The sequence below is a fragment of the Panthera onca genome, chromosome F2 (assembly GCF_046562875.1).
Source record: "Panthera onca isolate mPanOnc1 chromosome F2, mPanOnc1 haplotype 2, whole genome shotgun sequence".
In the NCBI taxonomy this organism is placed as follows: Eukaryota; Metazoa; Chordata; class Mammalia; order Carnivora; family Felidae; genus Panthera; species Panthera onca.
The window spans coordinates 42,070,572-42,142,660 of record NC_138356.1 but is presented as its reverse complement, the minus strand read 5'-3'; the positions used below and the strand labels follow the sequence as shown (position 1 = coordinate 42,142,660).

Here is a 72,089-nt window from a genome sequence, read left to right as displayed (position 1 = left end):
AGACAATCTGTTATTCTGATGAACTGATTCACACATGGAGTAAGAAGAATTCCAAAGACAATCCATGTAATGGTATCTGAAAATATCCCCTGAAGCAGGGTTTTGAGAAGTGCTGCTTGAGAAACTACAGCGAATCAATACTTGTGTTTACAAGAAGCTAGGGGAAGTAAAACTATTGCAGGTTCTATGTATATGATAACAAACCAACTACTCAAGAAAGTTGACTGCAGAAACTAATAAATCAATTAATTCATTCAATTAACTTGCCAATTTAGTAAAAGATTCAGTTAACTTTGTGTTCAATTCAGTCAAAGGTATTTGACACGCTTTGTGATAACCACAGATTTTACCTATGGCTCACTGGCCAATTAAAATGGCAGTTCACCCAGGGAAATACACAAGGGTTAGAAAGTGATTACATTATTTCATAAATTACCAACATAAACTAAAAGTTAGGTATGGAAAGAGCTTAGAGAGTCAAGCTATAGCAGCTGTTTATCATTACCACCCCAAAACATGATCCTGGCTAAGTTGCATAAACAAAAGACATACCGGTCGCAGCATAATTAATACCAAAGTTACAGCTGAATCAGAGCAGGTAATAAGGGGTAATTAGGCAGAGACACCTAGATGGAACTGATTCCCTTGAGTCAACTGGGGAAATGATATAACTGCCTCCCTGGAGAGACAGAGACTGGCTGAACACTTCTTTTGTTTTCCCTACAGGGAGTCACAAATGCAAAAATCCTGTGTCCAAACTATGCATAAGTCTAGAACCTCAGAAGTTAGCAAAATAAAACCAGAGATAGGAAAAAATAATACATTTCCAGGGACCACTGTGACCTAACAGAGCTCTCCTAACTGTCCATTCATGAATGTGTCAGGGGTTGGAGGGATGGGCTGGAGAATGGAGCTAGAACTCAGAAATGCCAAATAACAATAGCCAAGATGTGCTGGATGCCTACTGTGTGCCAGGCCCTCTTCTAAGCACTCTCATACATTAACCCCTTTATTTCTCAGGAGAGTAGTGTAATCAGCCTCATCTTACAGGTGAGGAAACTGAGATACAGAAAAATTAAGTAACTTCCCCAAGATCCACAGTAAGTAGCAGAGCTGGGATATTTTATCTAGGCAGTATGGTGTCAGAGTTTATTTATTTAAATACTATATTAGGGGGCTAAACAAAAGAATCCACTTAAATAAATGCACTATGGGGTCAAATGAGAAAGCAATCTATCAAATCCCCTTTGCCTTTAAAGTGCCTCCAACAATGAGCATCAGCACATATAAGGGCAGTGTTTGTAAAGAGGTTAGTCATTTGGACCTGTGGAGCAAACCAAAACTGGAAAGGGGCGGGGCACATGGGTGGCTGGTGGGTTGAGCATTCAACTCTTGATTTCAGCTCAGGCTCAGGTCATGATCTCTCAGTTCATGGGATCGAGACCTGTGTCAGGCTCTGTGCTAAAACTGTAGATCCTGCTTCAGATACTCTCTCTCCTCTCTCTGCCCCTCCCCTGCTCACGAGTTCTCTCTCCCAAAATAAACACACATTTAAAAATTAAAAAATAGAAGACTGAGGGGAAAAGGAAGGAAGAATTTGGTACTGTGAAAAAATACCACTCATCACTCTCCCTTTCATAAACCTTGGTATAGCCTCTATAGGCTGACCACATCCACAGGGTGCCATGCCTCTGAGGCATGGCAAATACTCTAAAGTAGCTTCCTGGCAGTGTAGAAGAAAGGTCAGACTTACAAATCAACAATAATGAAGTGCAACTCCCTGCCTGCAGCCCTGCCAGGCCCTGTGAACTGTTGGCAGCTCCTGGCACCTGTGGGGCCCTGGCCTCAGGGCAGGGTGGGCAAAGCCCCATTTCAGAGAGATTTGGAAGGAGATAAAGGGTGATAAAGCCTGCTGTGCACAGAAAAGATATCATCACAAGCAGAAACTATATCTACCTGAAAGGGAAAAGTAATTATTACTAGAAGACAATGGAATACTCTGGGAGCAGAGAGACAACAGAGCATGTCTCTCCTGGAACAGTTAAATCTGGGCACAGATCAGAAAAAGAACCAAAATGGAAAGAAGTGTAGCTATTTAGAAAGAGAAAAAAAAAATCTGTTTTAAAAAATCATCAGTCCCATACCCAGTTGCATTGAAAAACAGCTAAAATCTGGAAGTATGTTTACAAAAGGAATTGACTGGAATACCAGAGAGGTGTCCTGTGTCTGCTCAGAGTTCTTACTGGACCCCTGTAAGGAAGAGGGAGGCCTATTCTGTCCTTTATCCTAGGAAGCACAGTGTCCTGAGCAGGGAGCAGCACCACCCAAGCCACATGTGGCTTTTAAGGGAAGAAGGAGGACAGTGAAGGCACCTGGGTGGCTCAGTCGGTTAAGCTCCTGACTCTTGATATCACTACTCAGGTAGTGATTTCCTGGTCATGAGATCAAGCCCTGCATAAGGCCCTACATACAGCTCCTCACTGAGGGTGGAGCCTCTCTCTGCCCCTCCCCTGTGTGCACTCCCACTCTCCCTCACACTGTCTCTATCTCAAAATAAATAATAAACATTTAAATAAAAAAAGAAAAATTTCCACAAAGCCTTTTAAATGACTGAACACACCAAAGAGAAAGGTCCCATTGCTGTGGGATTGGAGAGTATTTTCTACCCTTACTTGTAATGATTCAAACACTGAGGGATGCCATACCAAAATAGGGAAGCAGAGCAGGGGAGGGAGGATCCTGATGGAGCTTGCGGATGCAACATATGGAATAAGTTACTGAAGAAAGTGGCTCTAACAGAGTTTGTAAAAGTTGAGGAGGGGCAGTTATGCTTCTTTTGGAGACAGAGAAGATTGAGGGCGTGGTGAAAAAACAGCGAAACGGGATTAAGATAAACCAAAAACAGAGGAGAAATATTGGGCCAGATGAACTTTCACCTTCCCTAAAATGATTTATGTACTTACGAATAGCTAGACTGGACTTGATTTCTGGGGGTGAAAGTTGCTGGTGAACCTGCACGAATCCAGAATTTCTGCAGGAATTCTAGGCAGAGCTACAGTTCTACAGGCAAACCAAACATCAAAGTTTCATGGCGATGAGGTTCAATATTTAGGTGGGATAAACCATTACTAAGTCTTAGACTTGACCACCTCACTCTGAGGAGAGGAAAAGATGAAGGGCATGGAGTGAAGTAGAAAAAGAAGAAAGAGAGGAGCTGATTTTACAGAATTCTGAGGAAAGAAGTGGTTCACTTTTCTTAATGCTTTAATCTAGTCTTTTATCTCTTCTAAAAAAGAAGTTTCTTTCTGTCTCATTTATGACTTATAGTTATCAGAAGTCAAGAGAGACCCAACTGTAACTAAATGCCCTGTGAGGACTCAACCAGATCTAACCAGTGGCTTCCATAATACTTTGGGCCAGAGAGGGTTGGGCAGAATAAAGATTGTTAGAGCACAATGGTGAGCCAGTGTATCTAACAAATTGTCACAGGGCAAAGCAGGAGCCATAATGGCAAGGAAATAAAATGCAAGATTGAGAAATTTGGTGTCAAGTGTCAGGTACTGGATAGGGAGACTGAGAGAGTACAGACTTGCCAAGTCTAAGGCCCAAAGAGTCAAAGGTTGACCCCGAAAGATTTACTACAGCTTGAGATCCATGGAAGGGTCATGAAATCAATGTAGTCCATTTTTCTCCAGAATTAAAAAAAAAATAGTAATAAGATAAGATGGAATAGAATAGGTTAAGACAGGGTAAGATATAAAGTAAACTACAATAGACTATACTAGAAGAGTGAATTACATTCTATACTAAGAATAAATATTGTTCAATGAAGTTTTTAATTCAGGGGCGTTTGTGTATATGTGTGTGTCCACACATGCACTAAGTCTTTCTATAAAATACACACCTGACCATGTGTATTTACCAAAAAAGTCTGAAACCACTCATAAATAGAGGCTTCAGGGGAAATGGGGGATGAGGGAGGAAAGAATTATAAAATGCATGAAAATTGGAATTCTCAGCAAATGCTACAATAGTTCTAATGCCCTCCTTGAAGAATGGAAACCCAAAGAATCAAAATAATGTGCCCAAAGGTCTAGGGTTCATGACAGTGCAGATACTGGTATCTTCATGCCTATACTGTGAGTGCCTAACATTAAGTTTTTGATTGCCAAGGCATCCATTTTAAAAGACATCCATCTTAAAAAAATATATTATCAGCTATGTGAAACAGGTACCAGCAAAACAACCAGATAAGGAATTAGGCTGCCCCCACCATGAAGTTTGATCTTTCAGAAAGCCCTGGGTAACCCAAATAACTGACCACCCGAGTGACCTTGCTTCATCCTTCCCACACCCTAATTCCTGCTCTTGTGCTGTAAATTAGCCAATAAAAAGTGAACTTGCAAACCTTGGACATCCTACCCTCAGACCCTAACCAAAACAAAATCCCAGGTTCATTTCCTCTCCCCTCCCTGCACCCCTGCCACCCTCTCTCTCTCTCTCCACCTCACCCTCTTGCTTTTCACTTCACTGTGGCCTTTGGGTGTGCCGTGTACCCTTCAGGACTCATGAGTAATAAACCCTGATCCTCAAAATTCCCTGATGGTTTTGCTGAGTGCATGCCATAATCATAATAAAAACCACAAGGGCCAGTACAGCCACAACATTGGCCCAGGCTAGGGAAATGTCTGCAGGGGCTTCCTACAAATAATACCAGCTGGGCTTCGCAAATGCCTCAGGCATTTTTAGCTGAGAGCATCACTGTATAGGCTGGGAGGACACAACAATGCCAGTAAATGCTTTTTCCCCCTAAACTGTAAGGGAAACAGGTTGAGAGAGTAGGAGGAAAGGAGGCACTTCAGACAAACCTCCGCTTTGAGGAGCACCTTGTGTTGGTTCTACCATTAAGATGGACAACAGTTTGTAATAAGTCTCTGTTCTGCCACCCACCTAACTTGGGCAGTCACTCAACTTCCATAACCCCAGGTGTTTTTCCTCTATAAAGTGACACCAAATACTTGGACTACACCCCATTGAGACTTACCAGCAACCATTCCCCCCTGCTTATTTCCTATCAGTACCCTGACTTTATTCATTCATCTCCCCCGCTCCATGTGACCCAAGGGTAATGAACTCCATGCTCAGCTCCAAGAGTGGATCCTGAATAGTCTATGCCAATCATAATAATCCCATCCTTCCTTGCCAGTAATTGGTTCAGGCACCCAAGCCTGTCACTGTAGGTCACCCCTCCACCCTCCCACTCCCCTATGAAATAGACATTACCTAAAATTAGATAATCTATATAAAAACATTTTATAAACTGCAGAAAATCTATACAAATGGCAGCCTTTTCCAAAATTATAAAGTTTCAACTAACCTAGATAGAGGGGTTTTTAGGAAAAGTCCTTAACTATTATGAGCCTCACCTCCTTTCTTATGGGACATATTTGCCCTCTGTCTTGACCTCTGAACAGGGATTGTATTCTGTAACAACACCTAGGGCATTATCAACACTTAATAAATGCAAAATAATGTTGTGTTAACTACAAATTGCCACCAGATGTTCTTAAGGCTTTAGAACCTTCAGGTGAAACTGATTGCACAAAATAGTAGTTTAATTATTACATCATCCATCTCCGTAATGGAGAGTGTCTGTCTCAGCACTGAGATCCCAGGTTAGACTGTTGCTGCAGGGTTGAAGACTCAGTGCTCAATATGTGGTCCCTAAAGGCAGGTTTTGGGAAGAGCCAACAATCAGCTTCTCTGTACATCACCATCTTGAATTATTTTGTTCAAAGACAAGGCTGAGCATCCAAAACAAGATGTCAAACAAGAAGATGTCAAAAAAAAGAAGTTTCTGGCTGAAATGAAGTTTAGGAAGACAAGTACTCCCAACAGTGCAGACAAGTAACCAGAAGCATTACCCATAAGTGGTTAATAAAAAGATAGGATGACAAGGTTGCTTAGAAGAGCTATAAGGAATAATCTCCTCCTCTGAAGGGCACCAGGAAAGGAAAAGGATTCCTGAACCCTCAGAAAATATTCCTCCCATCCAGTGGGTTGTAATCCTGTCTGTAAATTAGAATCACCTGGGGAGGGGTGGGGGTGGAAGACGATTAGTACCATATGTCCCTGAACCCCACCCCAGCGAATTAAATCCGAATTCCTAGGGGAAGGATTTAAAGTACACATGGACTACCAACATCATTAATATCACTAATATCACTTAGGAACTCATTAGAAATGCAGACTCTCAAGCCCCACTCAAACCCCCAGTCAAGACCTACTGAATCAGGATTTGCACTTTAACAAGATCCCCAAGTGATTCTTGTGCCCCTTAAAGCTGGGAAATGCAAGCTCAGAAATCAAAGAAATTTATTTTTCCTCTCATAACAGTTCCTGTGCAGAGTAGCAGGGAAGCCTAACTCCACACAGTCATTCAGGGACCCAGCTTCTTTCCTTTATGTTGCTCTGTCATCCCTAGGACATTGCTAACTACTGCCTGGATAACTATGGAGTCCAAACAGCAGCAGGAGAAGAGAGCACCAGAGAACCTTCAATTGCCCTGAGGTCTAACACCAGAAGTACTATACAATGTTGCTCCTCTGAAATTAGTCACAGAATGACAGGTAATTCAAAGGATGTTGAGAAAGTTAGTCTAGTCACATGTCTAGGAAGGAGGAGAGGACAAATTGTGGTGAACAAAAATCAGTCTCCATGCTGGACACCCAGTAAGTGTCCAATAAATGATAGCTTTTAGTAGAGCTATAATTATTTTTTTTAATGTTCACTTATTCTTGAGACAGACAGAGAGCGAGCAGGGAAGGGCAGAGATGGGGAGACACAGAACTCAAAACAGGTTCCAGGCTCTGAGGTGTCAGCACAGAACCCAATACAGGGCTTGAACTCATGGACCACAAGATCATGACCTGAGCCAAAGTCAGATGCTTAACCCACTGAGCCATCCAGGTGCCCCAGAGCTATTATTCTTAACCAGTATGTATGCTTTACTAGCTCCGAATACATTTTACCCTTCTAGTGAACTGCTGGAGACCCAAAGAACTGCTTGAGATCAGCAGGAAGTCTGGAACTCCTTCCTTAGGGCCTTCCCCCTTCCTCCATCCTTACACGGCCCAACATCCTAGAGCCTTTTTCAGTTCTAAAAGGTCAATCAGCGGCATCTGGTTGGTTCAGTTGGTTGAGTGTCTGACTTCAGCTCATGATCTCACGATTCATGAATTCAAGCCCTGCTTCGGGCTCTGTGCTGACAGCCTGGAGGCTGCTTGGGATTCTGTGTCTCCCTCTCTCTCTGCCCCTCCCCCTCCCCCTGCCCCTCCCCCACTCTGTCTCTGTCTCTCTCAAAAATAAACATTTAGGGGCGCCTGGGTGGCTCAGTTGGTTAAGCGTCCGACTTCAGCTCAGGTCATGATCTCGCGGTCCGTTAGTTTGAGCCCCGTGTCGGGCTCTGTGCTGACCGCTCAGAGCCTGGAGCCTGTTTCGGATTCTGTGTCTCCCTCTCTCTCTGACCCTCCCCCATTCATGCTCTGTCTCTCTCCGTCTCAAAAATAAAAATAAACGTTAAATAAATAAATAATAAACATTTAAAATAAATAAAATAAGTAAAATAAAAGGTCAATCATACTTCCAAATGCCAGATGAGCGAAATAACTAGAATGTTCTACTAGCTCACCAGGTACCATTTGCTTTCGTGGCTACATCATGGGCATACTAAACATTGGCAAAATCACCAACTTCTACTCAAGATCAGTTCTATTTACCAAGTTCTATGGTGAGGGGGCTACCTTTGTCAAACCATAAACAAAAATCCCTTAATAATATTACCTCAGGGGTAAGAAGTTACTGGCCTTACTTTTTCACAACTAAGGGAGGCACTCACATGACTTTTCCTATTATAATAAAAATTGGCTCTACGGCTGCTGGTGGACGTGAGAGGCTGGTTCCATTTTAAAAATTTCATCTCACCAGGGCACCTTGGTGGTTCAGTCGATTACGGGTCTGACTCTTGATTTCAGCTCAGGTCATGATCTCTCGGTTCATGAGCTTGAGCCCCACCTGTTGGATTCTGCACTGATAGTGCAGAGCCTGCTTGGGATTCTCTCTCTACCCCTCCCCTGCTTGCATGTGTGCTTAATATCTCTCTCTTTCCCTCTCTCTCTCGCTCTCTCTCTCAAAATAAATAAAACTTTTTTTTAAAGTGTGTAAAAATCTCATCTCACTAGTTCTCAATAGCACCTAAATCTCCTCAAGACAGGCATCATGATTTCTGTTTATTGTTTTAGAAGGGAAGAATTTAAAAGAATTTTAAAGGAGGAGTTTTAAAAGGGAAGAATTAAAACATGGGGCTGTCTCCAAATGTCCATCAACTGATGAACAGATAAAGATGTGGTTTATAGATACAATGAAATACTACTTGGCAATGAGAAAGAATGAAATCTTACCATTTGCAGCAATGTGGATGGAACTGGAGAGTATTATGCTAAGTGAAATAAGTCAGTCAGAGAAAGATATCAAATGTTTTCATTCATATGTGGAAGTTGAGAAACTTAACAGAAGACCATGGGGGAAGGGAAGGGGAGAAAATAGTTTCAAAAAGAGAGAGAATCAAACCATAAGAGATTCGTATAACGAGGCGGGGGCTGGGGGGGTTGGGGAGAGAAAATGGATGATGGGCATTGAGGAGGGCACTTGTTGGGATGAGCCCTGGGTATTATATGTAAGCGATGAATCATGGAAATCTACTCCCGAAACCAAGAACACACTGTATACGCTGTATGTTAGCTAACTTGACAATAAATTATATTTAAAAATTTAATTTAATTTAATTTTAATTTTAATAAAAAATTGGGCCATCTCAATAACCACAAAGTCAGCACTCGAAACTTGGGCTTTTTGGCTGATAATAATAATATCTAATGTGCATTAAGCACTTTATATCACCATGTACTTTAAAAAAATTTTTTTAATTAATGTACATACAGAAAAGTACACAAATCACAAATATGCAGCTTGGTGAATTTTCAAAAACTGAGCACACCCAGGTAGTCAGTACCACAACAGGGAACACAACATTTCTAGCACCCCCAGAAACCCTCCTCATGCCACTAGCTAGTCATTCTCCCCAACTAGGGCAGTCACTATCCTATTTTCTAGTTTTGCCTGTTTCTGATCTTTATATAAATAAAATCACACTGCATTTACCTTTTGTATCTGGTTTCTTTTATTCTACAATACACTTGTGAGATTCATCCATGTTTTTTAATTTTTTTTTAAGTTTATTTATTTATTTTGAGAGAGAGAGAGAGAGAAAGCACAAGCCAGGGAGGGGCAGAGAAAGAGGGAGAGAGAGAGAAAATCCCAAGCAGGATCTGCACTGTCAGCACAGAGCCTGACTCAGGGCTCAAACTCATTACACATGAGATCATGACCTGAGCCGAAATCCAGAGTCAGATGCTTAACTGACTGAGCCACCCAGGTACCCCAAGATTAATTTATTTTTTTGCAAGTACATATAGTTTATTCATTATTGTTGCCATATAATATTCTATTACATAAATACACTGCCATTTATCCATTCCACTGTTGATGGGCATTTGGTAGCTTCCAGTTTGAGGCTATTATAAATCCTGCAACTGTGAACATTCTAGAACATGTCTTTTGGTAAATACATGTATTCATATATATTATATATACACCTAGAAGTGGAATTGCCAGGACATACGATATGCATTGTTCCACTAGCAGACACTAACCAAATATGGTTTAAGTGCTTCACATGTATTAATTCACTGAATCCTCGTAACAGACCTAACAGTGAGAGTGATATCATTGGTCCCCATTTTTACAGAAGCGGAAATAGAAGCTCTGAAAATTAAATAGGTTAAATAACACAGCCAGTAAATAGATGAATTCTATTTAAATATGGTTTATTTTTTAAACGTTTACCTATTTGAGAGAGAGAGGGAGCGCACACACACAAGTGGGGGAAGGGCAGAGAGAGAAGGAGACAGAGAATCCAAAGCAGGCTCCAGGCTCCAGGCAGAGCCCAACACAGGCTCAAACCCACAAACCATGAGATCAGGACCTGAGCCAAAGTCAGATGCTGAAGGGACTGAGCCACCCAGATGTCCCTTAAAATAGGGTTTAAATTCAGGAGGTTTAGGCCCAGAGCCTAACTCATAACCACCACCCTGTGTTCTTAAGCCAGGATTCATTCCAGAACTGTGCCATTCTGTTGTTTTGCTAACTCATTTCCCCCACCATGCATTGTTACAAGAGTTAGAGCACAAATATATACATGCACACAAGACAGTTCTAGGAATGACAATCAGTATTGACAGTATTGATATTATTGATATAAAACCAGCCACAAGCTGGTCATTTACCTGGGTAGTTTGTGTCTATATGAAAAGTTCAGACAACCAAAGATTATTTTTTTTTAATTTTTTTTTTTCAACGTTTTTTATTTATTTTTGGGACAGAGAGAGACAGAGCATGAACGGGGGAGGGACAGAGAGAGAGGGAGACACAGAATTGGAAACAGGCTCCAGGCTCCGAGCCATCAGCCCAGAGCCTGAGGCGGGGCTCGAACTCACGGACCGTGAGATCGTGACCTGGCTGAAGTCGGACGCTTAACCGACTGCGCCACCCAGGCGCCCAACCAAAGATTATTTTTACTTTATTTCTAGTGGAATTAAAAATACAGGGTAAGCAAGACCTCCTCAGATACACAGTATCACACATTCTATTTTAACTGGAAAACTTGGAGCCATGCTCACCTCAGCCTCCTATAGCAAGTGGCAATTCTATATGATCGTTCACCATATTATCTGTGCTAGCTGTTTTGAGGGGGTGTACACTAGGGAAGCACACATGGGATGAAAACATTCCCCATCCTCATGGATCTCACATCCCTGTGACATCAGAAGTAACAATGACAGGGGTGCCTGGATGGCTCAGTTGGTTAAGCGTCTGACTTTGGCTCAGGTCATGATTTCACGGTTCGAGGGTTGGAGCCCTGTATCGGGCTGGAGCCTGCTTCAGAGTCTGTGTCTCCCTCTCTCTCTGCCCCTCCCCCACTCACATTCTGTCTCTCTCAAAAATAAACATTAAAAAAAAAAAAGAAATAACGATGACAGACAACAATAATAAGTGCCACAATGTAGTTATAGGGGTACAGATACTCAAGAGAGGAGTGAAATACTTCTCATCGACTGGTCAGGGAAGACTAAAGTAGTGGTCTCTTTTGGCTGAATAATAAAAGATTGATAAGATTTCCCAAAAAAGACAGTATGGTCAAGGAAGGAGTCATGGAAAACACCAAATGCTTCTGGAAAATAGCCAATAATGGAGTATGTTAGAAACTGGAGCATATACTGAGCAGAATAACGACACCATTAACATTTACTCGGTATTTAGTGTGTACATTCTCATCTGATCCTCACAACAGCCTGACGAGGTAGACACCATTATTCCCTTACAGGTAAGGGTACAGGGATATAAAAAATTAAGTTAACTTGTTCAAGGCCACAGCACTGGTGTCACTGACCAGCCTTCAGTTGTGGCCCATCTGACTCTAAAGGCCCCACTACACTCTAATGTCACCTGCCAGGGGTAATGGGAAATGGATCTGAGGGGGTACTAGATGCCTGAACTTCATATGGCAGGCAAAGTAAGGACATCAAAGATTTAGTAAGAAACTAAGGACATAATCAGAGCAATGCTCTAAGAACAGAATACCTCAAACTGTGGGTTACTATTTATTAGTACATCATGGGATCTATTTAAGTGGGTTTTAATTAGCACCTTTTTTTAATAAAAAGAACATATTGAAATAGAAAATATTAGAATGCATCTCTTGTTGACTAAAATACAATTTTATAAAACTTCTGTCTCACTTTAGATAGGTAACATACAGGTAAGTAAGTAAGTGATTAGATGGATGGATGGATGGATGGATGGATGGATGGATGGATGGATGGATAGATAGATAGATCCATCCTTCTTACTGTAGGTCAGGGTCCAAAAGTGGGAAGCCATCAGCTCTAAGAAGATTGCCAGGAGTGTAAGCATACTGATCTGATTAGAGGAAGAGTGTCTGAGGGCAGGGAAACCAGTGAGAGGATATTTGTAGATATTTTAGTCATGGAGAAGACTGAATTGGGTGACAGCAGCTGGATTCAACAGAAAGGGTTTTGTCTAATACATGCATGTTTTCTCTGACTTCATCTACACTCGACCTCATTCTCCTGTTCTCTGTGCCCTCTACAGGGGTCCTTTGAAGGCCCCTTCTGACTTGCCTGCCTATTTCCTAGCAGAAGACTTAACTTCCACGTTGCACCCCTCCCCAGAGCTCAAGCAAAGCAGTCACTGATGTGTAGGGTTGTTTTAAAATAATGAAAGTAACTCCTCTCTCATTGGTCCAGTAACCTGTCTTTTACAAAATATATCCTGGCTTTGGGGACAAAACATTAGACAAGCCCAGAGAGGTGGATGGCCCTGAAGATGGTCTTTTCCTCTTGGGTTCATCATTAGAGGCCTTCCTGACTCTCTCAGTAGCTCTGCACTTCTGTTGCCTCCACCCTGGGCTCCCATTCGGCCCTCACAGCATTCTTGCCACATAAGTACTATATTAGTAACTTCATTTTTTAACAGATGAAGAAACTGACAGAGAAGATAAGCAATGTCTTCAAGTACCCACCACCCTCAGCTAGTAAAGAGGAGAAATGAGATTGCAACCCAGGTCCATGTGACTTCTAAGGTCACGTGTTTACCACCATTGGCACACTGCCTTTCATTAGATTATGTTTCCTTTATATTAGGAAAGCTTAAATTTTTTAAGATTGATTTTATTGTACTGTACCACAGAAAGCTAAGGTATGGAAGCATATCGGGTATTCAATCGGAAGACTAAAAAACAAGAAGTTTCAATGTCTCGTCTAAGACATAAGCCAGTGACAGAGCTAGATCCAAGACCAAGGCTAGCAAGGCTAAGTGACAAACAGCTGTTGGTTCAAAGAATTTTAATCTAACTGTACTCAGAGCATAGACATTGGTCTGAATTTGTCAGAAGCCAGTGTGTAAATTCATTGCACAACTTCTTCCCTGAAATACACTTTTAAACTCTTTCTGGCTGATTGAACTTGTTAGCATTTTCCTTCACACTACATCTCATCCTCTCCGTGTACACAGGATGGTTGCTGGAGAATGTTAAGAGAGTACAGACAGATTCTACACACAGTGGGGAATCGCAATAACTGTGGAATAATGTCAACTAGGAAGAGACGTATGAATTTATATACACTCAAAGACCCTGAACTAAAAAGATCTCCCACAGACAAAATTTAAGAATTAAGTTGTCTGGGGCGCCTGGGTGGCTCAGTCAGGTAAGCGTCTGACTTCAGCTCAGGTCATGATTTCTCAGTTCATGAGTTTGGGCTCCACGTCAGGCTCTGTGCTGACAGTTCGGAGCCTGGAGCCTGGAGCCTGCTTTGGATTCTCTGTCTCCCTCTCTGTCTGCCTCTTCCCTGTTTGCGCTCTGTCTCTCTCTCTCTCTCAAAAATAAATAAATGTTTAAAAAAAAAATTTTTTAAGAATTAAGTTGTCTGGAGCACCTGGGTGGCTTTGTCAGTTACACATCCGATTCTTGATTTTGGCTCAGGTCATGATCTCGTGGTTTGTGAGTTCAAGCCCCACTGTCAGTTCAGAGCCTGCTTGGGATTTTCTCTCTTTGCCCTTTCCCTCACTGGCACGCGCATGGTCTCTCTCTCTCACTCTCAAAATAAATAAATAAACTTTAAAAACAAAAAAAGAAAGCAAATTCCTACCCTTGCCTCAGTTTCTTTTTTTAATGGGGAGGAGAAAAAATAACCTTAAAATAAATAATGAAAACGTGTAAACTATAGTATGACATGGTAAAATGAACATGACTTAGACCCAATTTCAAAACCCAAGCTATATGACTTTGGGCAAGTAACTCTACCTCTCTGTCCCTAGTTCTTCAGCTGTGACAATTAAAATAAGTTATAGGAAGACATCAGAAAATGGTAAGTGTACATACAATAAATTATATTATAGACATGAGACTACTACACCCAAATGATCACTGCCCTGAGGCATGTGGACACCTCACTGCCAGGCTGACAAGAGGATAAAAACCATTGCAGTTTGGCTGAGGCTAAAAGAACTGACCTGACTCTGGACTTATTTGTAGAAAAGGAGTCCACAAGGAAAAAATCATAGTATTCAAAGGCAACCTTGGATCTGATCCAGCCTGACACTGATACCCAAGAGGATGGAAGTGGAGGCCTGGAAAGGCAGTAAGAATGTGTGAGGTGTGGAGATATTCATAGTTAAGTGGATGACAGAATTTGATTCCAGACAGACTCATTCATGTTGAATGTCATAACCACAAGAGACAAGAGGTCAGCATGGGCCAGGAGTTTGTCAGGGTCCTTATGGTAAGCTAAGAAATGGCCCCCAAAGGGGTGCCTGGGTGGCTCAGTCGGTTGAGCATCCAACTTCGGCTCAGGTCATTATCTCACAGTCCGTGAGTTCGAGCCCCACGTCAGGCTCTGTGCTGACAGCTCAGAGCCTGGAGCCTGCTTCGGATTCTGTGTCTCCCTCTCTCTCTGCCCCTCCCCTGCTCATGCTCTGTCTCTCTCTGTCTCAAAAATAAATAAAAACATTTTTAAAAATTAAAAAAAAAAAAGAAATGGCCCCCAAAAACCTATCCATGTTAAACCCCTTGACTCTATAAATGTTACCTTATTTAGAAAAGGGGGGGGGGGGTCTCTGCAGATGTAATTAAGTTAAGAATCCTGAAAGGAGGAGCTCATCCTGGATTATCTGGGAGTACCTAAAGGCAATCACATGTCTTCTTTAAAACTGACACACAGGAGAAGACACACAGAGTTCGAGAAGGCAGTGTGAAGACAGAGGCAGAGATTGTAGTGATGAGCCTATAAGCCAAGGAATGCTAATAGCCATGGGAAGCTGGAAGAGGCAAGGAATAGATTGTTCCTTGAACCTTCAGACGGAGTGTGGTCTTGCCCACAACTTGATTTCAGACATCTGGCCTCCAGAACTGAGAGAATAATTTCTGTTCTTTTAAACCACCAAGTTTGTGGCAATTTGTTATTGGCAGCACTAGCAAACTACTGCAGCCCTGGACAGTGGTTTGAGGTTTGGGTGAAGTTCAAGCCCAAGAATAGAAACAGAGTTCAATCTAATGGTAGAAGAGAAGTCCATCACACAGGAGTTCATGGAGCAGACAGCAGCATGGCCTTTCACTTACCAGATACCAGAGTTAGGCTATCCAGACCAATTCCAGACTGAACCCTGATGGAGAAGAGTGAGCAAGTGCTGAGCTGACTCAGAGGCTGGTGGAGTTCATCCTTCAGGTGAGATATTTCAGTACCCACAGGAGAGCAGGCAAACAGGAACGGACAGATCAATCAGTGATGTTCTGCTAATAAATGATAAATATCTTGTAGAACCTGGTCATATGCAGTCTAAGATGAGTTGGTTTCGGCGGAGGGATAAAAAAGCCACAAAACATGCTTCTCCTACAATGGAGAAGTCACATGCTAGGCACATGTCAGCACTAGAGGCACAGAGATGAGGCCAGGCTTTGCCCTCCGGAGCTCCACCTCCGGTCAGTCCCCCCCTGTAGCCCCCACAATCTCTCTTAGAACAAGACCTCCCTGCATGTGCGACAAGACTCATTCTCCTTCAGTCAGCCAAAAGTTTCTGTGGCATTTTATGCCCATGTTAGCAAGAAAGAAGAATCAGGGAAAGGAAGAACTGACCATCTCTATAGGCTTCCAAGTCACAAGTCACAGAATCTGTCTTATTGTTAGAAGACAGCAGGATTCCCTGACCCCTAAAAGTACCATTATAATAGGATTCCAGCTTAGATTTTCTCAAAAGCCATACTTCTCCCTCCTAGGCACTACAAAAGAAACAGATATGCATCAGTTACATCTGCATACAAACAGAGATGCATCCCTGTACTTCAAGGAGCCTGTGCTCTCATATATAATATGAGGTCTACACATAACCACTAAACTATAAAGCAGTGGGTACATTAGAGTGACACAGACAATCAGAGATTAAAGAACTTGAAGGGATAAGAGATGTTTTTATTGATATATCAATGCAGGCACGAAAGGGTTCCTAAATGTGGCAATCTGATATTAAACTTGTATCATCATTCATGGCCACCAGAAAGAGTCTTATCCAGAATAACCCAGCATGATAATGAAATAAGACAATGTAATGGCTGCAATGAAAAGCTCTTAATAATCAAAGAATTTCTAAATTATTTCAATTCTCGGGGTGCCTGGGTGGCTCAGTCGGTTGAGTGTCCAACTTCAGCTCAGGTCACGGTCTTGCAGTTCATGAATTCTAGCCCCATGTCAGTCTCTGTGCTAACAAACAGCTCAGAGCCTGGAGCCTGCTTCAGATTCTGTATCTCTCTCCCCCTCCCGTGCTCATGCTCTGCCTCTATCTGTCTCTCAAAAAAATAAATAAATGTTAAAAAAAATTTTTTAAGGGACGCCTGGGTGGCTCAGTCAGTTAAGTGTCTGACTTCAGCTCAGGTCATGATCTCTTGGTCCATGAGTTCAAGCCCCACGTCGGGCTCTGGGCTGACAGCTCAGAGCCTGGAGCCTGCTTCAGACTCTGTGTCTCCCTCTCTCTCTGACCCTCCCCCCATTCATGCTCTGTCTCTGTCTCAAAAATAAATAAACATTAAAAAAAATCAAAATTTTAATCAAAATTTTAATCAAAAAAAATTTTTTTGATTGTTTCAATTCTCTGGCCTTGATTGCTCCTTCTATAAAATGGAGGAGTTTTATACATAATCACCAAAGTCTTTTCCAGCTTCCAAATATTCTTTGGGCAGTTTACCATAAGAGAGATAGTCCTGTTGGCTTTATCCTTAGGGACTCCCACGAGTTTTTTGTGGATGTGGAGAACTTTTGGATTTTCAGAAACCTATAGACATCTTTTTTTAAGGCCATAGAATGGCTGACATGTGGAAATGTGACTGAGAAAATAGAGCAGACAGGTCTGCTTAAAACTCTGGGTTCCTCCCTAAAAGGCAATATGGCCAATCAGGGAATGGAAGACTGATAGACACAAAACTTAAGCCCTGGCCTTGAGACATTTCTGATTGCCTCGGTCAGTTTCGTTCTCACTTTGCTTTCATTCTAACACCCAGCTGTAATTCCTACTCCCCCTCCCACATAGTTCTCCAATCTATCCTTTTTTTTTTTCTCTTGAGTCAGGTTTAACTTTCTGAAGGTTGAAAATCATAAAGAAAAAACTAATATGAAACAAGGAATTGGGGGAAAGGGAGCTGTACTCAGAGAACTGTAGAACTGAAAGGAACATTGTAATGTTTAAGCCTCAAAAGAAAGGCTGGACTACTGATTCCTCAGAGGGCTAAGTGGTTTGAGCCACATACATTAGCACTGGCCTCCTCAGACTGATCTGTTGGTTGGTTGCTATATGGAGGGTGATAAAATATCTATTTGGGTGGGGTCAAAAATTGTATTACACTCTTAGAGCACATCTGTGAATACTGGCCTTTTGAACAAATGACCATAGTTCACCAGGCTTCTGTGCTGTCAGAGGCTGCTTCCCAAATACCAACTTTGAACCTAGCTCTGCCATATGGTCACATGGGGTCAATGAAAAATAGTGTCCAAGGGCCCCCAAGCATGAGAAGGTCTGGCAAAAAGTGACAGGTTTTATCCAGGCTGCTGAAGAGAAATGTACTGAGACTGGAAAGACTAAGGAGGTGCACGCCTTCCGAACGTGTCTGTGGATCAAAATACACCCTAACAGATTTCTGAGAGAGCCCCTGGTGGCCATGTTAACCTTGGCATTGTTATCATTAAGAGGCTATGCTCATTTCTGGCACCTAACATCGGACACATTGACAGCAACAGGGTTGATGGAAGAGGAAAGAATCTGTTTTGCAGTAAAAAAAGATTTAAAGATTAAAAAAAAAAAAGCAGTTCTCAGATTTCTCAGGCCATTTGAAATCACGCCAGAGAAATACTTGATTTCAGCATTCTTAAGCCCTCTGCGATGATGCTGTGAGTGGTGTCCCCCACGTGTGATGATGTATTTTGGGGCCAGAGTTTTCTCAAGATGTTCCAAGCCTGCAGGCTCCTGATCCTTTTTCAAATTATGAAGATGATAGTATCCCAGTGAGGGTTGTGATTAGTCTAAACTCTCCACAGCTGTGAGAGTAGAATGGGCAAATTCCAATAAAGATCCTGCGTGTTCTGGACTGAATTTACCTACACGACATTGAGGCCTAACTCAGGGACCACTTAAAAGAACCGGAGCTGCCTCAGTGCTGTTCTGTTTCTTCCACAGCATCAGCTGCTGGGGGGCTGGCAAATGTTCTGGGAGGATGCCTCCCCTCGCACCACTGTCATTGGGCAACAGTGGATGTTCATTTAGAAAGTCTGGGGTGTGTGGGTGAAAAGCAGGGCTGGGGAAATTAAACTCAAGTACATGGGAATTTAAAGAGGCCTTGCAATTCATTATGTGAATGGCCAGGAGGATTATAAAACACCTTGTAACTGAAGAGGTTGGCCTGGAGCTGTGTGGGACAACAGAACCAGCTGTATCACCACCCCTAACTCATTTAGAACAGTGCTAGCAAGAAGGCAGGCTCAGAGCTTTCTTCAGTTACTTGGAAAAGCCAACAGGGCTTTATTTTCTTATTTTGGACACTTTTTTCCTAAAATACTTCCTTGGAATACTAAGTAATGTAATAATACACAGCATGCTCCTTTTACCGTGTTTAATAATTGTATCATCTGAAGACACTTGGCTATTCTCCCTTACGACACATCTGACACTACGCTTTCCAAAACTAGGAAAGACTTAGGGGACAAGGATTTACATAACTGTCTACACATATTAACAACTATAGAAATAATAAATAAGATTCCTCACTTTGGAAAACAAAAAGAAAATACCAAAAATATATATATAATAGTTTTTTTAATCTAATATGATTTGCATGAATGTAGAATCTTCTAAAGCTACGTATACATTCATCGTGTACATCCACTTCCATTGTTTACAGTCCACTGAAGCACACCTGGTATCACTCCTGACACCTAGAGATTTTTAATAGTCTACTATGATTTACAGTTTATCACATAGCCACACACATATGTGACATGTGACATTTCTCCTTGTAAACACTGAACTTTTCTCTAAGGCAAACCAGAAAGACAACATGACTAAAGTCAAGAGACCCAATGGAGAGTTGAATGAGCTGTAAGCAAAATTCTGAAAGCACCAACCTCTGGATGGTCTATCCATACGTGGTATTTTATTAAAATGAGGATGTGAGTGGAAGAAGATGGAAACAAGCTCCAATTTTTTCTAATATTCATAACAAACAAAACACACAACTACAAGCATTTCCACTTTTAACTTTTCACGGTCCTTCATGCAAATCTTCTACATGCTAATAGATCTTTCAACTATTGGCCCTACCACCTCAGATGTCATCATTTCTAGAGAGAAATCAAATCATTAATTTAAGCCTGTTAAACTGGATGGCGACTGTGCATTACTCCCCCTGGAACCCACGTTGCAAGGGCAACTTCAGTATCAAATGGCTTACTCCTGTCTTTCTGCTGGAGGCCATTTCCGAGTACAATCACCTAGTAAGGCAACTTGGAGGGGGGGCAAGGGAGGGGAACTTTAAAGAACTGAGTAGAAAATCAGACAGTATGTCAGGATTCTTATGGCTAAAACAAAGCTGCAGGGAGAATAAGCAGGGCAGCCCTACGGATAAGAGGAGTGTTGCCTTGCTGGGAATATTCAGTTGGTCTGACAGTAACATTAGTAGTTGCTGGTAGATGCTTGACAATCAGCTCTTATGGAGGAAAAAGCCATGTTTTATAGCATTTGCAATTTCCCTGGTGTTATTACACCCATGAAGGCTGATTTCAAACTACCCAAAGTGATATCCCTGCATGAGATTCACCGTAACAACCTCTGTATATTTCACAGACATAACTAATCTCAACAGCATAAATTATAATAAAATGTGGGGAAATAACTAGACTATGGTGAATTTTGAGCATTACTGTTGTTTTTAGTGTCATTATTTTAATTGTAAGTTTATATAATTTAGTTCTAATTAATGGCTGCATTTAACAATTGGCTCCCAAAATTCATAAAAATATAAAGGTGGGCTCTAGTGAGCAGGTACCATTGGCTCCAGCACACCACTGCATTTTGTTCTTCAGGGACATTAAAGACATTTTAAACAAACAACAAACCAAATAAATGAAGCTACTAAATCACCTGGATCAAACTATTTTCAGGGATTCCAAGGGTTACACTGTGAGTAGTATTTACAGGGATACCATTAAATGACAACACCTTATATTTGTATCACGCATTACACTCTTTAAGTTTAGGGCACAATGGGACAGTCTGATCCTGCGTAGTGAATTTAAATCTGTGAGTAATAATAGCATTCTAGTGTCTGGTGCATGAAAAGAAATTCCTGGGAGCTATCTGTACAAGAGAGAAGTGTAAGGGAGGAACTGGGAGCCAGGCAAGGAAGCCTAGAGCTGGCCAGAGCCCCTAGGTTCCAGATTCCGTCCCGGAAACGGCTCCATTACTGAGAAAGCAGGTGTACGTTATAGTACCAGGCTTTCCTAGCTCCCTCCTGTTTTCTGACTCTAACTTAAGAAGTCAGACTAGAACTCAGTTTTTTCTGATAGAAAAGAGTTGGACGGGATATCCTCTAAGAATCCCTCAAAAAGATAAATTAGAACCATAACATTCAAATACGCTTTTATCTGACAGAACAGCTTTGAATGGTTTTTCTCCCCGATCCAAACATACCTGTTACACTGTACACACTCGTGTGAAGAGTCTACATAGATCTCACTGCCAAAATTAACAGCAGCAGTAGTCGTGGCCGAGTGGTTAAGGCGATGGACTAGAAATCCATTGGGGTCTCCCCGCGCAGGTTCGAATCCTGCCGACTACGGGAAGGTGAACTTTTGCTGCCGATACTTGTTTTCGTTTCGGAGAGTTCTTCCCAGTGTTTCCCGCAGATTATTTAAGGAATTTTGAACGGTTGGAATACAATGGGGACCCCAGTGGGACCGTAAAAGGAGCGCGTGAGGGAGCTAGGGTGTCGCGTGATTGTGGTTACAACCTGAGCCCAGGAGGGGGAGACGGAACAAAACACGCCAATATGGAGCGAAGAAAAGCAAAGCGTCGCGAGGTCGCGCAAAAAGGTACAGCTCCGACCTCCGGCCCCGCGGGCTGGCTAGCTCCGCCAGGACTCGCGGACCCCCTGCGCCCTTTTGCGCGAGCGCGTCAGCGTCCGGGCCTCTCGGACGCCTGGGCTGCCTTGGGACGACAAGCGCATGCGCGGGAGTGGCCGCGAGCGAGAGCGCGAGCTGTAATATCCTCGCGTTGCCCCTGGAAACCACCCGGCGCTGTCGCGACGTGAACGGGAGAAAGACGTAACGATTCAAGATGGCGAAGGACCTGGACGAGCTCTTGGATGAGGTCGAGTCCAAGTTTTGCAGACCAGACCCACTCAGACTGGGCATGGTCGAGCGGCCCAGAGGCTGCGTCGGCGGCATCCTCATCAACGACCGGAACCAAGCCGAAGCGAAAGAGAATCTCAGGTTAACAGGCGGGAGGGGTGAGCTGTCCTGGTAAAGCCTGCTACACGTCCTAAAGCCGCCCGCTGCCCACGATCTCCAGCTCCTCTCCCTAGTCGGGCCGAGATCCTCAGCTCCCACTCCTAGGGCAGCATACACGTCAATTCCCTGTCCGAGAGGATTTGGGCATTTCTTAGCAAGGACCAGCGATCCGCCCGTGAGAGCCCTCAGCCAGTCTCTTTCACCTAGACAGGTCCCGGGGGCCCAAATGGAGCGGGGGAGTGCGAGGTGCAGCTTTGGGGTCCTCTCCTGAGACCCGCCCTAGAGGGCCACTCTGACCAGGGTGTTTGCCTTAGCGTGAGTCCTCATCCCACTGTAAGATTCGTTCGTGCAGAGAACCTCAGTCTATCGCCTCTGACCCAATTCCCCAGGCAGAATAATCCTTGGGCCGGTTGTTCGAGAAAACGATTCCGTTCTATACTGTGTCATCATTAGCTCATTTTTTTTAAACTCAGAGAAGTGAGTAATATTAAATTTTGGATAAATAGTTAATTATTGTGAATACAATGTTAGTACAGCCACCTATCTTCTCCCAGTGGCCCCCAGGTAAGGGTCTCAGGGAATCTCAGGCATCCAAATTGAAATTTCAGGAGACTTCTTAAGTATTCTGGGTTTTGATCCTAAAAACTACCTTTCAAATTTGTCCATCTTTTTGATTCTGTATAATCATGAAATAATAAGACTTCTTTTTCCTCAATCCCAAAAAGTCAAAATTTTTGTGTCAGAATGAATATTGCCCTTCAAAGTGATGACCTGGGAATCTCTGTAGTGACTATGTTGGAAATGTTTGTGTAATTACACAGAGGCAGCTTTGGAACAACTCAAGAAAGTCATTCTTGTCAATTTATGTCTGAGTCTGTAGTTTGGTTTTGTTTGGCCTTGATGTACAGGTGCATGATTTCCCAGAAGTATTTACCCAACATTGGTACCCAAATTATCCGACCTAACCTCTAGTGACATTTGTTTATAAAAATTGACCCTCAGAAGATAAAAACATTGAAAAGATTCTAAAGTTCAGAAACAAATTCTAAAAATTAGTTAAGTACTGGGCAGTATTCTAAAAAAACAAATGTAGAGCCAACTAAAATGACTACTTTGAAGGGGCTAATACTTATCTGACTGAACAGTTATGCAAATATCACTCGTTAATTTATATATTTTTGCCTTGTATGCTGGAGGTCTTATGTACTCATTCCCAGTACATCCCACCGTCCACATTCCACAGCAATGTTATTTTGCAATTTCTTTGGTTCTTTTTATTCATTCCTTTGGGGGATGGAGAGAATTTATCAAAGAGCTTTCCAAAGCCTTCATCTTAGGAGAGCTAGCATGCAGATGGATAGGATGTCTTGGAGCATGCTGCTCAAAATAGAAAGGGCTGCTAAGGTGGATCCTCTTTAAAAACGGGTCCTTTATGCCTCTCCATGGCCTGTTCTTGCACTACTAAAATCCATCCATAATGTTTCTAGCATCCCACCCCATCTTACTACATCAAATTTTTAAGTAATACTTTTATAAAAGCTGTAGCAAACCAGTACTGCTGTTATTTGTGTGTTAAAACTTTTCATCTGGCCATGTACTTGTAAAGGTAAATTATGCAAAAAACAGCAGCAAAGGCCCTAAACCTAAAACCAAATACAGTCCCTACCTGGTATATGAGGTCAAACATTAAAATTTTATCATGAGCCAAAACTGATACTAAAAATTAGGAACCGGGGCACCTGGGTGGCTCAGTCGTTGAGCGTCCGACTTCAGCTCAGGTCATGATCTCATAGTCCGTGAGTTTGAGCCCCATGTCAGGCTCTGTGCTGACCGCTCAGAGCCTGGAGCCTGCTTCAGATTCTGTGTCTCCCTCTCTCTCTGTTCCTCTCCTGCTCTCACTCTGTCTCTCACTCTCTCAAAAATAAATAAAATTTTTTTTTAAATGTTTAAAAAAAATTAGGAACCTATTTATATTATGAATTTGTTAACAGACTACCTGTCAATTGTACAGCAATGTAGCCAGTATCTCTTCCCCTTATAAGAGTTAAAATACTGAAATTGTCTCTTAAAATGATAGCTCCACAAATAATAAATGACCATGCTACATCTGGATACCAGGAACAACTGCTTATGTAAGAGGTCAAAACCTATACAATTTGTTGAAGTATTCAAAATGATAAAGAGAAGGACTGGTTAGTTTAAAAAAAAAAAACTGGGTTGAACTGCAATAGGACTAAAGTGGTTCAGGATGATACAGATGGGAATATTTATAGATAATATCATAACCTCCTAGATGATAGCTATAATAATAGCCAACATTTATTGAGTCATTTATATATGCTAAGTGCTTTGTATGTGTCATATCATTTAATATCCACAACCCTGTGAGGTAAATAATATTATTATCCCCATTTCACTGACCAAACTAAGTAAAAGTTACTTGCCCAAGGTCATATTTCCAGGTCTACCAGGATATTGTAGATCTAGATTTAAGCTTTTATATATACCGTTTACATTTAATTTGGGTCTCAACTGTTTATGTGTGTGTGTGTGTGTGTGTGTATATATATATATATTTTAGAGTATGCCTTTTACTTTTGACAAAAACTGTATCTTTAATCAAGATTAGAATATAAGAAGCCAAGTTGGGGGGGACCAATAAGTGTTTATTAACCTTTGATTAAGATTATTGTGGGGCGCCTGGGTGGTTCAGTCGGTTACGCATACGGCTTCGGCTCAGGTCATGATCTCACAGTCTGTGGGTTCGAGCCCCGCGTCAGGCTCTGGGCTGACAGCGCAGAGCCTGGAGCCTGCTTCGGATTCTGTGTCTCCCTCTCTCTCTGCCCCTCCCCTGCTCATGCTCTGACTCTCTCTGTTTCAAAATTAATTAAAAAACATTAAAAAAAAAAAGATTATTGTATTATAGGAATGCCTCGTGGCTCAGTTGGAAAAGCATGCAACTCTTGATCTTGAGGTCATGAATTCGAGCCCCATGTTGGATGTAGAGATTACTAAAAAAATAAGTAAATGAACTAAAAAAAAGATTACTGTATTATAGCATCAAAAGACCAAAAAAAAGTATTATAGGGTCCATTAAAATTTGTATGAGTTCTCACTGAAATAATGGCATTCTTTTCTTCTTTTTTTCATTTCTATAATAAAGCATAGGCAATTGTATGCATCATGAAATGGTATAACAGACCAGACTCTTATGTAAGTGTGGATCTCTAGTAGTTCTATTGGCTTCATAAAGTTTGAGTGCATCTGATTCTTGAAACTGTGAATATCCTAAAAACTAAAGGAGGAGAGAATTTCAGGAGAACAACTTAGCAACCTGCTGTCATAAAAGAAATTGAAGGAATTGGCCAAGGCCTCACAGCCTTGGGCATTTTTGAAAGATTAAATGGGGGTGGAACTGAAAACAGCCATTAAATTTAGTGATGTAGGCAGTGTTGACATTTGAGAGAAAAGTTTCACTACAGTTGAGGGATGTAGAGGCCAGAGACAGTATATTAAACCTGGAAAAAGTCTTAAATAGTTATCTAGATCTCATTTTTACAGGTAAAATATCTGAGGTTCAGAGAGGTTAAAAAGTTTAAACTAGGTCAGTAGCTCTCAACCAGTGATGATTTTACCACTCAAGGGCATTTGGCAATGTCTTGGCATATTTGTCACAGCTGGGGAGGGGTATGCTACTGGCATCTATTGAGTAGAAGTTAGGGATGCTGTAAAACATCCTGCAGTGCACAACAGCCCTGCTTCTACCACCACCACCACCACCACCACCACCACCACACACACACACACACACACACCAAAGAGTGATGTGGTCCCAAATGTCAGTAGTTCTATGTTTGAGAAACCTTCACCCAGATCACCATCCCATATATTTGTGAGAGAGTAGAAATAATGGATATAGACTTCAGGAGTGAGTGAGAGGGTGGCAGCTCAAGAGAATTTTTGGAGTCCTGTATATATTTGTAAGTCAAGGGAACAAGCCAGTATAGAGTGGAAGAATTTAAGGGTAAAAGTTATAGAGGGAACAACTGAATAGGCAAAGCCTGGAGATAGATGGAATCAGACATTCAGTGTCTGGATTTTCTTACATTGGGTTAATTACTCCAGGCAATAACAAAGAAGGATTATAATCCTGAAGTTAAGAATTTTCAGGAGCACTTGGGTAGCTCAGTTGGTTGAGCATCCAACTCCTGATTTCAGCTCAGGTCATGATCCCAAGGTCATGTGATCGAGCCCCACATCAGGCTCTGTGCTGAGTGTGAAACCTGCTGAAGATTCTCTCTCTAAAATAAATAAATAAATAAATAAATAAATAAATAAATAAATAAATAAAAGAATTTTCAGAGTAGATACATTTCTGAAATCAGTCTGAGTAAACTTATCTTCTAAAATATATACTCTAATGGTCTAATGAAGTTATGAAGTTGATATAAAGCATCTGTAACAAACTCTCAAAAGAGTTCCTCTTGTTTAGCATTAGGTGTGCGGACTGCCCTAGATTGAATTCCAAACCTCTCTTCCCACTAGTTGTATGATCTTGGGTGAGTTTCTGAATTTCTCAGTCCCTGCTTCTTCATCTATATAGTAAGTATTCAGTAAATGTTAGCTATTAAAGAGTTTTGTGCAGTAACAGTTCATATCAATAATCCTGTGATGGCTTTCCCTGCACAAAGTAGAAAGGTAGTTGAGATATTCTGTCAAGTGAATGCTCTTGATAGATAGATAGATAGCATAGATAGATAGATAGATATAGATCATTTGATTATATAACATTCAGCTCCTGTAGTTAAGAGATATGGTTATTGACTTACAATGGAACTCTTAGGGAAACAATTAGAAAGACTAATTAAAATTATCTTTGTTTATAATTCTCAGGTTCTACTTATAATTGTACGTATCTTGTGGTCTTTAAATAAGTGGTTGATGTAATTTAGAAAGGTAATGCCCAGCTTTCTCTTGAATATAGCTTTAAATGTCTTATTTTAAGTGTGAAATAGTAAAGTACATATGTGAATTTGTACCTGATAAACTGCATCTTTGTGTCAACAGTCTTCAACTATGTCTATAGAAGGAAAATAATTAACGTCACATTTATCCTCCTGTTATCAACTCTAATAATAAACCAATTAGACAAAATTCTTCTGATACTGACTGACTTTATCTGCACTTAAGCTTCAGCTGTTTTGTTTTCAGATCAACAGAAACATTTGCAAAAGAAGATGATCTTGACAGTCTTATTAGTGAAATATTTGAAGACCCCAACTTTGACAAAAAACCTTTTGTAAGTCAAGTATTATAAATGTGCAGTAATTCTTTCATTATTTCAAGACATGTTTAGAATAGTCTGTAAATGTATAGAATGCACAAGTATCTGTAGTCCTTTGAATTCTGAGAAATACAATTATTTTAAAGGAATTATTCTACTCAGAGTTATAGAAAAAATAAAATACTAAAAACTCTCAGTATGTGTTTCGCTGTTCATTTGTCAGCATTTCTCAGCAAGAATGAAACTAGAAAAGCTGATAGAGCAGAAGTCAGCTCACAGATGAAATAGGTTTCTTACATTTATTTGTATACTCTAAGAACACTTTTCTAAAAGACTGAAAACGGGTACCTGGGCATCAGATCCTTGATTTCTGCTCAGGTCATGATCCGGGGTTGTGGGATTGAACCCCATGTGGAGCCCGTTTAAGATTGTCTGTCTCTTGTGTTCTTCTCTTGTGTGTCTGTCTCTTGTGTCCCTCTACCCCTGTCTCCCTGCCCCTCTCCCCTATCCGTGCTCTGTCTCTCTAAAAACAAAATAAAAATAAATAAAAGATTGAAAACAGCTTTAATTATAGAAATATGCTTAATGTTTCAGATGCAATGACATTGCTGTTATCCCATGAACATGTACAATGAGTACATTGTTTGTATTTTAATGTTTAAGTGCTTTTCTATCTATCAACTTTATAAAAAGCTTATAAAATAATATAACAGCCAGCTATATACTTACCACCCATAGTGAACATATCTTAATGTTTTGTCATATTTGCTTCTCTGGATTTATTTTTAAAGAAATAAAAATTATAGTTTAAGAACTCCAAATCCTACTCTACTGCCTTCCTTCCCACAGGTAACCTATCCTTTCCATCTATACTTTTATATTTTAATTACATACTTATATAATCCTAAACCATTTTAACTGATGTACAATAGTCCATTATGTAATTCTGCCACAGTTTGTTTACCCACTTCCCTGGTAATAGACCTTTAGATTGTGACCAGTTGTTGCATTTAGGAACATTGCTTCTTCAAATATTCTTTGCATGGCTTCTTTTATCCACGTACGAGAGTTTCTCTAGGGTGTACAAACCTAGAGGAGGAATTGCTACGTCATAAGGTGTGCTTATCTTCAACTTTTCTACCCATTGCCAAAATGTTTTCTAAAGTGACTATACCATTTCTATTGTGGCCAGCAGTGGATGAGAGTCTGTATACATTAATTTTTACTGGTTTGGTGAAAATACATTTGTGAAATTTAAGAGAAGGAGGCCAGATGGAAGTCTAAATTACAAGGACCACGAAGGGAAAAAAAATCTAAGAGATAAATATAATACCAGGGGCACTTGGGTGGCTCAGTTAAGCATCTGACTCCTGATTTCAGCTCAGGACATGATCTCATGGTTCATAAGTTGGAGCCCCACATCAGGCTCTCTGCTGTCAGTCACAGAGTCCACTTCAGATCTTCTGTCCCTCTCTCTGCCATTCCCCTGCTTGTGTGCTCACGCTCACTTGCTTGCTCTCAAAAAATAAACATAAAAAAAAGAAAGAAAAATATATTATCATAGAGGGCTTTTTTAATGTTTGTTTATTTTTGAGAGAGCACAAGCTGAGGAAGGAAGAGAAAGGGAGACAGAATCTGAAGCAGCTCCAGGCGCTGAGCTGTCAGTGCAGAGCTCGAACTCACAAACTGTGAGATCATGACCCAGGCCAAAGTCAAAGTCAGACGCTCAACCAACTGAGCCACCCAAGCGCCCCTCAAAGAGGCTTTTTTTTAAGGGGGAAAATTACTAGGCAGTGGTGGTGGTAAGGATACAGGTAAGAGCCACTTTTATTTTTGGTAGCCAGACTAAAAATCAAATGACTAGTATAGAGCTTAAGATCTTTATTTCTCTAAATTTAACATTTTCTGTTCATAAGCAGATGGTAAATTAATAGGCTGATGATTAACATATCAAATCAAACATATCAAACAAACATATCAAACAAATAGGCTGTTGATTAACATATCAACATAGTAAGAATGATGAGTACTCTGCAAACAAGAATGCATCATAAATGCCAAATAGCAATGCTAATTTAACCAATAGTAGGATAAAACTGCATGATGTTCTTGTTATTCAAGGATCATCTGAACAATTTGTTACTAAGTACCATAGGGCATGTATCTGTATGTGAGGTACTATCTCTTTAATTCAAGACAGTTCAGAAGGAGACGGAAATACTTCTCTGCTTTGGCGGCGCCTGGGTGGCGCAGTCGGTTAAGCATCCAACTTCAGCCAGGTCATGATTTCGCAGTCCGTGAGTTCGAGCCCCGCGTCAGGCTCTGGGCTGATGGCTCGGAGCCTGGAGCCTGTTTCCGAATCTGTGTCTCCCTCTCTCTCTGCCCCTCCCCCGTTCATGCTCTGTCTCTCTCTGTCCCAAAAATAAATAAAAAAAAAAAGTTAAAAAAAAAAATTTTTTTAATACACTAAATTGAAATAATAATTTCTACAATTGTGGGTAGATGAACTTCTTTGCATTTTTTCTGATACTCCTTTTTTTTAGTTATTGTATCCAGTTCTCCAGATCGTGAGGGGAAAAAACAATCTAAATAAACTTCTGGAGGAGGGCAGATCTATGTAAAACATGGATTGGGTGAGGAAGAGAGGTGTCTTTGAAGAGGTATCTGTGCCCACCTTATTCTTAGCAGCTCATCTTCCAGAGAAGAGAGCACTGCTTCCTCCCCCATTGCTCACTCCTATTGAATTTCTGAACTGCTCTCAGACCCACACAAGAAAGCCAGAGAACAACAAATACTGTGCGTGCAAGCCTGGATGGTACATGAAACATGTTCCCCCAAATAAAAAAAAAAAGACTCATCCACGTTTTTATCTTTTAGGCACGCATCAAAAATTTTTCCAGTTCTGTTTAACATCAAATAAAAAAGAAATAGTGAAACAAAATACTTCTGCCTCCGTTAAATTTCCTCACCTACTAGGTAAAATAAAGGCATGTCTCTGCATAGTTTAAATTGCATTTTCTCCATCTTACTTCCTTTCCTTGGCGGTGGTCCTGGTATGTGGTTGGTTTATGTTGTTTGGTACCATATACCAGTTAACACTTAATAAATGCTTGCTAATAATGATGATGTTATGTAACCATATAGGAACTACTGTATGGTTGTAACTAGGTAGTTCTACAATTTCCTTGAATGTCTATTGGTTGGTACCATTCCATTTGATCAAAATTAATATTTCTGAAGTTACCCAGGAGTTTGGTTAGTTTATTTTCAGTTCAGGTGAGTACCATTTACAGCCTTTAAAAATGAGTCTGAGGTTTTTTTCCTCCTCAATTGAATTTTTCCAGGATGAAGTTTTAAATAGCAGGTCCTTCATATTAAATCATTGAACTTAGTATTAACTGAAGAGTTATAAAGTGACTCTAAATCTTAGCATGCTAATAATGGCAGTATATCAGTTTCCTAGACTAAAAGCTGAGTAATTTACAAATTCCTTAGGGAGGTCTACTTCCCTTTTGCCTTTAAAAGGTTTTGATCATTGTTTTTATTTCAGTAACTTTAAAATTATACAAAATTTTTATTTAAGTCATTTAAAAAATATTCTTGTTATAAAATAAAGAATATTAGATTTTATGTTAGAATTCTTCAAGTTACCCTTGGCCTTTATTGTTTTGTTTTTTTAACAGAAATTAAAATCTAAATCTTCAGGTAACACATCTGTCAGAGCTCCCATTCAAGGCCTTGGTAAAAGGTAAGTTGAGATTGCTTTAGTGAATTATACACACTAGTGAGCAAACACTATGAGCATAGTCTAGTAGATTTTGTAAGCATTTAAACAACAGTGACATTGAACAACAAAGCACTGGTTGGTTTTCAAGAGAAAGACCAATAGCAATATCTTCGGTGTTCTTACGGTCTGTGACCCCACAGTGTAAAAGAACTTGAATGGAAGATTATTGCATTGTAAATAATTTTCTGCCACATGAAAAAAAAAAATAAGTGTGAACAGTTCCTCAAAATTAATGTTCTGTTATATTCTTCAGTGTTTACTTTGTCCCTTATATTATTTGGCAAACACATTTTTCTGTGACTCATTTTAACTCCTTGAGTTTTCCGGAATGTACAGGTTATATCCAATAACACAATGATCCTGGAATAAATACCTCTTCTTTGAAAGTTAGCCTGATCAGGAAAATATACTATTTGATTACAAGTATATAGAGTCAATGAGGCCAAACTCACTTCTCATGTTTTTTTATTGTAATTTTTTCTCCCATCTATTGAACACGTCTAGCTGCAGCCCAGTGTACCTTGGTGGAAGCACTGCTCCATGTGGAATTGGAACAAATACTTCACAGAGGTAGGAGGTCAGAAATAGATTATCTTTCTTAACTAGGTTTTTCCCAGTTGATACCCTGTCCTTAAAATGTAGCTCTTCTCATCTTGGCATCCAACTGTTTTATAATGAGAGGTGTATTTTATTAGTCAGGTTAAGAACACTGTACTGAAATGTTTGTTATTCTGGGCGATAGCTGTTGAAAGCTGTGATGTTGGGTGTGTGCTGTTCATTGTGTTGATGCCCATTTCTAAGCCCCACTTGAAGTGCCTGGTTCACTCCCATCCAAGTCTGCTTTCCACAGGACACCAAGAGAGAGCTTCCGCCTTGCCATTTTTGCCTTCTGGGCAGTAGAAGCCAGTGGATGAGACAGGCAAATGTGGCCGTGCAGCTACATGATGTGTTACCCACTATCTTGGCCAAACAGCATAAGAAAGCTGGGTCTTCAGTACCCAGAAAGTTCTCAAACATAGTCGCTTGATTTTACATGCTTAAAAAGCAGAAACCCTCCTTTCTTTGTCTCTTCCCCACCCCTTACACCCACTGTCTCATTCATTACTTCTTTCAGGACAGTCTTATGGTCCTGATACCACCCACCCCATTACTGCTAGCATAGTCCATCATCATTGTCATAATGTAGGGAAACAAATTGGTTTAAGCATATCTTTCTGTTGTCCTGAGACTGTTGATTCTGTTTTTGCAGAGGCCTGTTTGTCTAGACTATTATATTTTGTCTAGTCATTTCTAAAACACTTTTCTACTTTCTGTTAATTTTTTAAGAAAAAAAAGAATGAGATATATAATTGCATGTTGACCACATTTTAGGAGGAATAATGGTTATATTGAATAATAGAAGTGGGATCTAAAACGTCATTGTAGGAGGGTTTGTAATGGTGCTGGCCTAGATCCTAGGAAGCCTAGAAAGAAAGGCCATGGGACTGAAGGGAGGTTGGGAGTGTGGGGAACCCTGTATTGGAAACACCAGGCAGCAGAATGGCTCAGATGGGCTACTAGAAGTCCCCCAGGGTGCTGTCTGCTGTAAGGGCTGTAAATAACAATTAATAGCACTTGAATCATTGTGCGTTGAGGGCCATCTATTCAAAGAATTAGAAACACAAGCTGGCCCTCACAGAAGAGTACAGTCTGCTTGCTGGCAGTCCTTACTTACCCATGTGGAGCCACTGGGACTTGTCTCCGTGTTTCCAGACCACACTCCCTCCAACCCCAGCTTCTCTCAGATCACCTAGGAACTGCAGTAGTTTCCCCGTTACCACCCACTCCTTCTTCTCTAGCTTCGCCCATATATAACATGAAGGATAATATCCCTAACATATTCTTTTGAGCACATCTCCCCTGTTCAGAGGGAAAATGAAAGCTACCATTCATCTCACATTAACTCTAGAGTCATTATTTGCTTTGCCAGATCGTGTTCTTCCTGGCTTCACCTCCAGTGAAAGCCGGGTTAGGATACTTCACTTCCACCAGAACATTTGTTATCCTCTACTTTCCACTTACATTTTTCTGCCTCTGAATGTTTTTCATATTTATTCCTTTTTCTAGAATGACTGTCCTTTCTAATGTATGTCCTTGCTGTCTTTGCTTATCTACAAATTTTTTTCTCATTCTATTTGAGCTTCTTTTTTCTTTTCTTTATATGATATTCTTAAAATGCCCAGCATGTCCCAGCCCTTATGCTAAATACTAGATGCCAAAAATAATAAATACATACATACATACATACATACATACATACAACCCTATCCAGGAGAGGAACTGGTAAAGAAGCAAATGATGACCCCTGCAGAGCATGAAGAGAAAGGGCCCTGATGGCAGAATGCCTGAGTTCAGATCCTTCACTGTGCCACTTGCGAGATGGGAAGCCTTGAGAGAAGGGATCTATCTTCTAAAACTTCATTTTCCTCACCTGTAAAAACTGAACATACTCCATGGAGATATCGTGAGGATTAAATGCAATGGTACATTAGAGTATGCCGATGGTGCAAAACATAGCTAAGATACTTTGAGTAATAGTTTGCAATTATTTGTGGGTCTTTCTCAAATGGCAGTGCTGCTAATCCTATATTTTCCTACTACTTTTCCATTTTATCTCAGGAAATATGTATCAGTGTTTACTTACAGGTGTCTTCTGATTTTACAAATGGTCTCTAAGATAATACATTCTGGTTCACTTCCAAAAAGTAAATATTTCATGAAGATTTTCTTTTATATAGTGTTTTTTACATGTACTTTGGTTCTAGCACAGAAGAGTCTTGCTCCAGATGGAATTTAAGTAGACAAAAGAACAGCCTATTTTTATACCTGGAGGATCCTATTAGATAATATTGACCCATGAGCATGCCAATATCCATCAAACCCCTTCCTACTTTCTGCACAGCTACAAAAGGAAAAAACACATACTGTTAGCACATATATGCATAGATAAATGTTTATATTCATGGATCTTTTCTTCCTTACCATTACAAAGATACCCTCATAGACCATCCTCTTCATAACACAGATCTATACCCACAGGAGGGTAAGGATAGACCTGTTCATATGCATGTAAAACATTTTATGTGTGAAGTACTTTATGCTGTCCAGAGCACTGTTTTAAATATGCTTATTGGTTCAACTCCACAGGAAAAAAACCAGGATGCAAAGAGAGCAAGATTTTTTAACCCCATTTTATAAATTAGGAAGTTGAGACACTGGTGTCAAATTCATTGAACACATATTAGCCACCTGTTTACTAGGTCCTAGGTTGTCAGTGATAAATAAATGCACACTTCTCTGCCCTCAGTGAGTTATCAGTCTAGATAAGAAAGACTTTAAATAGGTAATTCCACAAATAAGTATTTAATTTCCATATAATACATAATTTGAAGGGAAAGTGCAGGGTACTATAAGCATAGATAATTAGCACCCAGTTAATAGGAAGGGTTAGAGAATGCTTCCCTAAGCAAATAACATTTAACCAGACTAGAGTATGAAAAATGAATTAGCAAAGAGAGGAGACCATTAGAGCCAGAGGGCACATGGTGTTAGATGATCCCTGAGCTGGGAAGGAGTTTTGGAGTAGCACAGGACAGCCAGGTGAGCTGGAGCATAGTGAGTGGGGGAGAGAATGGTTCTTGATGGGGCTGGCAAGGTAGTTGAGGGACATTTTTGTTTGGGGTCCTGTAGCCCTCTGGAGGATTTTAGAAAATGTATTGATACATGCAGTGGAAGCCATTAGTTGTTTTGTTTGTTTGAGGAAGGGGGACTGGATTTTGTTTTTAGCAGATGGAGTGACAATCGTATTTGTATTGCTAAAGGAAGTCATTTTGGCTGCTGAATGGAACATAGATAAGAAGTTGGAGGGACAAGACTGGTGAGGACACAGGGAGACCAGTCAGCAGGTAGTAGTTATGGTGCTCCAGGAAAGAAACAGTGATGGTAGCTGTAACCTGAGTGGTGACAATAGCTGTAGGGAAAAGGTGTCATGTCTATGCTATTTAGAATCTAGAACTGACAGAACTCAGTGTTTAAATGGCTATGGGAATTAAGAGAGAACATTGTCAAGAATGACACCCCAAGTAATGTGCCTTGCCAAGGTCACAAAAATTATTACAAATCAAGGACTCAAATATGTAACGTGTTCTTGGCCTATGATGCTTTCTAGTATACCAGTTTGCAGAAGACCATGTAATATATGCAAAAGGGATGAATCTTAGATGTTTTTTCTATTGCTGCTACTGTCATTTTCCAACTGCCAAACATCAAGGCTTCCTAGTCCGCTGTGCATATCTGACAGGATTTAACTGAGAACCAGAGTCTAAGCAGAAGACTATATTGGACTGTATTTTGGGTATTCCCATCATGAACATATTTAAAATTGTAAAGATTATACTTACTAACTGGACAAAAGGACAAAGCTGATGGTGACAACTTGGTATTTGAGTTCCCTCCACATTTTGGAGGAAGAATCCTGACAATTTATCTTTCATTAGAATCATGCCTTTTTTTTTTTTTTTAGAGGTGCTCTAATATGTACATAGTTATGAGAGAGAAATGTATTTAAGCCCTAAAAATAAGCACTTATTTACATGCCAAGGGCATAAAGGAAATTGAGTCTAATTTTCCATATGTTTTATTTGTCTGATTTCTAGCTGAAGCTCTGGTTTGGGAGTAATGCTGAATGAATTTAGAGTGTAAAGATTTGAGTCTTTTACCCAGTTGGTGGAAAGAAGAAAGAGTAGTAGCAGGAAGCATGGTGGCATTAGTAAAGTATAGATAAAACCAAAGTGTTATTTTCAAGCCAGATCGAATTTTACTCTCCTATTTTTTAAACTACTTGTAAGACTGGATTATTTCATAGGCTGCTACTAACTATGATCTAATAGAGTGAATCGTAGCAGCAGAATGATTTCTTAGCTGCAAGTTAGTTTTATTTTTCTCACAGGGCAGTGTTTGTAGGAAAATGTGGTAGTGTGAGTAGATTTGAATAAACTACTAAATTTTAAATTAAATTAAAAAGCTATATTTAACATTATGGTTGAGATTTTACACATACAAAATGTCAGGAGATTCTAAATTATAGTTCCCGCAACAGCAATAATTTAGCCAAATTGCACATATGTATTAAGGCATTAAAGTTAACACTCTGTGCAATCATGTAATAAACTACATATGCATAAGAAAGCAAGTTACGGCAGCTTTGGGAATCATCATTTTGCATTTCCTGACTTGTACGTTCAAACTCCAAGTTCAAATACGTACGAATGTAATTGTGTTAAATTTCCATATGTACAAATACAACCCTATAAATTGTTAACAGTTTGAAAGAAAATACAGAATTGTTTATGAAACTTGTATAGATTTTGAGTGTTTATTTTTTTATGAGTAATCATTTTTAAAATTAAAGCATTTATTTTCAAAGAAATTGTCAGCACAAAAAATATTCGCAATTTTGAAGTTACCATATCTGAATTTTAGAGAGAAGTGGAAATATATATAATGATGGGGTTTTTTTATTATTTTTTAATTGCAGATGTCTTGAATGCTTATTTTAAAAAATAAAAACGAAATTTAAAAATGTATGAAGAGAAAGGTAATAATCTTCTCTCCCCTCCATTCCCACTACCCCTGAGGCAGCCAGTGTTAGTCGCATAGTATATAACCTTCCACACTTTTCTCCATGTTCTTCCAAACCTGCAAACACCTATATAGGAAATTTTTTCGGTTGTTTTTACAAAAATAGGATCATGCCATATATGTTAACTGTGCACCTTACTTTAGACATCCCTCTAGGTCAATAGATAAATCTAATTCTCTTTATCATCCAGCTACCTAATATTCCGTAGTATAAATATATTTCATGTTGTTCAGTCTTTTCCCTTTTTAATAGGTATCCAGGTGCTATCCTGTTTTTGCCACTTCAGCAGTGCTGCAGTTCAGTACAGATTCTTGATAAATGCTTATATACTGATGTTTTTGTTTATATGTAATAGGTGCCCAAAAATGGGGTTGCTAGTGCAACAGCTAGCAATAATTTTGATTTTAAGATAGTGCTAAGATTTTTCCCAAAAGGTTATAGCAATTTACATACCCACCAGGAGTGTCTGAAAGTGCTAGATTAAAACATTTATTTGTGGTTGCTTTAAATTTTAATTATGTTATTTTTTAACTATTTAACAAACACTATGCCAGGCACTGTTATTAGCACTTTACCGGTATTAACTCATTAGGTCCCAATAATAATTCTAGGAGGTATAGAAGTATTCTTATTACCCCCATTTTATAGGTGGGAAACTGAGTCACAATGAAGTTTTTTGACTACAGCTAGTAAATAGTAGAATCACATTTGAAGCTAGGCAGTCTATCTCCACGTCTATACTATGATGCCTGTATTAGAGAGATTGAATATATTTTTAAGGGTTTTTTGTTGTTGTTGTCACTTGTAAGCACTCTTTTATAGCGTTAAGTATTCAGCAATGTGTTGAAAATATTTTCTTCCACTCTATCACCACTGGTCTTTTCACTTTGTTTTTGGTATCTTAAAGCCTCTTTTTATTTCCTTTTAATTTTTAGATGATCAAATGTGTATCTACATTTGTTTAATTTTTTTTAATGTTTATTTATTTTTAAGAGAGAGAGAGAGAAAATGAATGAGCGGGGGAGGGGCAGAGAGAGAGGGAGACACAGAATCCAAAGCAGGCTCCAGGCTCCAAGCTGTCAGCACAGAGCCCGACTCGGGGCTCGAACCCACAAAGACGTGAGATCATGCCCTGAGCTGAAGTATGGCACTTAACCAACTGAGCCACACAGGCACCCCGTACATTGATTCTAGTTTTTAAATACTTCAAACAGTGGAGGAAATGTCTTCTTTTTTAAAGTAAATCACAGTCACTATACAAATCAAATTGTTTGCAGCAGCAGTTCATAAGTATTTCCACATATTGTCATTTTACTCCTAAACTTACTGTGTAGTATGAGTTTTGAGAAACGTGACATTTCAATTCCTCACATTTTCAGTAAGCACCTAGTACCTGTTAAGTGTCATTCCAGTCATTCTACCCTCTTTCTCCTGTATCACCAGTGTTTTTCTTTTCTCTGCATCTTTACCATCAACATAAAAATATGCTTTTTTTCCTGGCTTCTTAAATATAACCTTCTCTTAACCCGTTTTCTTAACCACCTCTCACTCCCTTTAAAGAACCTGCTCAGATGTACTTCTCAGTGAGGCCTGTGCAGACTACTCTACTTAAAATTGCAATCCACTCCCTCCCGATACTCCCAATTTTATTTACTCTACTTATCATTTCAAAAACTGGAAGCACTTTTCACCTTATAACATACTATATTATTTAGTTATTATGAGTATTGTTTATTTCTTCTCTCATTAGAATCTAAGCTCCATGAGGACAGAGTATTACCAACACATAGTATGCTTTGGGTAAATATCTTTTAAGTGACTGAATGAATACATTATTGCCAAATAGTGGGGCAACTGAAGCAAGTAAGATACTGTCCCAGCATTTAAGTAGCTTATGGGGTGATAGATTTATTTCCATATAATGTGGCAAATTCTGTGATAGGGGCCCCCCTGGAATTTTCAATAGGAAGGGAAGCAACTTAAAGAAGTTATCCTAAGTGAAGATCTCCCTCAGACACAATTTGAAAACCACTGAACTAAAAGATCTGCACATCCCTTTTGTCTGTCTTATATCTGTACAGTATGCATGTGTGTGTGTGTATCAGTATGTAAGATCTTAGTAAAATATGTAGGTTTGTACAGAAATCAAACTTGCAAGTTTGTGCAGCAATTTAACCTGAAAATTTTTACCTGAAAAATAATCAGTCCTTTAGTTAAAAAGTAAGGTGTAATCATATTAATCTTTACTTTTCTGTTGTTTACTCAGTCATCTCTAATATGTGGTGTATCCTATTAATAAATCATGAGAATTCCCTATTTAATTTTACCAGTAATCTTTAATGTACTGTTCTTTTTCTCTGAACAGAGCTTGTGACCATCTGCGTTGTGTAGCATGTGATTTCTGGGTAGTAAGCTACGACGACTTTATGTGGGACAAATCATGCGATTATCTGTTTTTCAGGTATGTTTCCAGAGAACTTCCCTCTGTGAAAAAACGTACCAGTATACCTTTTTATTTCTTATTTTGTTCTAACGTCTCTTGGTGGACTTGGCAAGATCATGTAGCCTCCACCTCTTGACCATTTCATCTCTCCATCTGTTGTCAGGCTATGTGATGATTTGTTACTTCTGGCAGGAGTGTAGAAAGAGCCTCCTCACTGATTTTTCTGCCTACCTTCTCTTCTTTCTGACCACCCTTTCCTTGCTGAGAATTAAAGCATAACTCTGAGTGTGCCATTCTCTTGCCCAAAAGTCTTCTGCTTATGGAAGCATGTCCAGGTTCCTTAGTACAGAGCAAGACGCTTCACAAGCCAGCCCCCATCTGTCTGTCATCCACCTTGCCCTTCCCCAGTTTACTTCTCACCTTTACAAGATTTTTGCTGCGTCAGAGTACTCAGTACTGCCATTTCTTCAGACAATGCAAGCTCTTCCTGTCCTGGGACACCTTCCCACCATCCCACCATTTATCTACTTAAACCTGAACTGCCCCTCAGGGTACAGTTCATTGCGTGTATTCCATGATTCCCTCACTACTCCTGTCAACTTGGAAGTAATTTCGTTTTTTCCTGTGTCTCCACAGCACTTTGTACCTATCATAGCACTCACTGGAATAGAAGATTGAAAATCTTAGTTGGTATACGTCTGCCTTCCTCCTTGTGCTCAGGATAGTGTCTTACTCATATTTTGCAGTTTGCACATTCTTTTTTTTTTTTATGTTTATTTACTTTTGAGAGAGAGAGTGCACTGGTGCGAGTGGCAGAAGGGCAGAGAGAGAGAATCCCAAGCAGGCTCCTCGCTGTCAGCGCAGAGCCCGATACGGGGCTCAAACTCATGAACCGTGAAATCATGACCTGAGCTGAAATCAAGAGTCAAACCCTTAACTGACTGAGCCACCCAGGTGCCCCACAGTGTGTAAATTCTTGAATACTTACACCATACCTAACATTTTTAAGATGATGTAAGTTATAAAAATGTATCTGAATTGTACATCACATTTTCAAATAAAAATTAAGAGCTAAAAACTAATAAAAGGCATGCATTTTGCACCCCTCCTCCCCCGCCCAAACCTGGGCCTGAATAAGAATTGTATTTTCTGATACAAGTAATCAGAATATATTGCAGCTGTCTCCAGTAGTGAAGAGAAGGAAAAAGGTGAGAGTTTCTTCTGCACCTCTTTTGGCAGCCATTCTCATGTAAATCCATAGGAATCTTCTCTACTTGAATTATTTTTAAACTGTCTCACATCAAACCGCTTTCAAAATCTTATGAAAACTTTGAATCCTCTCCACAAAACTTCAAATATACAAGTACATGGAAAAATTACAATTTGAGAGGTTTCACATTTCCCAACCCAAATAAAGCCTAGTAAAGTCCCCAAATCCCAGATCAGGTTAGCCCACTTGTTAATTCTAGAGTTGGAAAAGTTAGCTTGTGATTTCAGATCCATTTTGCCATTTCTGACTTTTCTCAATCCTGTGCTCTATACTAATTTCCGGTTAATGTAATGAGTGGTCAGTAACCCCCATATGTCACCATTATAAACCATAAATTTTTATAAAACTAGTGTAGAATAATAGAATGCATGTAGTATCAATCCTGGGATGAGCCCTCTGTGACTGAGTAGAGGGAGGTAAAATAGTGATGTATTCAGGGGGAAAGCTAGGAAATGGAAGATTTTTCACATTTGATGACCTAGCTGTCTGAATGAGGATGTGATCTACAGAAAGTAAAGGACTGGAGGGAAGATGAAACACTTGAGGAGGGTAGGGAATCACAGCTGAAGAAAAGCACAAGTAGGTGGTCACCAAAGAAGGCAAGTTAAAACGTTTGCAGGATGCCGTTAATTGCCTGACAGAACACAGGGAACCATTTATAGTGGTATCAGTCTGTACCTTGGTTTGTTTTATTGTCCTTATTTTATAGATGAGAGAAATAGTGTATTCTAGCTTTGACAAGTTCTGGAATTTTCAAAGAGAAGTATAAGCTCTATTTGATCATCCTGCCATAATAGCTAAATAAAATTCTTTTGTTTTTCTACTAAATCATTTTCTTTACAGAAAATTATATTTCTAAGCTTTTTTTTTGTTTATTTTGAGAAAGAGAGAGAGAACAAGTGGAGGAGGAGCAGAGAGAGAAGGAGACAGAGGATCCAAAGCAGGCTCTGTGCTGACAGCAGAGAGCCCAACGTAGGGCTCAAACTCGCAAACCATGAGATCATGACCTGAGCCAAAGTCGAATGCTTAACTGACTGAGCCCCCCAACAGGGACCCCTCTAAGCTTTTAAGATATGTGCTTCCTTAAAAAAATTCAGAATACATTAGTTAGTTTCCTGGCTATTCATGATTCCTGCTCATAAAATCTCCAATTAAGGATTCAGTCAAGTATCAAATGTTAAATTTGTCACAATATATTACAGCTTGAATAAAGAACTTTTTTTTCTTCATTTAACCACTTAGTTTTCATTAAACACAGTTTTGTGGAGTTTTTTCCTTTCTGATAAAACTTAGATTATTCATTTCTTCCCCTAGTTTGCTGTAACACTTACCTAGTCAAAGTGTCAGTTTCCTGAAAACAAAGTTGGCCAGGAAAATCTCTGAGATTTTGTTAGGTTCAAACCTAAATTATGCCTGGGTTTAGTACAATACAGTACTGAGTATGGTGCCCACTGGCCACCAGAGGGCACTTTGTAGCCTGCCTTCCATTGCAGTGACCTCAAAAGTAATAGCACTTTTTGTCTCTTTTTTTAATATTTATACTGTGTTTCATAATTTTGCTTTGTACTTTTTCATCACTTCATTTTTAATTTTTCCTTTTTTTCTGTTACATAAATTTGATACATTGATTATCATGAAAACCATAATTGATTTTCAGTTAATTAAACAAATTAACTTCTTTTTTTTTTATAGTAGCATCAAGTCAGATAGTTATCATTTTTTATAATGGTCCTGCCCATTGATTTAATTGTTTTAACATTACTGACAGGGGCTCCTGGATGGCTCAGTCAGTTAAGCATGCGACTTTGGCTCAGTTCATGATCTCACAATTTGTGAGTTCGAGCCCCATGTCAGGCTGTGTGCTGACAGCTCAGAGCCTGGAGCCTGCTTCAGGTTCTGTGTCTCCCTCTCTCTCTGCTCCTCCCCCAGCTCATGCTCTGTCTCTCTGTCTCTCTCAAAAATGAATAAACATTAATGCAGCATAGACATTTATTCTGTTACTAATAGTATATCTTGCTGATAAATGAAAGATACAGTATTAGTTCAACAAATAGAAAAAACAGGCACTTTTTCTCTATTAATGAGAAATTGCTATAGTTAACCCATCAGAAGCCTATTGTCTTTATGCCTCTTATGTGCCTTCCACTGACCGTATTGCAGGCTTTTAAAAATATGGTATAGGTGAGTATTTGAGGTAGGAGATGAACCACCATCCCTCCTACTCTCTTCTCATATCATGTCATCTCTGATAAGACAAAGCCACTATGCTAAAATCTTCATTTTTTATTAATAGGAACAACATGCCAGAATTCCACAAATTAAGAACAAAGTTGGTAAAGAAGAAAGGAACACGGGCATATGCCTGCCAGTGCAGCTGGAGAACTATTGAAGAACTGACTGACCTTCAGACCGATCATCAGCTTCGTTGGGTTTGTGGTAAACATTAAGAATACAAACTTTTTGTGTTTAAACAAATGTATCCGTGAGAGCAATCTCCACTAATCATCATCATATTTAGGTAAAGGTACATAGCAGTATCATGCCCTTTGGAAAAAGACAGGAAATTTCATTTAATGGCTATACAGCATAGATTTTCAAAGACCAAATGGACTTGAGAAGATAATGTGTCCAATAATTTTGGAATTATTTCTTTTCGATATATGGGCATTTTACTTAGTAAATAAGATAGCAGTTCATCCAAATTCTTTGCTAACCTATCTCCTGTTAAATGGAAGTTTAATTATGATGTTTTATACAAACATATAGCCATTCATTAGCAACTGCAGTATTAGTCACTGCTAATACATTTGCTAAATATTCCTCACGTATAATATTTAAAGGGGATAAAGCCAGCCAGTGTAGAGAGGTCACTGAGAGGTGTATACATCATCCCCTCCGGTCAAATCTATTGTTGCCAAAGATCATAATTTATACATGGCAGAAACCATGTGATCAGTGGCTCACTGAAGGATTTTTAGGAGTACTGGTATGCTGTAAATGAAAACACTGCCTATATCTGACCTTACCTCAACAACTCACAGTGATATGCATAATAATGATAAATATGTATTACTAGTTTTAACTTATTTCTTCTTTTGTTGATTTAGATATCAAAAGTTACTTAGTTTGCTCTTTTAACAAATAATCCATTTATATATAAAAAAAATTTTTTTCGATGCACCTAAAATCACAAGGAAAAATCCTAATACAGATAGATCATTGTTAGATTTTTTCCAAGTACTTTCTAGCCTTCAGTGCCTAAAATTCCATCAAGTGAACATCAAGTAAGATATTTGCTCAGGCAGCCTGTTGATTTTTTGGTAGGATCAGGTTAATATATTATTTACTACAGGAGTGCATGAAAGAGAGATAAAGCATAATTGAACCAACAGGTGATCTGTTAGGCTTCTCCTTTACATCACTGAGACTTGAGAAACCCTACAATAGCAGCCCATTCAGGAAGTCAGTTACCTAAAAACTATCAGTTCCCAGCACCATCAAGAAATTTTGGGGGCTTTGCAATCTACCATAAGCTCTTTATTGCATGTGTCTAAGATATCAATCAAATGTATGACACAAGGTATGCTGAAAGAGAGTAATTGAAGCAAAGTTGTGATTGCTTAGTCTTAAGCTGAATCCATTCCAGTCACCTGATTCAAGTAAGAAGAAAGATCAGCCATTAAAATCCTTTTCTTAGCCGTGACACATTTGCTTACCTGTAAAACTTACTCTAGTAGGTCTAGCATTGCAACGGAACACATAGTGAACTCATAGTGGCAGATGCTTACATTTTTGTATTGACAATGTATACAGACCTTACTTACTTTATTTTTGAATAAAAAGTTTTTACTCCCTAAAATTTTATCTGTGTGTAATTATATGAGAAACAAGGGGATTTGATTGAGAAACCATTGGTCATAATGATGACATTTTCTTTATATTCAAATGTGCAAATTTACTAAATCATTAATTTGAAATTTTTTTTCTTTTTTATTGTTTCATACCTATTCTATATCCTAGATATGTTGCTCATGTTTGGCATTCCATAACATAATTCCCCAATGTCAGAAATGTATATATGAGCTCACATTGTTGTTGGCAGTTGTACAATCTGTAATCTAAAATGTAGAAAGAATATTATGTTTGTATACTGATGGATAAATAATTTAAGCCAAAATGCAACTATTTTAGTAACAATGCATAAGAAAAGTATAGTTTCTGATAAGTTATAATTTTAAAATGCAAAGTCTATAAAACTTTCAAGATGTTTTGCCTATTTGTTTTCAATATTTCTCATTTTCTACTTTAGCAATTACCTATTTTTTGTCAAGCTAGGTAGCTACTTTCCTTGAGCTGTATTATACTCTCAGATCCTTATCCTGCCTAGAATAATAAATAAATAATAAATCCTGCCTATAAATAATAAATAGCTTTATTCTGTATTTAGTTGTTTTATTTCATAGTAAAATATTCATATGAGGATTAATTTGAAATAATTTCGGTAATTTCTTTTAAAATGATAACAAGAGTTTCAAACCATCCAGTTGAGCAGAGAATTTATTTGTTTACATTGGAGAAGAGAAACATGCCATAAGTTTAAGTGTGTGTGTGTACATGTATGATTAAAGAGCAGTGGTATTTTTTTTCTAATGTGAAAAAGAGTCTCACTCCACAAGACCAATTTTTTTGTTTCATATATCAGTAATCTCCACGTTTTGATATAAAAACTTCCTGTTTCTTTATCAAGTGCCATGGCAACATCATCGAAAATACTTAGAGGTAAACTGTGAGCCATAACCTTGGAACAGACAAAAACAACTCATGTAGCTCCTTTTTCACCTATGTATTCTATGATTTTCATTATTTATTTATTTATTTTTAAGAGAGAAAGAGTGATCAGGGGAGAGAGGCAGAGGGAAAGAGAGAATCTTAAGCAGGCTCCATGCTCAGCAAGGAGCCCGACACGGGACTCGATCTTACAACACTGGGATCATGACCTGGGGTGAAACCAAGAGCCAGACACTGAACTGAGTGAACCACCCAGATGCCCCTTCTATGATTTTCTTATTAATCAACGGTCTAATCTGTCCTTCTGTCAATAGAGAATCCACAATAGACCAACCTGGGAGATACGCAGAGAGCTCAGGTTTGGTTGTAAGGATCTTCTCAGTGAGACTCTTACACGTTTGTGCTTTTCTTCAGTGTTTACCGTGCCTTTGGGCGGCATTTTGTCATCCTCACGGTAATCCAAGTTTCCTTTTTCATAGTATATCATCACTGACTTCATCCTCAAATTTAAGACACCATCTATGGGGAGTTTCTCTCCCTTCACAGAATTAGACTGACCAGGACTGTTGGAAGTACCCCATTTAAGACTTAGCCCTACTAGGGGCGCCTGGGTGGCTCAGTCGGTTGAGCGACCGACTTCGGCTCAGGTCATGATCTCGCGGTCCGTGAGTTCGAGCCCCGCGTCGGGCTCTGTGCTGACAGCTCAGAGCCTGGAGCCTGTTTCAGATTCTGTGTCTCCCTCTCTCTGTGACCCTCCCCCGTTCATGCTCTGTCTCTCTCTGTCTCCAAAATAAATAAACGTTAAAAAAAAAAAAAAAAAAAAAAAAGACTTAGCCCTACTCATGGGTACCTGTCTGGCTCAGTTGGGTAGGCATCCGACTTCAGCTCATTTCATTATCTCATGGTTTGTGAGTTTGAGCCCCACGTGGGGCTCTGTGCTGGCCGCTCAGAGCCTGGAACCTGCTTTGGATTCTGTATCTCCCTCTCTCTCTGCCCCCCACAAAAAAATAAGTAAACATTAATATTAAAAAAAAAAAAAGACTTAGCCCTATTGTTTGGCCTATGTTCTTCAGGTTGTTGTTGATCTGGGGAGTCTTCATGAGCAATAATAATATCACAGGGAGACTCATCCCCAAGACTTTTGGGGGTTGCATTGCCACTGGCAGAGGGAACAGATGGAGCAGAACTGATGGCCTCAGAGTGAGTTTGAGACCAGGCTTTTGCTCTGGCTCTTCCTCTTTCATGGGTTCTTCTCATTTTTCTTCTTTTTCTTGCTTTTCTCCTTCCTCTGGTTCTGGTTCTTGCTTTTCTTGTGCTTGTCTGCGCCCTCTCACCCTCTCATTGCGTCCTCTGGAGCTCTTCATCTGGATCCTGGCGCCCTTCAGCCAGAAGGCCCTTCCTGATTTCCTCTAGTTCTTCCTTCTCTCTCCTCAATCCCGTTCATCTGCTTCCATTTCCTTTTCCCTATCATGCACCCTTTTCTGAAGGAAGCTCCTCTATAATACTCGGTCATCTTTACCATCATAGTCTTCCAAGAATTCCGTTAGGCATTCAGCTTCTTTTGCCATTTCTCTTCTCTCTTCTCTTTCAGCCTCTTTCTCATACTCCTGGGTTTTCTTCCAGTCTCTGCATTCCCAATTCTTAAGGCACTCTTGGTAAGAAGTCTTTCTCTCAAAGTTTTCAGGTTTTCTTCATTCATCTGCATCTTCACCCTCTTCACAGTCCTGCTTCTTGTCTTCTCCCCCTGCACTCCCACTTCCTTTCTCTCTCTACATTCTTTCTCCCCATTCCCTTTCGGGATCTCTGCTCTTTTCTCCTGATCAACTCCAATGCTTATTCCTATGTGAGCTCCTCTCCCAATCATAGTCATGGTCCCTATCCCATTCGCCCATTCTCTCCTCATTCACGTTCTCTCCCTTTTTCATGCCCACTCTCACCTTTCTTGCTCCCCTTCACATTCTTTCTCTCCTTCTCTCTGTCTTTTGTCAATTTCCTGTCTCTCCATTTCCTTTTTTCCTTTCTCCCAGTTTCTTGTGTGTGTGTCTGAATTTACTGATCTCAGGTCTCTTGTCTTCTAACATTTCTATAGCATTTATATCCTCCTTAGTGGTGAGTGGGTAAGGGATTAGTGGAGCCGCTGGAAGTCTGAGGAAAATGTGCTGCTTTTCTTCTTCATGGGGTGAGAGTCAAATTCTTGTGAGGGGGGCATTGAGTTCACTGGAGTATTCAGTATTAAAAGTTCAAAGGCCCAAAGGCCCATTTGATCTCTTTGCTTCTTCATCTGAGGCTTCTTATCGTTAGTGAGTTTCTGGCCTGGCATTTCCATCAGAAGCTTTCTTCTTTGTTTTCCACTCATCCAGTTGTGCCTTTGTCTTTGCATCTACTTTAACAAGTAGCTTCTACCATCCAATCTGCAGATCATGCCATAACCTGAATGCCATAGGGATAGATTCAGGCTCTTTATACTCACAGAATCTGAAGGCTTGAAGTTTTCCAGATTCACCTTGTACTCTCTTCCAGCTCAAAACCAAGCCACATTTAGCAAGGAGTTGTCTTATAAGCATGTCCAAGGCTTACTCAGAGGTGTTACCAAAAAAGCTGTAGTGGTGGGATCACAGTTTTCATCATTTTCTTTAGTCTTTAAGCCTGGATAATCCTTTCTTATTCCCAAATGCTTTCCAACCATAGACACAGTGGGTACTAAGACCTTTGGAGCAGCAGCAGCCATAATGTTCATTGGTACAAGACTCATTGGAGTCCCTGGAGGTACAGGTGGAGGAAAGCCAGGAACTGTAGGGGCGGGATCCCTGATGGGAGTGCTGGGATTCCCATGGGAGGGCAGCTCAAATGAGAGGGGAAAGACATTCTTACTGCAGCAGTCCACCACTGAGGAAATGGTACTGTCTTCATGGCCTTCTGGGCTCCAGGTTAGGTGTGGGCTCCACCGGCTCCAGGTTTCTGTGTGCTGCTCACCAGGAGACTGGTTCCAAAGTGCCTCCTCACACAGGCTGCAAACACAACCACACTGTGCGGGGAGCTTCTGGAGCATTGACATTCAAAGGAGCAGGTCCAAGTACAAGAACGAGCCATGTTGGTATGGTGGTATACGTCTACACCCTTGTTGACGTCTGTGAACTCGGCGTCTTTTTTCTCTTGGGCCAAAGAAGATTGCATCAGACTATGATTTTGAATTGCTTTCCCTCCTTTTCTCTGTGATATTTTAAAATATGGAATAAAAAGGTGTTTGCATCCAGTAAGTCCTGTGGTAAAGCTTAGCAGTAACTTTCAAATGCTGACTTTTCTCTGTTGTTACTTTTTTTTTTTTTTTAAGATTTTATTTTTAAGCAATCTCCATGCCCACTCTGGGGCTCAAACTCACAACTCTGAGATCAAGAGTCAAAAGGTCAAGAGTCAAGAGTCGCATGCTCTACCAACTGACCAGCCAGGCACCCCTCGTATGCTACATTTTAACAAAACTTCTGTCAGCCAACACACTACTAGTAATACAGCTTTACCTATTGTTTAAAAAATAGTTTTTGAAGGGAAGAAAAATTCAAAATATGCATCTTTTTAAAGATTTAATGTATTTATTTGGGTTTGTGACACCATTTTATACCCTATTTTGAAAGATTGAATGGATATATGGATATATTGATGTGTATGTGGTTGTTAATTTGTTTTCAAACTCTCCCCAAATGTGTTGAAATAATAGGTGACAATATGAAATGTTACTAAATCAGAGTTGAGTCATGTCCCTTGGAAAGTTACTCAACTCTCTGGGGTTTTTCTGCCTCATCTGTATGAATGATCTGTCTTTTATAAGCTTGTTGTAAGGATTAAATTATACAAAAAGTGACTAGCATTGTGTTTAGTTCACAATAAGTGCTTAATAAATGTTCTCATTCTTTTTCCTTCTGAAAATAATACTGTCTAAATCAAATAGTGCAGCATGTTTTGTACAGCAAAGCGTTTGACCACATGTTTATTTTTCATTCCCTAACATTACTTATGAGGAAAACAACTATGCTTTCATTTTTATTTCATAACTAGCAAATGTAAACATGGAAAGCTTTATTTTTACATAACTTGAAACTAAAGCTTTCAGAAACAAAACAAAAGAAAAAAACCACTCACCCTAGCCTCCTCTTCCTGTCTGGTTTAAACCTAAATAACTGTCATGAAGGCATCTGGGCATTTCAGGGTGTCTCCTCAGCTTATCTCCCTCTGCTTCCCTCCTCTTCCAACCAGACATATATCCCACCCACTATTCCTTAGATACACCTCACGTTTTACAGCCTCTTGATGTTCCTACTCTCCTTCATCTTATCCTATCAAAATCTGACTCATTTTTCAAAGTCTGTACCTTTTATAGTTGTCAGAGCCTTGTACACTCTCAGGAGAGGGTCCACACGATCAAACCTATTTTCATAACGCGAAGACATTAACTTCCCTTTTCCCTGTGTTGACATTCATACTGACGGTGCAAATGTAGGCCCACCTCCTGACACCTTATTGAGCATGATATAAAGTAGTGAGTGGCACAGGCATATGCAGTAGAAAAAGCCAGTTTTACTTAAGAATGTCCTTGGTAAAGGCAGTAAAAATTATTAATTTTGGTCTTCAAGAACGTATCTTTTTAATACGCTGTGTGACTAAATGGGGAGTTCACCAAAAGCACTGGTGCAATTGAGTTGTGAGCTGAACAAACCACTTTTTCCATCAAATTCATTTTTGCGTGAAAGAACACTGCAAAATCAGACTTGAATATTTGGCATATGTTTTCTCAAAAATTAACTGAGTGAGTCACCTCCAAAAAATAACTGACAGTGTTTGTTGCCAATGATAAAATTCAAGTCTTCAAAGCAAAAATAAGAATTCTGGAAAAGGTATTGCGCACTGTATGACATCATCCTGAATACTTAAAGACTTTCCTGACGAGACTAGTGGTGATATAGACAAGTGATTTTTTTTCCATACTATGTAATGAAATGTGAAAATATTTGGAAAATCTGTATAATTCAGCAAATCAACATTGCTAAATGGCCAACGCATGATATCACAAAACTATGCATTTAAAATGAAGGATATGGGGCACCTGGGTGGCTCAGTCAGTTAAGCCTCCGACTTTGGTTCAGGTCATGAGTCATGATCTCACAGTAGGTTTGAGCTCCGTGTCGGGCTCTGTGCTGACAGCTCAGAGCCTGGAGCCTGCTTCGGATTCTGTCTCCCTCTCTCTCTGCCCCTCCCCTCCTCATGCTCTGTCTCTCTGTCTCAAAGATAAACATACACACACACATACATACATACATATATACATACATACATACAAATAAGACACAAGATAGACCAATGGATTTTAATGTAAGAGAATACTAAAAGTTCATCGATAGGATTTCCGTTTCCACAGGGTAACTGGCTTTTAAGAAACTAGCACTTTTCGAGTTTTGATATAGAATTGAAGAAGAGCCACAGTTACCTGAAAAGGCTCTTAAAATACTCTTCCCTTTTCCAAATACATGTCTACATGAGGCTGAATTTTCGTCTAAGTCTTCAACCAAAACAAGATCTCAAGAGACTGAAGGCAGTGGTAGATATGAGACCCTAGCTGTCTTCTAGTAAGTCAGAGTTAAAGGGATTGGCAGAAACATTAAATGCCACTTTTTTTTTTAAGTTTATTTATCTTGAGAAAAAGAGAGAGGGAGACAGAATCCCAAGTAGACTTTGCGCTATCAGTGCAGAGCCCGACACAGGGCTTGAACCCATGACTGTGAGATCATGACCTGAGCCAAAATTAAGAGTCGAATGCTTAACCAACTGAGCCATCTGTTAATCCAAATTTCTACTCTTCTAACTATATTTGTTTTGTAAAATATAGTTATTTTCATAAAAATATAATTGTTCATTACTTTTAAATAGTTTTTAATAATGTTCTCAGTTTTAATTTATAATATAAATATCAATAGATATAACTGCAAAAAACAAGCTCTTTGGGGTTCACATAATTTTTAAGAGTGTAAAAAGGTCTTGAGACCAAAGATGAGAGCTGTTCTACAAATCCTTTGTATCCTCCTTACCCACACCCCATGCCAGCCTGAAGATATGATTTCTCCCCCTTTCATCTGCTTTCAAACTTTCTTTTTCTCATATAATACCTTGTATTTTTTGTGGCTTACTATAGTCACCCTGAAGATTAGATTTCAAGTTCTTTAAAGTCTTGAATGATCTCTCACTGGTATATGAGGAACTGTCTGAGACAGCTGTGCCACTAACTTCCTGGGGCACCACGGGGAAGCCACTGTGTCTTTGGCCCATGTATAAAATAAGAGTTGGATTTAATAACATGTTTCCTTTTGGCTTGAAAATGGTATGAATACTGTTCCTCTTAAAAGGACTTGGGGACCCAGTGTTGTACCATCCATACACTGAGAGGTGCAGTACTTGTAGTGGAGAAGTACCCAGATTCTAGGGTCAGAGAAACATGGGTTTCAAAAAGACACTATGCATCCTCTTAGAGCCTTCAGTCAGTGGGGGAAACAAGTGAACCACTTACTACAGAGACCATGACTGCTCTCAGAAGTAAACAGGGTCCTTACAGAGGACAGGCATTTAAATCAGGTTGGGAGAGAAGAAGGTTCTTCCTCCTTGGAGAAGATTATTCTCAAGCTGTCTTGACGTATTTGAAGAATTACAAGTAAATTGATATGGTTTGATTTTTTGTAGTGAATGTGGGTGGAGGAATGCAGCAGTAAGATCTGAGGCTACCCAGGCGAGTAGGGTTGAATGAGGAAACCTGTCCATTACAGTCCCATGGAATAGAAATTGAACTAACAGGGAGAAGCAGCTGAGAGAGAAAGCTGACAAACACTTTTTCTGAGAGATATGAGTGTGTGTGGTGCTCTTGTTCACACTCTTTCCCCTCCCTCCAAGAGGACTGCACATCCTCACCTGTTGAGCTCAGAGGGTTAAGAATGATATCCCACACCCTGACAATGAAAGAACCTTAAGGAGGCATTCCCAGGAAAGCTATGTTCAGTGAAGGCAGAGGGAGAGCATGTGGAGTTTACCATAGAACGGGAGTTCCAGAACTCGTGGTGAACAGAGTTGGCCAAGAATGGAGCAGTGTTGAAAGCAGAGGCTGGAAGGAACTTCACACTTCAACCAAAAAACAATAGGGATCAGAGCTCTGGGGGATTGGCCTGCCTCAAGGATCTAAATGAAACTCTGGTTCCAATTAGAAACAGGGCAGTGTCTGCATGACTCTCTCATGGCCCTGAGTGGTGACCCAGGCTGCTGGACTGCTGTTTCCTGCATCTGGATCAAAAGTCTGCATCCTTTGCTCTCGGTTTTGAATAGAATCGATTCAAATAATCCACATTGTTAGGAAATTTCGAAGCTTATCTCTGGCTAGGGGAGTACAAAGTCCCCAAGAAAAAAATGTGTTGAAACATAGTCATTGTCTTCAGAAGGCCATTATAGGCTCTTGGAGTACTAGGGAGTGAGGCCTAAGCACCAATCCTTTCTTGTCAAGAATTTGTTCATCAGAACAAGCTGTTATCAAGGAGCCCAGAGGGTTCAGATAAAGAAGGCCTCAATTTGCTAGAGACCAATACCAGAAGAGAGGCAAGAACAATGAACCCATGAGACAGTTTCATCATTATTCCTACTAAGGGTTGAGGAAACTGACACATAAAGAACTTGCCCAAAATCATATGGGTTGTAAATAGCAGAGTAGGATTCAAACCTCGATCAACCTGGGGTGCCTGTGTGGCTCAGTCGATTGAACATCCACCTGTTGATTTCTGCTCAGGTCATGGTCCCAGGGTCATGGGAATCAAGCCCTGCATTGGGCTCTGCACTGAGCATAGAGTCTGCTTAGGATTCTCTCTCCCCCCTGCACCTCCCCCCGACTCGTGCTCTCTCTCTCTCTCTCCCTAAAATAAATTAAAAATAAATAATTTTTTAAAAACCTAGATCAACCCAACTGCATCTGTGTGTGGAGGGAAAGGGAAAATTGCTTTCCACAGGATGAGCTAGAGCAGAACCTTAGTTGAGTAATCCACGGCCTTCACCCTGGTATGCCCTAGCAGAGCCCTGGTGGACAAACAGATGAACACGCTGGACTATGAGAATATGCGATCCTGGTTTGACCAGAATAATACCTTCAGATATTTTCTAGAATTTTGTTTAGAGGAAGCAAGATACCGTGAGTGCCCAGAAATAGCTAGGTCTCAGGTTGTCACCCAATGCCGATGGGCAGGTGGTAGCTTCCAGGAACAGTATGAGGAGGAGGCCAGGTGAGGCACAGCAGAAAAGCATTCCATGATCCACTAAGCAAGTCTGTCATGGGCTCAGGGATGAGGCATGACAGACTACAGTGGATTTGATTACTCTAGGTTCTTGCCTAGCTCAGTGGTTCTCAACTCTTGGCTTCAGAGTAAGACACCTGGGAGCTTTTTAAAAAGTGCCAGTACCCAGGGTGGAGGCCCAGAAATTCTGATTCATCTGTCTACAGTGTGACCCAAGCATCAGTATTTTTAAAGAACTCTTCCAGTTACTCCATTGTGCAGTCAGGGTTGATTACTAGTAGCAATAGGATCTTGAGCACATCACATTCCTCTGGGTGCTTATTGTTCTCACCCATTTAAAAAAAAAAAAAAAAGTATTTGGGTGGCTCAGTCAGTTGAGTGTCCGACTTCAGCTCAGGTCATGATGTCACGGTTCACAAGTTTGAGCCCCATGTTGGGCTCTGTGCTGACAGCATGGAGCCTGGAACCTGCTTCAGATTCTGTGTCTCCCTCTCTCTCTCTGCCCCTCCCCCACTCGTGCTCTGTCTCAGTCCCTGAAAAATGAATGTTTCAAAAAAATCCTTAAGTAAATAAATTAAAAAAGAGTTATTTGTTAAAAGCTCTTACTGCCAGTATAAAAATATAAGCTTACAGTAGGTGATTTTTTTTTTAATATTTATTTATTTGGGGGGAGAGTACGAGCAGGGGAGAGGCAGAGTGAGGGGGACAGAGGCTTTGCCCTGACAGGCTGAGAGCAGCGAGCCCGAAGTGGGGCTCAAACTCACGAACCCACGAGATCATGACCTGAGCTGAAGTCAAATGCTCAACCAACTGAGCCACCTGGGTGCCCCTGGTGATCACAGTAGGTGATTTTCAACGTCCCTTCTGGGATTAAATGTTCATGAATCTTTTTCATGGTATAATCATTTTAAAATAGGTATTTCATTTAGGGTTCAACATATATCGTCATTAGTGTTTTTCTTAGTCCATGGAAACAGTGTGGTGTCAATGCTGAGTTTAAGGTTTGAGTCCCACGATGACCTATTCACCTTACATGGGGAAGAACGTCAACCTCCAAATGTAAAGGATGCAAATCCTTCCCACGAGGAGAAGCCACTCAGAGCATGTGGCCCTCCAGAAAGTGAGTCACTGGCACCATCTTCCACTGCAAAGAGCAGCCCTTGCTACTAATATTAAGTAGAAACCGGGACTCTAGAAAGTAGATAGCAAACAATTTTAAGTCAATAGAGAAATTTTACATAACTTAGAAGCCATCGTAAGTTCTTACACTGAAGATTTTTTTAATTGACATCCACAAGATGTGTGGGGAGAATTATAAAAGATCTGCTCTCAAAGAATGTACTGCCTTATTTTTACATTTTTATTGAGGGATGGGTGATTAAACAAGGTTTTTTCCCAGTAGATTGATGCATATCATATTATGATCATTTTCAGCCTCAACATCTGGTGCCTGGAAGGATCCAGCAAATGTCTTCCAAGTCCCTTATCTCTGGCCTTGGTTTCCCTCGACCGCTTACTTTGCACTCGGCTTTTATGGAAGAATGTTGGATATTTAATCTAATTACAAGCACAAATTTACTCATAAATATGCCAGGTCCAGTGATAAACCCAGGGACTGAGAAGGAAAGGATTTGCATGACCCCACCTGTAAAGGCATAGATGTGTCCACGAACGGAGCTCTGCACCATGTCCTCGGTGAAAGAGCCAGATGCCCCTTATGCCTTTGCCCCCGATAATCGGGAGCTTGAACCCTAAATAAGCTGCTATAGTAGGTGAGGTTAGGAGCACAGACCCGTAGTCAGACTGCCTGGATTTGAATCTTGTCACGTGCAGCTTCAGGGCATGTGACGTTCTGCAGGTCACTTATCCTCCCTGAGACTCTTCTTCCTGACTAGCGGAACAGAGGTTGTAAGAACGCTTACCTCACAGAATCAGTGAGAGGAAACGAATGAAATAATCAATGGAAAGCTTTTAGCTTTTAGCACCTGGCGCATAGTAAGTGCTTAGTAAGTGTGAATTCTTTGCTGAGTTTTGTCAATGTAAAAGTGCATGCCTTAAACACTACTTTCTGCCACAATTCTAGATAGGTATTTTTCCTTCGGCATTCTTCCTATTTTGCCTTAAACATGTATCACCACCACCAAGCTTCCTCTTATATGGAAACCCAAAATGACCCACTTAAAGGAAGCCTCAAATCACACGTGTTTTACTTAAAGTGCCCACCTGCACTACGCTGGGTTAGCAGCAAGCAGGCCCAGAGTTGCCGGTCATATCCAGGAGTAGAGTTGGTAAAAAGTGGGTTATTTCTTTTTTTTTTTTTTTAACGTTTATTTATTTTTGAGACAGAGAGAGACAGAGCATGAACAGGGGAGGGTTAGAGAGAGGGAGACACAGAATCTGAAACAGGCTCCAGGCTCTGAGCTGTCAGCACAGAGCCCGACGCAGGGCTTGAACTCACGGACCGTGAGATCATGACCTGAGCCCAAGTTGGACGCTTAACCAACTGATCCACCCAGGTGCCCCAAAAGTGGGTTATTTCTTAAGGAACTGTAATAATGAGTTCTTTTATGTTCAGTGTCTGACTGGTGAATACCAAACATCAAAATACAGACATCTACAGGCAGACTTGGTACACATAGACAATTTCACAACCTAGTGAAATTCAGCGTAGGACACCCCCTGCCATTTGTTCATCATTGGTTATAATGTGACCAAATGGAAACTGCTAATCTATGTGCCAGTAATTGTTCTAGAAACATACACTTCTCCCAGGCAAGGAGAAAGGAAAGCAATTTGCTTAAACTTCCCCTTTTATAGTCTAAAATTCTTACTGTAATTTCAGGTCAGCTGTTGAGTCATAGGGTCACATCCTGAACCCAACTCTGGCCATGCCTGAGGCCTGAAGAACCCAGCAAAGGAAGGAGGTCGGTCCTGAAGAAGTCTTTATGGAGCTACAGCTAGTTACAGTGGAGAAGAAAGACACAAATTTTACTCTGGGGACTGAGGGATTTAAGAAAAGCCATGAAACTAATAAATTGAGAATCTAGCCAGTAGGGGGCAGACCTGCACTGAGAATGGGATAAAATTTCTTTGTTGGGCTGTGGTCTGGAAAAAGCACCCATAACACTGTTCTAAAACATCATCCGTTCCATTTTTCATCAGTCTGCCTGCTGTTGTTAATGATATCCTGCAGTGGTGGAGTTCAGTGTTTTTTCTCTGGCCGAATTTAGAAATCCTCTGTAGTCTAAACCATCTGTCTGTTTTTAGGAGAAAAGAGTGGGCACTAAACACTAGATGTTTTACCAAGGAAGTTTAACAGCCCTCTCTACATGGAAGCCCTTGTCATCTTGAACTTGTGGCCCCACCTCTAGAAGAAAATTGGAACAATGTAAATAATTCACTTCAAAAAAATGACTCCCTGAGGCATCTGGGTGGCTCAGTCAGTTAAGCATCCAACTTCAGCTCAGGTTATGATCTCAAGGTTCATGGGTTCAAGCCCCACATCAGTCTCTGTGCTGACAGCTTGGGGCTCAGAGCCTGGAGCCTGCTTCAGATTCTGTGTCTCCCTCTCTGTCCCTCCCCCACTTGTGCGTGCTCTCTCTCTCTCTCTCTCTCAAAAATAAACATTAAAAAATTTTTTTTCATTAAAAAAAAGACTCCTGAAGTACTTCAAGGAATCTAAGTGGGTCGAAAGTTAGAGAGGAGCAATGAAATGATTCCTCACCACCAACAAAAGATGGGAAATCCAGATGACAGGCTTGGCAGAGGCCATTGAGGAGACTGCAGGGGTGAACAAGTTTGTGCTGACTAGCCTTCTGAGACCGGGAAACCATTATCTTCATGACCTTAGAGCATGATTATTCAGCACAAATATTCCCAGAATACCGGGATCTGGCTTTATTTTTAATTTTGCTTATTTAAATGTACAGAAAAACAAAAAAGAAAAAAAAATCACTTGTAACTCTCACATTTTTGTGTATTGAAATACAATGTATAAAAATGCAGACATCCCTCCACTATTCCAAGAGGTAAACATTGTTCATCTGGTGCCCATCCTCCTGGATGGATGGATGGATGATTAGGGATATTTACTGATTTTTTTTTTTTTTTTTTTTTTTAACAAAGACAAACATGGAGTCCTATTAGCAGACTGGGCAAACTCAAGCCCACCATCTGCAGAGGAAGGCTCAGTGGGGACAGCGGTCTCCCCCACAGGGCCTCCTGGCAGAGAAGAGCCTGGTCTGCCTGTATGTGCTATGCTCCCAGTCAGTCAGAAAATGAACACTCAAAACAAGGTCACAAAAATTCTGATATCATTTAAATTATTACATTGAGCAAATTACTATATTAACACAAAAGTACAAGCCACACAAGATTATTACAGAATTTAATCACATATATATTATATATGATATATAAAATGTATGTGTGTATATACTTTTTAATTATCTGTTTTTTATTTAATTTTTTAGTGTAAGTTGCAGATTCTTAATTTTTTTAATATTTTTTAACGTTTACTTATTTTTGAGAAACAGAGAGAGACAAAGCACGAACAGGAGAGGGGAGAGAGAGAGGAAGACACAGAATCTGAAGCAGGCTCTGAGCTCTGAGCTGTCGGAGCCTGACACAGGGCTCAAACCCGTGAACTATGAGATCATGACCTGAGTTGAAGTCAGATGCTTAACCAACTGAGAGACCCAGGTGCACCCCCTCCTTTTTTTTTTTAACAGCACATTATAGGCAGTAGGTCCTACATGCCTTGATTGACATCTTTACCCCTGCTCTGTTCTCCTACCTGTGAACAGCTGCTGCTGTTCTTGCTTTACCATAAGAGCTGGAGGCCAGAAGCTGCCAGACACCTTCCAGTCCTGTCCCTATATCTCTGTGCCTATATTTATTGCTGTAATATCGAAATATAAACCTGAGCACTTGGTGAATGTGCCCTCTGGGCCTCCTGTCTTTCCATCCCTTAACAGACCTTGTGCCAAAGGGTCCACATCCATCTTCCAGTCTCACAAACCAGCCTGGGTTCTCCACCATCACCCTACATCAGGTCTATGTTCTTCCAGTCATCCCCAAATGCTACCTGTACCCGCTTTGGTGCCCCCTGGCCACTGACAGACAACCACAGCAACTACCTCTGCTACGCTTCTAAGGTAAGGGCCTTCTCCATTCTCTCAGAGGTGAGGGACAGCAGCCTCTCTAGGGTTATGGTCACCAGCACAGGTTTTTGGCTCTGCAAAAGTCCACTAGCCAGTGAAGGAGTCTGCTGCATCAGGAGGGCATTAGAGGGTCTGCAAGCGAACCTCAGAGGTGCAGGGTGAGCATGGCGGGCAGCGTGTCAACAGTACAGTCAGCTCACATGCTCACTTATCCACTTAACCTCCATGAGCAACATTTACATACAGGAAGGAACTGTGAATGTCCTTGCTAGATACTGTAAATCCCAAACTCTCTTCAGTGGTTAAGCTTGGCATGTCCTAGGGTTGCCTGGGTGGCTCAGTCACTTAAGGGTCCAACTCTTGATTTCAGCTCAGGTCATGCATGATCTCATCGTTTGTGAGTTTGAGCGGAGCCTGCTTGGGACTCTCTCTCTCCTTTGCTCTCTGCTCCTCCCCCAGCTCACTCTCTGTCTCTCAAAATAAATAAACGCTAAAAAAACACTTTATAAGCATGTCCTGAAGATACACGTATTATTCCCTGATTATAACCTGTGTCTTTTCTGGATGGGGCAGGGCTTTGGAACAGATTGCTAGAAGAGAAGACAGCATTTTAGAATGAGAGCATCAGAACTGAAAAGGACATCAAACATCCAGCCCCTTCATTTTATAGATAAGCTAACAATCTCAGAAAGTTGAGAGGACATGCCTACAGACATAAAGATAATAGCATCAGGAACTTTTTTAGATAAGAGGAGTCTTGGAAATTATCAAGTCCAGCCAGAGGCAGGTAGGTCCCTAGGAAAGAGTATTTTTGATGCCCTACCCCTCCCTTTGACCTAATTCTCCTCTCACCTAGTCAGATGGGCGGCCTGCTTAGGTTGGACCTCACCAGATGGTTCCCCAGGTCCTTCATCCCTCTTTCTACCTCCCCTCCCTCAACCAAGACAAACCACTCCTATCCAGACTATCATGGCCTCCTCCACCGAAACCAGCTCTCCCACTTGAAAAACAAGTGATAAATAAATGCTACCCATCCCAGCTGTTGAAAGCTGATAATGGCTCCTAGTGGTTCTGCACTCATGGATATTCTTTTTTTTTTTTTTTTTTTTTTTTTTTTACTTAATTTTTGGAAGGGCTCAATTCATATGGCTCAAATTCAAACAATATAAAAATTTTCATTCCTATGCCTACTTTCCATTGAGCCAATTCCCATCTCAACTCTGCAGATAACCATTTCTATACCTTTTCAGAGTTTCTTTGTACTCATATAAGCAGATACAGATATGTGTTAACGGAGAATTCTTAAAAGAATTCTCAGAATTGTGGGGCGCCTGGGTGGCGCAGTCGGTTGGGCGTCCGACTTCAGCCAGGTCACGATCTCGCGATCCGTGAGTTCGAGCCCCGCGTCAGGCTCTGGGCTGATGGCTCGGAGCCTGGAGCCTGTTTCCGATTCTGTGTCTCCCTCTCTCTCTGCCCCTCCCCCGTTCATGCTCTGTCTCTCTCTGTCCCAAAAATAAATTAAAAACGTTGAAAAAAAAAAAGAATTCTCAGAATTGTAATCCAAAGAAATCTTGACAGTAGAACTTGACACACTCTAAAAATCTCATTGAGCAACAGATCTTCCCCAAAACCGCTTTGGACATGACTTATAAGCAGCTGCTTTCTTGTAGTCCATGTTCCCTGCTCTAATGAAAATTAGTTCCAATGGGAGTCTGTAATAAGATCATCACCCAGAGAGAACCATAACCTACTGCCTCATTTTCAAGTCTGAAAGGAAGAGGGGTGGAGTTGGAGAAGCGCTGAGACCCCTTTCTTTATTCTTTGATTCATTTGTTGAACATTCCTATGGGCCAAACACTAAACTAGGCCCTGGAGACACAGATGTAGTCCCTGCACTCAGGGCAAAAGGAAGACAACATAGACCAAAGTTTTCATTTATATTATTTCAACTGCAACTGCCAGTAAATCCAACCCAAACAGGTTTATGTTTAAAAAGAGAATTGACTGACTCCTATACCTGAAGCCTAGAAGGATAGAGTTGGCTTTAGGAACAGCTTGATTCAGAGCTTAAATGATGTCACTAGGAGCCATCTTGGCTCTGCTCCCTCTCAGTTGGTTCAATTCTCAGACAACTAATGGTGGCCCAGGCAACCTGAGGTTCATATGATTACCACATTAGGCCATTAGAAATGAGTGAGTCAATGATCCCCAAAACTCAAATATTCGGGAATTGAGTGCCCTTAGCCCTGATTGGATTATTTAGGTCACCTGCCCATTCCTGAGCCAATCACTGAAACCAAGGGGGATGGACTATACTGATTGTTCTAGTCTAGGTCAAATGCTCCACTCTCAGAGCCCAGGGTAGGGGTCAACATTACCCAAAGCACATAGGTTGAGAGTGGAGGTGAGGTGGTACCCCAAAATAAAACAAAGGTACAGTAGCTACACATGCAAAATAGGCTGCTAGACCACAAAAATAGGCACTATCCACCCTATCCATGTAATTCAAGTGAGGAGAATATTTCAAAGGGAAACGACAAGGTGCCATGGGTCACCTGTCCCAGGGTAAAGCATCAAGGACATGTTCCCTAAGGAAGGAGCAGGCATCAGCCAAGTGAAGGTTGTGGGTTCATATTCATAGGAGGGGAAACCCATGGAAAGGCCTAGGGATGGGAAAGAATGAAGCCCCTTAGAGGAACTTAAAGATTTACAATATGACAGAATCTCAGAGAGCAGGCCTGAGGAATGACAGGGACCACGGGAGCATTGAGGACTGTCATCCATCACAGTACCTGGGGACCCAGTGCTATGTGAGTATGAGGATCAAATCTGCCCAGGTCAATTTCCTGCTTAAAACACAGAGTTCCATGTTCACCATGACCTTCAGTGCCCTGTCCACTCTCCAGCCTCCTGTCTCTCCCACCTTGGCTTCTCCCTGCGTTGCTAGTGCTACGCCCCCAACTCAGATGAGCATTCAGAGGGGAATTGGTCCAGGTGCAAGCACCAGCCAAGGGCCTGTCCTCGAGACCTGTTGTCAGGGGCAGCACCTGTCCTCCCTGTACTTGCCAAGGCTGCCTCTCAAATGGACTTCCATCTTGTGAGCTGAGACCAGGACAGGGAATTTCACAGGGTCTGTGTTCAAGAACAAACATGGGGCAGTGACCTTTCCGGGCAAGGAGAAGGCAGCACAGCATTGGGCCACAGAATCAAAAAGGATGGTCCTGAACTCTCTCCCTGGGCTCTGAAAGCTCCTGAGAGCTGATCCAGGCTCCAGCTTTGAACTCCTTGAGAAATTTTTCGTAACTTCTTTTGGGAGGGAGCCATGGGAAATGCAACTTCTTCAGGGTCACATATATAAGAAGGTGGAGAAAACAAGCAAGTAATGCCTAAAATCCTTACCTTAGGTTCTGGGCAGAATTTTCTCCCTGTTTCCTCTCTAATTAAGCTATCCAGTTCATATATGTGTTTTTTTTTTTTAATGTTTATTTTATTTTTGAGAGAGAGAAAGGCAGACAGAGTACAAGCAGGAGAGGGGCAGAGAGAGAGAGGGAGGCACAGGATCTGAAACAGGCTCCAGGCTCTGAGCTGTCAGAACAGAGCCCGACACGAGGCTTGCACTCACAGACCATAAGATCATGACCTGAGCCAAAGTCGGATGCTAAACCTGGGCCACCCAGGCACCGCTATATATGTGTTTTTAATTATAAGTTGCCTCCATTACTTTCTGGAAGTAAATTAATAAATAAATGGAAGAAGAAGATTGTGAAATGGGTTTGGTTGGGTTTTGTATTGGTTTTTTGTTCGTTTGTTTTTTTCACAGAGCCATCATGGGTGTAAAATAATTTGCCAGATGAACTCCAGGCCCTCCTGTGTTTTAAAGCATTTCCTTATCTTATGTCCATGTTGTTAGAGTGGAATCAGAGCCACCACTGGTGGCTTCCTCTCCTTGATTAGTCAGCTTCCTCTCCTTGATTAGTCTCTCACTAATGCACAATACGCAATTTCTTCCTGACGGCCCCGGGAAGTCTAGCTGCAGCTGCAAGCACACATCTGTGTTTAGCTAACAGACCAGCCAGGCTCACGCCAATCATCTCTTTTATGCAAGGAGACCAAAAAAGTGCATAAAGCTTCACAGGGGCCCCAGTGTCCTGAATGCAGTTTATATGCAGTAATTGCCATCTGCATTTTCTCATTCGTCAGCTAGAAAATTACGTTCCTCCGGATCTGCTCTTAGAATCTGACCTTAGAAATCAACCACTCCAACCCCTGGTGGCGGAATCTTTGGCTACAACTCCAGGGGCCACCCCTCTCCTTGCCCAGGCACAACTCCTCCTTCAGTGTTGTGCAGTTTACTAAATCTCAATTTTATATTTCTTGACATTTGAACTATGTGAAGGCAGCACAGTTCTTCTTGTTAGGTGACACTACAGCTACCAGAAAACAGGGAAGTCGTCCCAGCTGAGGGGAAGGCCTGTGTGGGATCCAGAACCTGGCAATGCTGGGAACCACACCACAGAGACATCTACGCTATTCCCCAGCACCTGTCTGCCCATTTTCTTCTTTTCTCCAGAGTATCTCCAAGCACACTGTGGATATGGCCGCCAGCTTTTTAATGCAGGCCTTGATCTGTGTGAATGCCTATATGATCATTGTTTCTAAAAGGCTAAGGAACTAAACCAAGCCTTCTCCTCTTCCTCCCACCGAGAGGCACTGGAGTTCAACAGGGAGGGGGCAGAAAGATTTGACTCTGGGCCTTGCATCTGGCCTTTCTCCTAGAACAGGTTTTCCTCACTGCCAATCATCCAGGAATTCCAGAAACCTGTTCAGCCTTTTTCTCAGAGAAACTGAGTCCCAGCAAAAAGCCTAACAGCAACCATCCCCCACTTGGAGAAAGGTCACATTTGAAATAGCCACCTTTCAGGGTACCTGGGCGGCTTGGTTGGCTAAGCATCTGACTCCGGCTCAGGTCAAAATCTTGAGGTTCATGAGTTCCAGCCCCGCATCAGGCTCTCCGCTATCAGCACAGAGCCCACTTCAGATCCTCTGTCCGCACCCCCCTCTCAAAAATAAAACATTAAAAAAAAAATAGCCACCTTTCTTGCTCTGCCTCACACCACTTAAGGTCTCCTTAAAAACAAGCCCTGGGTGATTCACCTCCCACACCCAAGCAGCCTCTGAAGTGTTTTGCTAGATAAAAGCCCATCCACTCCTGAGACAAAGATGCCCTAATTCTGCCATCATTCATAGCTGTACATCAGAAATTTCCTCCTTCGCTTCAGTAAGATTTGCCTGGCAACCATGAGTGGTCCGCTCGGGCGTTGGGGAAGGCTGGAGACAGCCAGGCCAATGAGGAGAAGAGGGTAGGGAACCCTGAAGGAAGTGAGAAGCCCTTGTTAGCTGGGAGTTTGTTAGAAAAACAGACATACGGCTCCCACCCCAGGCCTGCAGGATCAGAATCCATAGTGCAGATCTCTGGGCGGCATGAACGTTTGGGAAACTGATTTCTGTGCAACTCCAAGCTTGATTAGATCAGAGGTGAGTCTCTAGTTCATTTCTTTAACTCTCACAAATGACCCCTCAGAATAATAAATGTTCGGTATGAAGGTCTTTGTGCAAAGTAAGAAAACACAGCTTTTCTTACTTAATTCTGGTAACAATCCTGGGAGGTTGGTGGTAGTCTCTCCATTTTACAGACGAGCGCGCCTAGGCTTAACGAGGCGAGACTACTCGCTGGAGGCTGCAAACTCAAAGACCTGGGATTTCACCCCGGGCTGAAACCACCTTTCCAGTCAGGAATTCTTTGCTTCGGGGGCTGGATCAAAAAAAAAACAAAAAAAAAAAAAACCCAGGCCAAAAACATCCCCACCGTAAATCCTAGCTGGAACTCATTTTAGGAATCTGGGCTGAGGCTCCAGGGGTGGGGAGGAGGGAGGAGGCTGCTGCCTGCAGGGGTGGGAGGAAGGGGAGGGGCCCAGCAGGGCAGGGCTTTGAGCTGCTCCCAGGAAACAACTGGGCACAAAGTCCCTTCACCCGGCCCTGCCCGGGACTGTCCCTTCAGCCACAAGTTCCCTCGGAGCAAAACAGAGCCCTTTGGGCCTGGGCCTAACTCAGCAACTTCAGAGGCAGGCTGGGGACACATTACCCCAAATCTCATTACTGTTCCTGTGCACTCACTTCTCCCCTGGAAACTGCCTTGCCTGAGGCTTCACAGAGTGACAGCCCCCCTCACAGAGACACTTCTCTCTGGAAATGCAACTTAGAGCGCTGTCTCTGAGACCAGTGCCAGTGTCACTCCTCCATGAAGTCTGCCCAACACTAGGCTCCCACATGATGCAGCAGAGACAATTCTGCAAACTCTAACTGGACATCCGTTATGGGTCCAGGAACCCCTCAGGATGTTTCTGCATATTTTATCTCCTTTTATCCTTAGTCTATTGAGAGAGGTACTGTTGCTCCCATTTCACAGCTGTGAAAACAGAGGCTAGTGGGTTGTGGAGCTAGGATTTAAACCTGAGTCCTGGGGCACCTGGGTAGCTCAGTTAAGCATCTGACTTTGGCTCAGGTCATGATCTCGTGGTTCTGGGTTTGAGCCCCCTGTTGGGCTCTGTGCTTATGGAGCCTGCTTCAGATTCTGTGTCTCCCTCTCTCTCTCTGCCCATCCCCTGTGTGCACGCTCTTGTTCTTGTGCTCTCCCTCTTAAAAACAAATACGTAAACTTAAAATAAAATAAAAAAAAAAACCTGGGTCATAACTCCAGATCCAGTACTTAACCATATAGGAACTGCATCTTTCATAGATTTGGTTTAGGATTTAGCATATTTGATAATTATTTAATTGCAAGTATGGGTGCCTTTTCCGCTGAACCATACACCTCCAGGGGCCCCCATCTTATTCATTCTTGTGTCCCAATGCTTAGATTGCCTAGAACATAATTTATACCAAATATTGAACTAAATTATTCCGCAAACTTTTACCAAGCAAAATACAACGTGCCAGACCTTGCTTGTGCTAGGAACAAGAGCTACAAAGATGAAAAAGAGGTAACAAAGAAATTTTAAAAACCTGCATTAGACATACGGACATTGCAGTAGAATTAGGAACTTGTAAGGATGGAAGGATTAACAAAGTATGGTGGAAACAAGAGGAAGGATCCTGGAGTTGGCCTGGAGAAAGGGGTTGGGGGTGACCACCACAGCTCATGCAGAACCTGAGTGAGATTACACACAAGAAAGAAATTCACAGTGAAGAGGGACAGGACCTTTCAGGGAGGGAAGGGCAGAGGCTGCAGCATGAGGGTTTGAGAGTGCCTAATTTAGCAAGGGTTTTAGGGGAATAATAAATAGCACTCTGGAATGAGTAGGCTTTCTAAGGGTCCTCCATAAAGTGAATTCCTCCCACCCCAAACCACAGGCCTCCCCCTTCCCAAAGCAAAGCCCACCTCAGTCAACAAACATTGGAAAACATGCCCACATGCAGGACAGGAAAGGAAAGATACCTGGCTGAAAGTGTTGTTTTTCTCCCAAGTCAACAAATGGCCCACCCCCAGTCCCAGAAGAACAGAGGGGAGGGCTGTAAGTCTTCTAAACCATTCCCTCTGGGGAGTCTGAAACTCCTTCCAGTCTATAGAAACAGAAGACCTTGGGAATAACTGTCCCCACTCCAGCCCACCCCATCCCAGTAGTGTTCAGAGTGGCTGCCATGGGAAGTGCTGCAGAGGGAGGCCACACTGGCCACACGATGCCTCATATGGTGTGCAGTGAGGGAGAGCTTCATCCCTGAAGGTGATGGGGAGCCACTGAAAAATGGTGAGCAGGGCGGTGATAGCACTAGGAAGACTAGGAAGTTCACTCTGGGCACTGTGGAGTGAGGAGGGTGGGAGGGTAATCTGCCAGGGGTCACCCTAGAACTCTGCCCGGGCAGCAAGGATGGAAACAAGGAGAGGGAATCGAGGTGTTTGGGAGGTGGCACATAGAGCCAGATGATTAATTGGGTGTGACAGACAAAAGGAAAGAGGGAGTCAAGTTTCACTCCAGGGTCTGGCCAGCAGCTGGCTGGGTGATGGTATTGTTCTGTAGACTGAAAGGACAGAGAGAGGTTGGCAGAGGAAGAAGAGCTCACTATGGGACATGTTGGGCTTGAGCTCCTGAATATCCAGAGCCAAGATGCCCAGGAGGTATGGATACCAGGAGAGAAAGCAAGCCTGGACCCAGAGACCAGGAGTCAGCCAGCTAGGAGAAGGCACATTTCCCAGACAACAGAAGCCTGGCATGGAAAATAGCATGACAGTGAGTCACCCAATATGGTCTTTCTGTGCCTGGATCTCCTCCTGCTCCTAGGAAAGTCCAGCCCCTCTCACACACATCCCAGGGAAATCTGGGGACCTCCGGCTGTGTGAAGAGGGTGTATGTTACATGAACTTACTTCATGAACTAGTCCTCTGCTGCCACATGGTATCCATGGTTTCCCCCCATCCCCCGCCCTGTTCTGCTCACTGAGGGCCACCTGGGCTCAGCCATGCCTAGGGCCCAGTGCTCTCTAAGAGCCATGACACTTGCCATGACCCAGCTGGAGCCAGTGTCCACCATCCAGGGCACTGATGTCTACAATGAAAAGGAACCAATGAGGGGCTCCTGGGTGGTTCAGTCAGTTAAGCATCCAACTCTTGATTTCAGCTCAGGTCATGATCTCACAGTCTTGAGAACAAGCCCCGCTGTGAGCTCTAGCGCTAGGTGCAGAGCCATTTTCAAATTCTCTTCCCTGCCCCTCCCCCGCTAGAACATATGCCTGCTCACGTGCTCTCTCTCTCTCTCTCTCCCTCTCCCTCTTGCTCTCTCTCTGTCTCTCAAACAAAAACCAAAAGAAAAAGAGAAAAAAGAAAGAAAAAAAAGGAACAAATGTGCAACAAGCAAATCAAGTATGACCATTGTTATAAGTGGCTACTCTGAAAACCAACAGAACCCAATTATACCCTAGTCCCTAAGCAGGCCAGGTCCCACCTAGGTCAGGACTAACTCAGTGCACACTGCCACCAACACCTAAACCACCACCACCATCACTAGGAATGCTCCTAGCATCTCCACACCCTGGCCCCAGTCCAAGCCTGGCTTCCTTCCCACCCCAGGATTGGCACCTTTCCACAATGATCGATGTTGGAAACATCAATTTGCTTCAGGGGAAAAAAAAAAATCCCTAACCCCATTCACATGGTGTAATCCGAAGGCATAGTCCATGTGGGCCATAATCAGTAACCCAGAGTCTGGATCGTTCATTCTTAAATATCGTCTATGGGTCCACCATTAGCAAATTCTGTTGGCACTACTCTCAAAGCCTACCCAAATTCTAACCACTTAACCACCTCCATTGTTCTCAGCCCAGACCCAGACACCATTATGTCTTACTTGGATTATTGCAACAGCCTCCTCTCTAGTCTTCCTGTTTCTGCCCTTTAACCCATTCCTAACACGGCAATCTAAGTGAACTTTTAAACCCATCAGACCATGTAGCTCCTCTGCTCAAAACCCTCCCCTGTCCTCCCACCTCAAAATAAAACCCAAGTCTTTACAAAACCCTGAACACAGCCCCCTTCTGCCCCACCGCCACGCACACACACGCACATCTCATAATGTTCTGACCTGATCTCTAAGCTGCTCTTCCTTATTCACTTGGTTCCCTTCAGTCCTCAAGCAAAGGACCTTTTCTGTCCTCTCAGAACGCTCACACTTCCTGTTCCCTCCACCTGGAATACTCTCCCTTCATACAGCCACACATTGCCCCTTCAGTCTTGGCTCACCATCTCAGTATGCTATATCAAATGCCCACACACACACACACACACACACACACACACACACACACTTCCTATCCCTTCACCTATCCCTTCCTATCCCTTCACCTTGTGTGATTATTCTCCTTAGCACTTCTCACAATGTATCTTCCTTATTTTGCTGTTTATGCCTGTCTCCATGAAGACAAGATTTTGTCTTTTTTGTTCCCTGCTGACCAGCCCCCAGTGCCCTCTGCCAGTGTCTAGATGAGTGTTAATGTGTACTGGATTAACTCTGTGATCAATCTGTTGATCTGCGATGGAGGAAGTTGAAACATTAAACTTGTTTTTCCCCAGGAGACCTCTAGTCCACTACTCAACAGACCTGAGCCAATCCCATCCACCTGGCCCCCAGACATGCCCAAACATGTCTGAGAGCCGGGGGACTTAGTTCAGTTCAAACCAGAGAGTCCTGCCAGGATGTGGGTAAGAAGGAGATCACAGGGGATATGGACCCCGAGAAGAGCAGTGGGCCTGAGGAACGGGGGGAGAACCCAACTGTCTCAAGACTCTGTCAGGTGACAAAAATAGGAGCCTGATGCCCTTTGTGCAAGGGAAAACAATCCGTGGAATGGGGAATACAGTACCCCTCAAGCAGTGGAGCGCTCTTCCAGAGAGATGTTTGGGCAATAGCAAGTTATATAGAGCTTTAGAAGCAGCAACTGGGGAACAGGGTGTGATTGCCAAGGTCAGGAATTTCCCTATAAGGCCATCAGGTCTGATTTTCTAGGGAAAGGTAAGCTAAAGCTGAGTTAGAGGATTGTGATTGGTCCATGTTAGCTTTTCTTAACAGTGAGGCATTTCCATCAGTTGGGCTGATTTAGATTTGTGATGTGGTTCAGGCCATGGGGGCAGCCTCCATATCACAGGGTGCATGAATTACTCCTATCTACGCCAGAGGAAAAGGAGTTGACACAGGAGATCCTTAAAGGGTAACTAGAGAAGGTGTTGCCAGGAAAGCTGTGAGGGGACTGAGAACTTCCAAGGAGGGAGGGAGTGGCTGAGAGTCCTGCCCCAGGGGACTCACCAAGAAGAGGCACCTTGGCCCAGTTTCCAGCAAATAGTAAGAGTAGGAGCCAGACAGGAAAGCGTGGAAGTCTGAAGGGGGTGAGAAAGTGGAGAAAGGGAAGGTAGGCAGCTCTTCTGCAAACTGGGCTGAAAGGATCTCTATAGGCCAATTGAGTGAGATCCATGAGGGCTTTTTTTTTTTTTCAGTGTTTATTTATTTTGAGAGAGAGACAGAGAACGTGAGCCAAGGAAGGACAGAGAGAGACACAGAATCCAAAGCAGGCTCCAGGCTCTGAGCTGTCAGCACAGGTCCCCATGCCGGGCTCAAACCCATGAACCACGAGATCATAACCGACTGAGCCAGCCAGGAGTCCCCACGAGGGCTTTTTCATATTCTTATTCAGACAGGAAGAAGCCAAGGAAGACAGGTTGAAGGAACAGAAGAATTGAGGGGCTACTCAAAGGAAGAGTAGAAGCATAACTTCCTGTAGCTGGTTCAACCTTGGCACAATGAGGAGAACCATCCTCCTTGGAGGTGGGGGCAGAAGGAAAAGGCTAAACTGAAAAAGCTTGCAAGTGGGGGGAAGGAGGTGGAGGACCCTTTTGCTAAATGTAGGAAGCAGGGTCATTACTGGGGGGCAGGGAGGGCTTAAGGGAGGCATTAGGGCTTGAAATCTCTGCAGAGAGAATTGGGAGAAGGAGCTGACAAAGTCCACGTAAGAGACATTAAAAGTAGTGTGTGGAGGCAGCTGCCATTGGACACCATGAGTCTGGGCTGTATGGCATCTGTAGGAGTGGGCTTTGCAGATAGAGGCATGGGCTGGGTTAGTCAGGGAGGGAGGGAGCTGGGGGTGTGGGGAAGAGACGGGCAGGACATCATGTGCCCTGGGGAGTGAACTGAGGATGCTAAATGCAGGAGTCAAGGAACTCAAGACCTAAGGAGGTCTCGGAACAGAATCCCTCATTAGGAGGGAGGAGGGAGCTTGAAGGATAAGCGGTTGTGGTCAGACAACACTCCACCCCTCTCTGAGGTGGGGCAACTAGCTCCATGCTGTGGCCATGGGGATGAAAGGCTGGATGGAGGTAATGATTGTTGGCACAGGAAAGTCAGAGTCGGTCGTTGACAGGGGTGCTGAGGTCTCCCAGGATGATGCAAGCACTAAAGTCCTCAGAGCTTGTGAAGAACCAAGCAGTAGCTGGAGGACACAACAAGGATGGCAGAGAAGAGCATGGAAGAGACTGAAAGTTGCTGCCAAATACCCACCTGACCTTTCTTCCTCTGCAATAAGGAATTTGATTTTTGGCTGGAACCACCATCACCCAGGCTCTTTAAAAGCACATTTCCCAACCTAGCTGGCATCGTGGGGTGGCCAGGTGACTGCTCTCCGGTACTTCTATAAGCCTTCTTATCTCCTTCCCTCCGTGGCCAACCTGGAAGTCCTGTGTAACAACTGAAGCTTGAGCTGTGTCTTGGGCCATGAGGACCAGGGTCTCAAACTAGGAATGGCAGAGAAGTGAGCAGGAAGAAGACCCGGTCCCTGAGGACCTCACGAAGCCAACTTAATTGCTCTGGGCTATCTACCTTTGAGACTTCTCTAACTTAAAAAAATATAGTCTTGTGTGTTTGAGACACAGCTACTTTAGTTTTCTGTCAGCAGAAGAACTAAGCCTAAATATTACAGATGGTGTAGGAGGATGGCATAGTTCTCAAAGGACGGAACCTTATTTGCCTATAAACAGCAATAAGAAGTTACAAGAATGTCAACAGTGGCTTCGAGGCCTAATGTAAATTGGAGGTGTGAGAACAAACAGCCTCCACTCACAAGAGCTCTAGGCAGTTGTGTTCCTTAGCTGAAGTGAGGAGGAGGGGGAGGGAGGTTCTGCAAAGAGCTAGAAGCCATGAGGGGGTGGGGTGTCATTAAGGAAGTGTTTCTAAAAGTCAAACCTGAAAGCCGAGAGAGGGAGCTCAGCAGTGAGAAGACGAAGAGCTGGCCTGTCGGAGCATCATGTGGTTGATGACAAGAGGGTCCATATTCAGGACAAAGAGTAACAATGAGAGTCAAGGGTCTCACATTTTTCTTTTCTTTTTTAATTTTTTTAATGTTTATTTATTTTTGACAGAGAGAGAGAGAAACAGAGCATGAGCGGGGGAGGGGCAGGGAGAGAGGGAGACACAGAATCCGAAGCAGGCTCCAGGCTCTGAGCTGTCAGCACAGAGCCCAACGCGGAGCTCGAACTCACAGACGGAGAGATCATGACCTGAGCTGAAGTCAGACGCCCGACTGAGCCACCCAGGTGCCCCAGGTCTCACATTTTTCAATTGAGTTCAGCCGGTTTCCTGCTGAACATGTCAAATTTAGAGACTCCGTTTCCTTGCAGCAGCTGCCTTCTAATGGTAAAAGTGGGCAGGAAGCCACCTTGAGTTTGGAGGGCTGGGTAGGGAAACTGCCCCTCCTGCAGCCAGGGCCAGTCCAGGCATGGGGTTAGGGTGGGGAGGAGTCCCCCACCCCACTCTGGGCAGAGAAGTCCTGAGGTGGGTCACCATTTTCTGAGGCTCCTTTCCCACTTGGTCTTCTCGAGTATTTCATCATGTGTTTCTAACGTAATTTCCATACTAACTTTAGAGGACTCTACATCTCTATTTTTGAAGGGCAGATTGATAAACAATTGAAAATGTAAATACTGGGCAAATGTGTGGGTCTTTAAGAGGACCATTTCAGGGGCACCTGGGTGGATCAGTAGGTTGAGCGTCCAACTTCGGCTCAAGTCATGATCTCACAGTGAGTTCGAGCCCCACATCA

At 41.7% G+C, this 72,089-nt stretch overlaps 1 protein-coding gene, 1 non-coding gene and 1 pseudogene across 3 annotated transcripts; 2 read left to right on the top strand and 1 right to left on the bottom strand.

The window, feature by feature from the left end:
• Nucleotides 1-20,985: 20,985 nt before the first annotated feature.
• On the top strand, nucleotides 20,986-21,067 carry TRNAS-AGA (transfer RNA serine (anticodon AGA)). Its single transcript has one exon. It is a non-coding gene; the product is annotated as a tRNA-Ser (tRNA).
• Nucleotides 21,068-21,471: 404 nt separating this feature from the next.
• Nucleotides 21,472-44,643, top strand: CFAP418 (cilia and flagella associated protein 418). 2 transcript variants are annotated; one of them, XM_060610956.3, is made up of 6 exons: nucleotides 21,483-21,719; nucleotides 26,949-27,036; nucleotides 30,705-30,769; nucleotides 31,313-31,378; nucleotides 38,854-38,949; nucleotides 42,495-44,643. In XM_060610956.3, exons 1-6 carry the CDS (start codon nucleotides 21,565-21,567, stop codon nucleotides 42,646-42,648), a joined length of 624 nt encoding a protein of 207 aa, XP_060466939.3. In that variant the 5' UTR covers nucleotides 21,483-21,564; the 3' UTR covers nucleotides 42,649-44,643. The 2 variants fall into 2 exon arrangements, with proteins under 2 accessions (XP_060466940.3, XP_060466939.3); XM_060610957.3 differs by lacking the exon at nucleotides 38,854-38,949 and having other exon boundaries at nucleotides 21,472-21,719.
• An 89-nt stretch (nucleotides 44,644-44,732) lies between these two features.
• Nucleotides 44,733-47,866, bottom strand: LOC144615112 (RNA-binding protein 25-like; annotated as a pseudogene).
• Nucleotides 47,867-72,089: the final 24,223 nt, after the last annotated feature.

Excerpts from the sequence above, each read along its gene's own strand:
- CFAP418 (XM_060610956.3), top strand. The coding sequence starts at position 21,565 with ATGGCGAAGGACCTGGACGAGCTCTTGGATGAGGTCGAGTCCAAGTTT. Across the intron at positions 21,720-26,948 it reads GAAGCGAAAGAGAATCTCAG|ATCAACAGAAACATTTGCAA; the intron begins GTTAACAGGCGG and ends TTTTGTTTTCAG. Across the intron at positions 38,950-42,494 it reads TGCGATTATCTGTTTTTCAG|GAACAACATGCCAGAATTCC; the intron begins GTATGTTTCCAG and ends TTTTATTAATAG.